General features: G+C 42.9%; 5 protein-coding genes across 6 annotated transcripts in view; 3 read left to right on the top strand and 2 right to left on the bottom strand.

The window, feature by feature from the left end:
- LOC110576546 (NADH-cytochrome b5 reductase 2) overlaps positions 1 to 5,298 on the bottom strand; it is an 8,334-nt gene extending 3,036 nt beyond the window's left edge. For both annotated transcript variants that reach the window (XM_021685731.1, XM_044919408.1), the window contains exons 1-6: positions 5,239 to 5,298; positions 3,813 to 3,953; positions 3,262 to 3,334; positions 1,254 to 1,360; positions 864 to 993; positions 162 to 245 (exon numbers count right to left, since the gene is read on the bottom strand). In XM_021685731.1, coding sequence (XP_021541406.1) covers positions 162 to 245; positions 864 to 993; positions 1,254 to 1,360; positions 3,262 to 3,334; positions 3,813 to 3,953; positions 5,239 to 5,259 — 556 coding nt within the window. In that variant the 5' untranslated portion in view covers positions 5,260 to 5,298. The remainder of the gene's footprint in view (positions 1 to 161; positions 246 to 863; positions 994 to 1,253; positions 1,361 to 3,261; positions 3,335 to 3,812; positions 3,954 to 5,238) is intronic.
- A 12,100-nt stretch (positions 5,299 to 17,398) lies between these two features.
- On the bottom strand, positions 17,399 to 35,153 carry OVCH2 (ovochymase 2). The gene is made up of 15 exons (XM_021685652.2): positions 35,066 to 35,153; positions 32,214 to 32,323; positions 30,497 to 30,588; positions 28,712 to 28,884; positions 28,253 to 28,348; positions 27,869 to 28,020; positions 27,013 to 27,202; positions 25,888 to 25,911; positions 23,948 to 24,038; positions 23,701 to 23,825; positions 22,856 to 22,996; positions 22,402 to 22,532; positions 20,252 to 20,345; positions 19,556 to 19,742; positions 17,399 to 17,567 (listed from the first exon to the last, which is right to left on the bottom strand). The coding sequence occupies exons 1-15, from the start codon at positions 35,151 to 35,153 to the stop codon at positions 17,399 to 17,401; spliced, it is 1,863 nt and encodes a 620-aa protein (XP_021541327.2).
- A 7,895-nt stretch (positions 35,154 to 43,048) lies between these two features.
- Positions 43,049 to 43,988, top strand: LOC110576547 (olfactory receptor 481-like). The gene is given in 2 exon segments (XM_021685733.1): positions 43,049 to 43,213; positions 43,215 to 43,988. Coding segments are annotated over 2 exon segments (939 nt in total).
- Positions 43,989 to 50,998: 7,010 nt separating this feature from the next.
- On the top strand, positions 50,999 to 51,943 carry LOC110576458 (olfactory receptor 481). The gene has a single exon (XM_021685653.1). The coding sequence runs from the start codon at positions 51,005 to 51,007 to the stop codon at positions 51,941 to 51,943; it is 939 nt and encodes a 312-aa protein (XP_021541328.1). The 5' UTR covers positions 50,999 to 51,004.
- Positions 51,944 to 67,344: 15,401 nt separating this feature from the next.
- LOC110576459 (olfactory receptor 10T2-like) overlaps positions 67,345 to 71,203 on the top strand; it is a 7,767-nt gene continuing 3,908 nt past the window's right edge. The window contains 3 exon segments of the mRNA XM_044919762.1: positions 67,345 to 67,598; positions 67,861 to 67,926; positions 69,323 to 69,464. Of these exon segments, the coding sequence (XP_044775697.1) occupies positions 67,345 to 67,598; positions 67,861 to 67,926; positions 69,323 to 69,464 (462 nt within the window).

The following is a 71,203-nucleotide window of genomic DNA, read 5'->3' as shown; positions in this document are numbered from 1 at the left end:
CAGGGGAGCAGGGCACATGGGGTCCGTTTCCAGGCCTGTCATCAACCTGCACTCCCCTCTAAAACAGCCATGGAAGAGTCTCCTCTAGGATCAAATGACTTCAAAGTACGAAAGGTCTTGGGGCCCCTCCCCCCATGGAGGAAGCCCCGGAAGTCTCTCACCTGTGCCCCCAGCGATCATTCCCAGGTGACTGACCAGCTTCTTTTCAGGCTCACTTGTTTTGTATGCCTTGATTGAAAAGTTCCCTAGAAACACAGAGGACCCCTCCGACTTCTGCAGCTCTTGCGTGAGAGCTTGTAAGAGGTCACGGGCTTCCCTTGGGACTCCCAGGAGGCAAGGCCACCAGAGGAAGGGGCCGCACCGTTCTCAACCAGAGAAGCGAGTCAGGGCGGCCCAGGGGCCATGGTGCACAAAGTGGAAACTGAGCCAAGGACTCGCTGGACCTTTTCTTCTGAGGGAGGAGGGAAGCACAGTGAAGTTAAATGGAGCCTCACAGAGCACTCTAAGCCACAGCATGAACGAGCGAGTCAGTGATGAGTATGTGGTAAGGAACGAGAGTGGATGCCTGCCATCCATCCATCCATCCATCTATCCCTCCACCCATGCTTCCACTGCTCAGCCTTACAGACACCTTTTCTGCATCGGGCATCGTTCTGGAGATCCAGTTTACATGAGGAAACACCCCAGCACTCCCCTACCTTAATGAAGCTTACAATCTCATCAAGTGTGTGTGTTGAGTGAACGTACGAAGGCTTTAAGGACAAGTCCACAGGACCCAACCCTGAGAATTTTTCTACAACAATGGAACAACCACAAGAATCTTCTTCCTTCCAGCGGGAGGCCCAATGTGAACCCCCCAGTACCTGGCTTATGATAGAACAGGCGACCGGTTGGCCCTCGAAAAAGGATGGTGTCCCCAATTTTCATATTCTCCAAGTACTGAGTCATCTTCCCCCCTTCTGGATAATCGGGGTGCACATTTTTGAAGTAGATCTGAAAAATAAGGCAGCCTGGTTTGTACACCCTCAGACCGGAGGCCACAGCTGCACACAACTCAAAATTCCCTTTGCTACTGGAAACCTTGAAGCAAAAGTTCTCTGCCCTCACAGTTGCTCTAAGCACCCCTGAAGACTTCACCACAGCTTCACTGTTCCATGACACTGCTGGAAAGCCCTTCCCAGGCCATGGTTTCCGTCCCCACCCTACCACCTTTCGTAGGCTTGGGAGGGTGAGGCAGCTGGTGCCCCACTTACCTTTATAATCAAGTCCACAAAGCCTCGGTCATCATCACTGGACACCGGTGTGTAAGCCCTGACCACCAGAACACCATCAATTTTGGCCAAGAGATGGACATAGTTACCTACAGAAAAGGCATCCAATGCTAAATGTGAACACAGCCAGCGAAAACAGGCCCGGGATTCCCATAAAGGACTGAGCTTCAGGGAGGCAAGTGCCTAGTGTGGCAGGATGCATGAGAGCACGGCCAGGCAGGCAAGGGGCCCAGAGCCAGGATGCCTGGGTCCTAGGCCTGCCCTTGTCACTCCGCACACTACCCTGGGCAAGTCACTTCACCTCTCTGGGTGAGTGGGGATGATGTGCCTGCCCTGCCTCCATCCCAGTGGAGTTGTGAGCTTCACGTGGGTGCATGCTTCCTGTGTCAGAGTCCTCTGTTGCACAGGAAGAGCTCATTCGGGTTGGAGGCGGAGTATTAAAAATAACAGAAAGGTGTGCTTCCCTTTTAAAGCAAAATACGTTGCCTTCACAAAGCCATTTCTTCCTGAACTGGGCAGATCGCTGGGGTCTGTGAAAGAACCACAGCCCCCTCTTCTGCTTCTTGCTGCCTGGCTCAGGGCCAGCCTGGGCTCACAGGCACACTGGGCCCCGGAATTTGGACACCACAGACCAGGACTTCTAGAAAGAGTATTGTGTCTTCCTGGCCTATGGCTCTGCTTGAGGAAGAATAAAGTTCTGAGCCGCGGAATTCTGCCCCTCCAGGGTAGAACCGAATGGACCAGGCATGGCCACAGACCTGTGGATCGGGACTACGTCCCAGTGTCACAGGATGGGCGGGGCTGCTCAGGTCGCCGCTGGATCTTAAAGTGGGACACTTCGGTGACTACGAGGAATAGTGGTGCAGGTAGGAGCTGCTAGGGGACAGAGGCAAGAGGAAGCTCTGTGGCCTCTGAGGAGGCCCTGAAGCCTGAGGTGCAAACACTCCGGGTTAAGAAAGGACAGGCTCTATACTGAAATTAAACTGCAGGGAAGGGAAAGAAGAAAGGACAGGCTCAGTGACTCTGGCTATGGCCTGGCTGCGCATCAGGAACACGCAGAAATAAATGCCTGAGGCAGCTTCCTCCTGAAAACAAATGTGAACCTGGAGACCTCAGAAAGGCTCTTTCAGATGCAGCCAACCTGGGCCTGGCCTGGCCATGTCCGTCCCGGAGAAAATGGGGCTGCCCTGGTGGGCCCCATTTCTCACCTGCTTCGATTCAGCAGAGCTGGGAGGCCCTCACAGCAGACTCTTCCAAAATCCCACTAACTCTGTACCCCCCACACCAGGGCAAAGGAGGGGGGAGGTCATGGCAGATTCTGAGAAATTCTGTGTCTCATCGTTTTTCATTCTTTTAGCCTTCTTGCCAATAGGCCTGACCCCACAGGCCAGGCAGAGGGCTAGAAGGCAGGCTGGTGCTGAGCTCTTGTGGATGGAGACAGGAAGAGGAAGCAGCAAGGACGTTTGGGGGCCAGGTGGGCTGCCTGGTGAGTAATTTCATGACCTGATAGAGGAGAGGTCAAGGTTTGGTCCTACACACAACAGGACAAGTAGGCATGGATTAGGGTCTCCAGCAGGCTGGTAAGCAAACTAGCAGTTTGTTCAAAGCTCTGAATCCCTAGGCTGGGGACCTAGCCGAGGTTTTCCCCCTCACTAAGACGGACTTGGGCGTCTAGTGGTGTTGCAGACTAGAAAAGGGGTCACTCGGAACTCTAGGCCTGCTAGGGCTGGTATTCATGCTGGGTCCCTTCTTGTGTGGGCCTGAGGTCCCTGCTGAAAAGACACACTGCGTGGGAAGACACACCTGACTCCCTCCTGCCTCTCCACACATTCTGGGCCTTTCTCCTGACTGTAGGGGACATCAGTTCCTTCCATCCCTCACATGTACATAGCACTTTGCACGTTCTCAATTTTCACACCCATCAGTCACTTTACCCTCCCAACAACCCAGGTGGCAGGCAGGCCTGGTGATGACCCCAAACCCCACTCACCTACAGGAAGCCCCAAGACATGGTCTGGTGAGGGCAGTCCAAAGCGGAACCTCCGGGTGTTGTGGGTGATTTGCTATAAAACAGAAAACAGGGCGCCTGGGTGGCTCAGTCAGTTAAGCAACTGCCTTCGGCTCAGGTCATGATCCTGGAGTCCCGGGATCGAGTCCCGCATCGGGCTCCCTGCTCAGCGGGGAGTCTGCTTCTCCCTCTGACCCTCCCCCCTCTCATGTGCTCTCTCTCATTCTCTCTCTCAAATAAATAAATAAAATCTTTAAAAAAAAGAAAAAACAGAAAACAGAGGCAGGCTCTGTCAGCTTTCGAGAAGCCTTTCTGGGCAATTCAAATGCCTGGTAAAGGAAAGGAGCTCTATTTGGTGCAATCCCAGCACACACACACACACACACACACACGCTCGGAGGCAGTGGGAGCAAACTGGAGGCCAGAAAATGCCTGTCCCACTGCCCTGCCTTCCCAGCCAGCACATTCTCCACCACTCTCATCCTCTTCTTTTTCACAGGCTGCCAGTGGAGGGGGTGGGCTGACTCCACTACCTCTTTCTCAATCAAGGGCAGCGGGTACTTGGTCTCAGAGTCCTGTAAGGTGGTATGTCTTCTCCGCGAGTTCATGTTCCTCAGGGCCAACAGGATCACTGTAACTCCAATGATGGTGATGGCAAGGAGCAGGGACGGGTCCTAGCCAGACACAATGTGAGCAGGGCGGCTCAGGTCCTGCCTGGGCAGGACAGTGCTCAGGCACGACAGCTCCCTCCCGACACCAAAGGCACAGGAGAAGCTGGGCCGTGCCCAGAAGAAACCAGACGGAGGGAAAGGTAATAAAACAGAATGCAAGGTGCCTGGGTGGCTCCATCCGTGGGGCGTCTGCCTTCGGCTCAGGTCATGATCCCAGGGTCCTGGAATCGAGCCCCGCATCAGGCTCCCTGCTCAGAGGGGAACTTGCTTCTCTGTCTCCCTCTGCTCCCCCCCACACACTTTGTACTCACTCTCTCTCAAATAAATAAATAAATAAAATCTTTAAAAAACCCCAAAAAACAGAATGCAGGCTGAGCCTATGGTGGATCTGGAGGATAGGGAGGAGTCAGCTGCAGATCAGACAGGGCCAGGCAGAATTAATGTCACCAGGCCCTTCCTACCCATCAGCCTCCAACCTGGTACATCCAGGGGTACAAGGGTGAAAGTCCTGGGAGACCCCTCCTTGAGGTGATGGCATTGCTGCTTCTGCTTCTTTTTTTTTTTCTTTTTTTTGAGAGAGTGAGGAGTGGGGGTGGGGGGGTGGAAAGGAGAGAGAGACTTCCAAGCAGGCTCCACGCCCAGCGTCTGAGTCTGATGAGGGGCTCGATCCCAGGACCTTGGGATCATGCCGGAAGCTTAACCAACTGAGCTACCCAGGCACCTTTGGTGGCACTGCTTCTAACCCATAATCTAAAATGAACGTCGCAGGCCCCAAGGACAGATCTGCAGAGGGGGGATAGGCACGGTGTCCTCCAGCAGGTAGTTGCGGCTGAGAGCTAGGCAGGGCATGGGGCTCGCCACCCCCACTACTCCCCCGACCAGGTTCAGACGGGTTGGGGTGCGGGTGAGTACCTCCGACTTAGGGGTGCTCCATTACCTTAGCGCCTCGGGACACACCAGCACCCTCCTAGGCAGGCGAAGGAGGCCTGGCCACTCACTGGCAGCCACTCGGGCGGACTCCCGCCCCCGCCCCAACCCCGCCCCGCGGCCCGCTCCGCCCGCCCGCCCCGGGTCCGACCCCAGCCTGCCGCGGCGGGACCGGGGATGGGCCGCGGCGCCCCGCTCGCCGCCACACCACGCCTGCCCCGGCGCCGCTCGGCGCCGCCCCGCTCCCCGCCCCTCGCGGCCCCGCCCGGCCCACGCCCTCGCCCTCGGCCTGACCCGCCCAGCCGGCCCGGGTCCCCGGCGGACTTCCGCGGCCTCGTCCCGCCGCGCCCCGGGCACCCACCCGGAACGAGACGCCGAACATGTCGTCGAAGGGGGGCTGGCTGCTAGGCCGCGGCGCGTCGGGCCGACTCGTGGGCGCGTCCGCAGCTCCGCCTGGCGGACTGGGAAGCCTGGCAGACGCGCGGGCCGACGCCGGGAGAGGCGCTAGGCGGGCAACGCGCGTCCGGCCCCTCCCGCGCACCCCGCTCCCCCCCCGCCCCCCGCCCGCGCAACCCCCGGCCCCGGTAACCCCTCCCCGCGCCCCGCACAGCTCACACGCCCTCGCGGCCCGCAGAGCTCCTCTCCCGCGCGACTCGCGCCCTGCCCGCGGGGTGCCACTGCTGGGGTCCCCATCTCTTGTTTATTCGTGGCCCCCTCTCCATCCTGCCCTCTCCCAGCACTCTCGGAGCAGCCCAGATGGAGAACTTCCTCTCTGCACCTGGTCCGAACTGTGCCAAGGTGGGAGAAAGGGAGGGGCGTCTGGGTGGGAGGAGGGGATGCTGGTAAAAGAAATGGGAATTTAGGCCAATTCAGAGAGCACATGAATATAATCGCTCAACGCGCATAAGGAGCTCCTACTGTGGGCCTGGTCTAGCGCTGGGTGTTTGCCCGGATGGGGGTGTCATGGAGTTAAGACATTCGTTCAAAGCGTTCATTCACTCCTTCATTCATTCTCTACTGGGAGAGAGAGACGACAGGTACCCAACACTAGACCAACAGGAGGCAGAATGGCAGGCATCGACCGACGGTTATGGGGGTTCTTCGCAGCACATTTCAGAACCTTGATAACCCCCCTCCCCCCATCAGTTCTCCCCTTGCCAGTGGTAAAGGTAAATCCCTGCCTCCTGGGCCTGAGGGAGACAGAGAGGCCAAGAAATAGCCAGCCATCCCCAGCCCCCAAATACACACCAGCACAGGCATATACTTAGTGGACACCTCCCCTAATACTTGCAGGTACCAGGATATTATTGTTATATATCTTAATTATTGACAGTCTAATAAATGTAAAATGATGGCTCGTGAACCTAATATCATTTACCTAAGAACTGAGGAGGTTGAACGTCCTTCATATGTTCATTCCGCATGGTGGTTTTGGTTTTTTTTTTTTTTTTTGGAAAAAAAAAAAAAAAAAGCCTGCTCATGACTTTTGCCCCTTTTTCTCTTGAGTTGAATTTTTCTCACTAATTTTTAGGAGTCTTGTGTATATTAGAGACCACTTCTTTGCCAGTTATATCAGTTACAGATATTTTCTCCTGGTATGCAACTTCTTCCCTCCCTTCCTTCCTTCCTTTTTCTCCCTTCCTTCCTTCCTCCCTCCCTCCCTCCTCCCCTTCTCTCTTTTCTCTCTCTCTCTCTCTCTGGCTTTTGATGAATAGCAGTTTGTAATTGCAATGTAGTCAAATGTATCAATCTCCAATCTTTTGCCTTTATGGTTAGTGCTTTCTGTGACTTGTCTGTTCCTATGCAAGATCATAAAGATATTCTCTCTTTTTTCTGACAAGACTTAAAGTTTTTCCTTTAACGTTTAAGTCTCTCAACCACCTGGAACTGATTTCTGTATAGGATGCAAAGCAGGGATCCAACTTAATTTTTTCCATGTGGGTAATGTGTTGTCTCCGTAATATTTGTTGACTTGCTCACCTGGTGGCTAACGTGCAGTGTCACCCCTGTCATATATCAGTCTGCATGTAAGCAGGAGTCTGGTTCTGGTCTCCCTGCTCTCTTTTGATCTCGTTGCCCAACCCCTCTGCCAATACCACACTGCTCTAATTACAGTCGTTTATTACGACTGTTTATACCTTTCCCTCGTACATTCTTTGGGTCTCAGTTCAAATACCACTTCTTCCTTAGAGATGCCTGATCGAATCCCCCAATTTAAGTAGATGTACCCATTATATTCTATTCATGGCTTTTACTTCAGTTTGTAATTATACATCCTGTATGTTTAATTGTTAAATGGCTGATTCTCACATTAGTCTAGATGTTCCATTATGGCAGAGATGTTGTTTCTCCAGGGCTGAACACAGTGACTGTCACACAGAGAACATTCAATAAATAGATAACAGATGAATGAATGAATTCCTCTCTGCCCTGCCACATTTAGCACACTGCCTGGCACACAATAGATGCTCCAGAAATGCTCAAGAGAAGAACAGTCGTTTCTGTCAGTGTCCCCTTTTTTGCTTAATTTGTCTTCATAAAACATGTCAGCAGATGACATACTATGTATATTATCTACTTGCTTACTCTTTCCCTCTACTATGATGTAAGCTCCATGAGGCCAGGACTTGCTGTGTTTTTGGTTTTGTTTTGTTTTTTTTAAGATTTTATTTATTTAGTTGACAAGAGAGCAAGAGAGCACAAGCAGGGGGAGCAGCAGAGGGAGAAGGAGAAGTAGGCTCCCAGCTGACCAAGGACCCTGATGAGGGGCTCGATCCCAGGATGCTGGGATCGTGCCCTGAGCCAAAGGCAGATGCTTAACTGACTGAGCCACCCAGGTGCCCCGGGACTTGCTCTGTTTTAACTCCTGTTGTTTCCCAGGCCTCAGAATAGTGCCTGGCAATTGGTAGATGCTCAATAAATATTGAATGAATGAATGAATGAATGGGTGAATGAAGAATGAACTTAATTTTCTCCCTCCGGTTCAATCAACTCTTTCTTTTTGGCTTTGGAATAATGGGCACCTCCGTTTTTCCTGTGGCTCTCTGAGCAGTTGCCTCTACCCCCCATTCTCCCTTCTCTTTTTCCCTCCGTGTGACCAGAGAGGTAGCGGCCCATCCCCCTTTGTTACCCTTCGAGCAGGATAAGAGGCAGGCATTTGTCTGGGCTCCCAGTAATTCTGAGAAGGCAATGTTTGCCCTCTCTCCTCAGCACCCCTGCACACTCTAGATGCGCCCCTTGCATGCCCACGTTCTGCCTGGTTTGGCTCATCTTTTACTCCTCTCCTGAAATAGACCGTGAGCCACATCTCACTCTCTACATCTGCGGCTTGGTAATAGGGCCTGGCAAAGAGGAGGCGCTCAGCAAGTGTTTGCTGAAAAAAGAAAGAATGAGTATCTGCTGTCACTGTTTTAGGATGTATGAGACTCTGCCCCACAAGACAGCTTCTCAAGAGAGGGGGCCAGCTGCCCTCACTGCTGAGACTCCCTGGGGGGACTGATGTTGTTGCCAAGTCAAAGCTCCCTGAGCCTTTGCTCTCTAAACATTGTCTGGGCTGCTGTGGGCTTTTCATTAGCTTTTTGACCTTGAAAATGATTTCTTTCCATTTCGCCCCTGAACAAATGACCACCTCTGAGGTTCTAGCTATTAAGCCTACATTGTGGTAGGTTGGATAATGACCTTCCCCAAATAGGCCCACATCCTAAATCCGAGAACCCATGAATGCTGCCTTATGTGGCAAAAGGGGCTTTGTTGCTGTGAGTGACCTAAAGATCTTGAGAGGGGGAGACTATCCTGGGTTGTCCGGTTGGGCCCACTGTAATCACAATATTCCGTACAAGAGGGACGCCGGAGGAGACCAGAAGGCAATACGATGCCCGACGCAGCACGTGGAGTGACCATCTTGAAGATGGAGGGAGGGGCCACAAACCAAGGAATGCAGGTAGCCACCGAAGCGGAAAACGGCAAGAGAAAGGATTTCTCCTGAGAGCCTTTGGAAGAGACCGGCCCTGCCGAAACCTTGACGTTAGCCCGCTGTGAAACTGATTTTACACTTCTGGCTTCCAGAACAGTAAGAGACTAATACATTTGTGCTGCTTAAAGACAGCAAAGTTGTGGTAATTCATGATAGCAGCAACGGGAAACTAATACACTAAATGAACTATTATTTTTGTCTCATCGGGCTTGTTTCTCTATACTTGGATTTATTCCAGAAACAGCTTTCCTGGGATTTGGATCAGAAAAGCCAGGAAGTGCTCCTCCCCTCTGGTGCCTGATGTTCTTGTTGCTCTGTGTGACTCCTTTCTCCTGCAAACCACCTCCTTCAGCAGCCTCCATGCTGCTGCTGGCCCTGTCCTCAGCTCGTTTTCCCTGCCAGGCCCCGTGAGCAGCCCATCCACTCATCCCTTCCTCCTCAGCCTGGTTCTGGCCTGTCCTTTGGGCATTGTGCACAAATTCATCCTGAACAAAGGGTCCCAGCAGCCCAGTCCAGGCTTGGGGATTGTCCTCAGCTTGACTGGGCTGAGCGTTATGAGAGAACACTGATGGAACACCTCACCCACTCCAAGCACCCAGTGCCATGACCAAGGTAAAACCTTGCTTGAATTGGAGTTTCCTTGGTTTTCCTCTTCAAGGATTTTAAGCTAGAGTGTATTGATACCACCTGATCAGAATTCCCCACTGTGCCCTACAGGTGGGCAGAGAGTGATAGTAACACTTTGCTTTCTGGACCAGCTTCAACCTCGATTTGTATGACAGAAATATGGCATGGAAGACCTTGCACGCACCTGGTAATCGGGGGCTGACATGGGCTGATGGAGTAAGACTGTATAAAGGTAAGAGTCTTTTTTTTTTTTAGTTCAGTTATCCAACATAAAGTACATCATTAGTTTTTGGTGTAGTGTTCAGCGATTCATTAGCTGCATGTAACACCCAGTGCTCATCACATCACGTGCCCTCCTTAATGTCCATCACCCAGTTACCCCATCCCCTACCCCCCTCCCTTCTGTAAGAGTCTTGAGACACCGGGAATGGGCAGAATTTGCAGAAACAGTGTCAATGTCTTCATCTGTAAAATTAGGGTCAATAATACTACCTATTTCTCAGATTTCCTGAGAGGATTATAGGAAATAATGCATATAAAGGGTTTGGCCTGGAGTAAATAATAAATGCTAACTCTTACTAGCTTTTACCTATACGATCAATAGAGTTAGGGACCTGGGAGTCGTTTTTTGTATGTGTGATTTTTTTTCTTTCCTCCATTTTAAACGTAATTGGTCATCCGAGCTTGTTGATGCTGTGAACACAGTGTTTGTTGAACCTGTTTTGTTCCCTCCTGTCACTCTTGTAGTCCCCATCGTAGTTGGGCTCTTGTGTCTATGCGTCTCCTCAACTGTTTCCTGCCTCCACTCTCTCCCTCTATCCACTGGCATCCCGTTGACTTTTGCCAGATTAATTTTTCTTTAATACGGGTCTGATTTTTTTCTCTTCTGCGCTCAAATGGCAATCATTCCCATCCTCCGACTACAAGACAGAGTCTAGCATTCTTTCTACCAAAATAAGGCCCTTCACAACTAGGACCTAAGCTGTAATTTTAAATAATCTCCCCTCAGTTCCCCTGTCAAAGCACCAGACACACACAACTGCACTTTCTACCCTGAATATCCCTCTGCTTAGTCTTTCTGATCCTTTGCTCATGCCAGTTTCCCTCAATGGAATGCCTTCCCTTCTCTTTTTACCTGAAAAACTTCTGATTCTTGTAAGACCCAGCAGAAATGTCTAATCCTTAGCTAAGCTTTCCCTGCTACTCCTAGAAGACACTCCCTACTCTGCTCCCTCTGTTACAGCATTTACCGCCTTGTACTAGGGCAGCTGAACATGGCTCTCAAATCCTATGGGAGAAATCAGGGATTGGGCGTTACTTGCTTTTGCATCCCCAGAGCCTAATTGCAAGTCTGGTGAGAAGATGGTGCTCAGTGACGACTTGTGCATGACCATATGAAAGAAGGAATGAAACAAGTGATGGGTCATACGGTAGGGAAGGGGGTCATAGCACCAGAATGGTGTAGAACTACCACCAGTTTTCCAAGATAGGCGATGTGGGGTCAGGGGAAATCTCCAGGCTTATTTGAACAAGGTGTGGGCTCCATCTCACTTAGCAGGTGTGTGACTCTGTCACTTCGATTTTGTAAGCCTCAGTTTCTTTTTCTGGGTACGGGGTAAGCGTCCTCCTCTTTTCACACCACACGGGCAGTGTGAGAAGCAACTGACAGAAGGTGCGTGAGGACGGAGTCTGGGAAGGACTGTAGAGCTGTAAGGTTCCAAGGACCTTGTGTGAGGGCTCATCACAGCCCTGGATGATGGCCCCCGACAGCCCCGGATGACGGCTCCCGTGGCTGTGCGCGCCCAGCGCACAGGAGGAGGCAGGCAGCCCTGGGCCTCTCTCAGACAGACAGGCGGATGAACAGACCTACTGAACTGAAGCTGACCGGCCAGCCACAATGGTGCCAAGCCATACTCCACAGTGGTGCTGTAGGAGGCGGGGGGGGTACAATGTGCTTGATGGACCTTCTCTGTTAGACGAAAGGAGCCTTAACTAGACCCAGTGAGGAAGGGAGGCACAAGGAACTTGGGTGCTTGAACTCCCCTCAGGGGAAACAACCTGAAGTTGGGGTAGCTGGTCACCACGTGGGATGGTGTCTGACTCACCCTTGTGTTGCAAGTGCCCAGCATGGCACCAGGTGGATGTGGGCCTCAGGGGGTATTTCCTAAGTGACTATTGTTCATTCTACAGTCTTGTTGGGGCTGGAAACAAGGAAAGGCTGGCCTACAGACAACTCTTCTGTAGGTTTCCAGGAAAAGAAGAGGGCCTCCATTGTGAAGCTAGACACAATGGACAAACTTGGCATTGGCTCTGGAATCCTCCCGTTTCTCTAACTTGCAAAGGGAAAGAAAATTCAGTCCAGATCCCGCACTCCATGCCCACAACATATATGGCCGACTGCTGGTTAGTGTTATGAACCTGAAGATCTAGCGGTCACAATGACATGCTGGCGGCCAGGCTGGCTGGACAGAAGGGAGGCTCCCGGGGCTCTTACTGAGGGGAGTCTTTGGCCCAATCGTGATTCTCGCATTCACCACCCAGGCAGCTGCATGCTGTTCCCTGGAAAATGAGAGGAAAAGGAATCTCCGCTATGGCCTCATTAAAATAGGTGGGGTTAGGAGGTGGCTCTCTAAGGGGCCCTGGGATCAGAGGGATAGCAAGGCGACCATTTGGGCTACCTCAATGAAAGCAACAGCCATCCCTTCTGGCAGGAGAGCAAGGCTCTGGAGAATATTTTCCCTTCTGTGTATGTAAAAGATTCTAGGGCTCAGAAGCGTGAAGCAATCTGCGTGAGGTCACTCGATGAGTTACGAGCTCTAATGGGAACGTAATCAAGTCTTGCAATTTCATCTGTAATGTCAGCTCAGATTACAGCTGTGCCTGTCAGTCGTCTGCAGGACCTGTCTCCGAGGCACAGTCCCCAGCCCCTGATCATCTGGCCTGCCCAGGTCAGCTGAAATGACTCAGTAGGGTGCAGAGGACATAGGTGCTGTAAAAGAATGTATCTGTCTTCTAGGGCGCCTGGGTGGCTCAGTTGGTTAAGCGACTGCCTTCGGCTCAGGTCATGATCCTGGAGTCCCGGGATCAAGTCCCGCATCGGGCTCCCTGCTCGGCGGGGGTTCTGCTTCTCCGTCTGACCCTCCTCCCTCTCATGCTCTCTGTCTCTCATTCTCTGTCTCAAATAAATAAATAAAATCTAAAAAAAAAAAAAAGAATGTATCTGTCTTCTAAAATAAAAACAAAAGCTCTGTAAAATGACCAAACGTTAGATAGTGTATTTAAAAAACAAAAAACAATTTAAGCAAGGGGCGCCTGGGTGGCTCTGTTGGTTAAGCGGCTGACTCTTGATTTCGGCTCAGGTCATGATCTCATGGTTCTGGGATCAAGCCCCGCGTCGGGCTCTGCTCAGCGTGGCATCTGCTTGTCCCTCTCCCTCCTCCTCTGCTTCTCTCCCCCTCCCCTCTGCCTTGGGCTCTCCCTCTCTCTCTCTTTCTCTCAAATAAATAAATAAAATCTTTTTTTTAAAAAAAGATTGAAGCAATATACAAAATTAGGAAACTAGAAAATCATGCAAACACAGAAGGTATTAATTATTAAGGAAATGTTCTGTACAACTCAAAGCAAGTAGTAGGAAAATCTGAATGTTATAGCTATTAGTAGGAGATTATAAATTATCAAAATTGACTGAAAGAGAAAATTTTAAACCTAAAAGCCAATAAGAATGAAGGAAATTGAGAAAGTTACCTTTAAGCCTTCAAGGAATAGATGCTTAGTATATGTAACTGCATGACATCATTATAATCATTCTTATGTTCTAAATCGTGTGCAAAGCATAGAGCAAGAAGGAAAGTTCCCCACTTCTTTTCATGAAGAACACTGATATCAAAGTCTGACAAAGGCAGACAATAAAAAGAAAGCTATAGGTCAGAGTTCTTAAACTTATTGGTCACAGGACACCTTTACACTTTGAAAAAAATCACTGAGAATCTTAAAGAACTTTTGTTTATGTGAGTTGTATTTATCAACAGTTAACTATTAGAAATTAAAGCAGAAACTTTAAAAATTATGTATTTGCTAATTTATTTAAGATAATCATAATAAAACATTAGGCATTAGCATAAATAACATGTTTATTCAAATAACTACATTTTCTTTTTTTTTTTTTTAAGATTTTATTTATTTATTTGAGAGAGAGAATGAGATAGAGCATGAGAGGGGGGAGGGTCAGAGGGAGAAGCAGACTCCCTGCTGAGCAGGGAGCCCGATGCAGGACTCGATCCTGGGACTCCAGGATCATAACCTGAGCCGAAGGCAGTCACTTAACCAACTGAGCCACCCAGGCGCCCAAATAACTACATTTTCCAAAACAGAAACTCTAAATAAGACTTGCACTGTTTCACATATTTTTTTTAAAGATTTTATTTATTTATATGAGAGAAATAGAGACAGTGAGAGAGGGAACACAAGCAGGGGGAGTGGGAGAGGGAGAAGCAGGCTTCCTGCAGAGCAGGGAGCCCGATGTGGAGCTCGATCCCAGGACCCTGGGATCATGACCTGAGCTGAAGGCAGACGCCCAACGACTGAGCCACCCAGGGGCCCGTGTTTCACATATTTTTAAAACTTTAATATCTGGCTAAACAGAAGACAGACGAGATGTCCTATCTGCCTTTTTTTTTTAAAGATTTTATTTATTTATTTATTTGAGAGAGAAGAGGGGGAGGGGGCGAGCGGCAGAGGGCAGAGGGAGAGGGAGAAGCAGACTCCCAGCTGAGCCGGGAGCCCCACATGGGGCTCCATCTCAGGACCCTGAGATCATGACCTGAGCTGAAATCAAGAGTTGGATACTTAACCAACTGAGTCACCCAGACGCCACCTATCTGCTTTTTATATTCAATCTGTTGAGCTGTCACATGGTGTGTGGCCCCTGGAAAACACCACACACACTGTGAGAGAATGAGATTAGACAGGAAGAATGATGTCTTAGTATTACTATGAAAATAGTTTGACCTCACAGACCCCCTAAAAGGATCTTGGAGATCCCCAGCCATCTAAAGGCCACATTTAGGGGCACCTGGGTGGCTCAGTCATTAGTCTTCGGCTCAGGTCATGATCCCAGGGTCCTGGGATCGAGCCCCGCATCCGGCTCCCTGCTCTGCGGGAGGCCTGCTTCTCCCTCTCCCACTCCTCCTGCTTGTGTTCCCTCTCTTTCTGCGTCTCTCTCTGTAGGATAAATAAATAAAATCTTAAAAAAATAAAATAAAGGCCACATTTTAAGAGCCTCCGCTATCAGTCAATTTCAATTATGGATGTTGATACAAAAATCTAAGTGGAATATTAAACAGAACCCAGCAGTACATTGAAGATGAATGTACCATGCCCAAGTGGGATTCATTTCAGAAATGTAGGAATATTAGGAAATCTATTAATTAAGGTTTTAAGATATTAATAAATCAAAGGAGAAACCATTTAATCATTTTTGAAAGATGCTAAAAAATATTTCACAAAATTTAATACTTTTTCTGATTAAAAAATCCTTGGGAGGGCCATGATAAAATGTCTCTAATTGCCAGCCTCACGTTTAATTAAAATAAACTAGAAGCACAGTATGAAGGGGCAGAACTTTCCTGAACACTCAGGAACTCAAGTTCTGCCTGGCAAGTGGATTCTCCATAATGGTGGTGAACAGGGACGTGGCAGCAGACCCTGATGGATATCAGAGGTAGTGGCTGAAGAATTAATGATCAACCAGCTTAAACCATCAGCACCTACCCTGTTCCACTGTCTTAGGTGTACTTACATCCTGGCGAAGCATCAGGTAGCAGTGACTACCCAGGTCTTCCCAAAGATAGTTCCTTTGCAGAGATGCCTGGTGGCGATCTGCAGGCTGAGCTGCCTCCTTGCCTCCTACAGTCTGGCTGGAAAGGAACCTGGGAGGGTCGGGGCAAGCAGCTCTGCAAAGGTTACCAGGGAAGGGGCCAAGAAAACCCATCCTTATTACCCATGGATTCTCCTCACCATCAAGCCCAGATTGTAAGCTCTGAGTATCTCTCTTGTGCCGGGCACTTTAATAGACACCTGGGAGTGATGAGAAACGCTTATTGTAGTCTAGAGAGAGGAAAAAAATACATATGTTACCAGAAGTGGGTATATCACCCAAGAGTAAAATATTGAGCTCATCTCGACTCCCCCCTGTTTTTTGCTCCAACTCTCTGGTCTCCAAACACTTTAGATTCCAAATCCGCAATATATCTCACATCCATCTTCTACCTTTGAGCTCAAGTCTTCAATATTGCTCACCAGGACTACTCCCCCAACAAGTAATCTTTCCCTATCCTCCTCACACTCCCAAATTAACCACCAAAAAGTGTTCTTTGATCATGTCACTCCCCAATTAAAACCATCGAAGGGTCCCCCACAGGGTGTAGAATAATGGTGACATTATTCTTATGGCCCAAATCAAACGCCAGTTTTCTAACTGTCTCATCCAGAAGTTATTTCAGTATTTTTTGTATTAAGTTTTTCTGTACACTTTTTTCTTTTGTTGTGAATTTTATTGACGTATAACGCATGCACAGAAAAATACTCAAGTAATAAAGTACTTTGAATTTTCAAAAAGTATCACCAGAACCCAGGTCAGGAAACAGATTAGCAGAATCCCACCAGGAGCCCTTCCAGACACTACTCCCCAAAGGGTAACTGCTATCCTGACATCTACTACCATATAGTAATCTTGAGCGATTTTAGTATTATGTAAATGGAAATCATTCAGTATCTGCTCTTTATTTGTCACCTAATTTGTACACATAATTTTCATTATTAGGATATAAATTACTTGAACAAAGGTGCTGTATCTTGTTCCTCTTTGCACCTCCTCCCCCGTGCCCTGGGCTCTGGTATGGAGATTTGTACAGAGAAGACATCAGATGAGAAACAAGCCAATGTGACAGGATGTCGACAATGAATGAATATAAGTGAGGGAAACAGGAGTTCATTGTATTATTCTTTCACCTATTCTGTTTATTTGTGACATTTCAAAAGAAAAAATTGAAGGACGAAATTGCTTACTGAATGATTTAAGTAATCCAGGTTAGGGGTGTATTTAAAACAGGGCACATGTAAACTCTTTTTCTTGTTCTTCCTAAGTTTTTATGTATAAAGGAAAAGGGCCCTAATGTGTGAGTTCAGTGACAGAAAATCAGGAAAGTCTCTCTTATTGAGGTCTTCAGGGGCCATTTGTGGATTATTTCATTTTATTCACCAAATATTTATTTGGCATCTGCCGTGTTCTGAGCACTGCAGTAGGTGCTGGGGATAGAATGCCGAATAAATCTTGCTGAGCATTGTAATGAGACTCCTTAGAAAAATCTGTACTTGGTTTAGGCTGGGCAAAATGGCTCTGCTGAGTGCACCCCCAGGGTGGTCAAGAGAAGGAGCCCCTGCAGCCGCCCTTCACAAAGATGTTCTACCTAAGGCGTCCGTGCATCACGAGGTCCAAGAATCCAGAACAAAAAGACTCAGATTGCTTTTATTCCTTCTCATTAAAAGGAATATTCTCTCTCCACACTCTATGTTCCATGTATCAGACACTTTATAAAACTAAAAAAAAAAAAAAAAAAAAAATTAAAAATAAGGCACTCAAATTTTCTCTTGGCAAACTATCAAAATGGCAAACCATACAAGTTTCTGGGCCCCCTCCTCTGCTCGCTCCGCTCACCATGTTTTCCACATGGACCAAGACGTTGCACGTGGATGTCAGTGGATGTCACGGAATGAACAAGGAAAAGAGAAGGCCCAGTGCTTCTCGATGCTCACTGGCATTAACACGGAGTGGGATACTCACTCACTTTTCTTAGGGGACAGATCTCGTGGGTCAGACCCCAATATGGCATACTAGTTAGCCATTTCCACTAAATGAATCAATTTAGATGGGAGTCTTGCTTCTCAGGACTGGAAATATTTCAGTGTTGCTTTGAGCAAAATGGACGATGAGCAAGTCTGCCCCACACAGCTCTGCGTGCTGGCTTTCTGGATGTGTCAACTTGGCTAAGCCACAGCCTCCGGTTATTCCATCAAAACCAATCAAGGTGTTGCTGTAAAGGGATTTAGCAGATGTAATAAAAGTCCCTAATCCATTAACTTCAGCTAAAGAAGATCATCCTGGATAATCTGGGTGGGCCTGACTTAATCAGTTGGAAAGGCCTTAAGAACAGAGCTGAAACTTCCCCCCAAAAGAGAAGAAATTCTGCCCGGGGCACAGTACCTTCAGCCCGTGCCTGGGGGGTTCCAGTGTCCTGTGATCTTCCCTTTCTGACTGCCTGCCTGATGGATTTAATTGCTTGGTCACCCCCCACAGCCACGTTAGCCAGTTCCTGGTGTATTTGCTTGCTAGGCCTGCTGTAACAAAAAAACACAAACCGGATGGCTTAAAAGACCAGAAATTTATTGTGTCATGGTTCTGGAGGCTATAGGTCTGAGATCAAGGTGTTAGTAGAGTTGGTTCCTTCTGAGGGTGGTGATGGTGCCTCTCCCCATCTTCTGCAGGTTTGCTGGTGATCACTGGGGTTCCTTGGCTTGTAGATGGTGCATCACCCAGTCTCCACCTTCATGTTCATTTGACGTTCTCTCTCCACATCCAAGTTTCCCCTTTTATAAGGACACCAGTCATATTGGGTTAAGGTCCACACTAAGGACTCCATTTTGACTTGATTACCTCAGTAAAGACTTTCGCTCCAAATAAGGTCACATTCTGGGGTACTGGAGGTTAGCACTCCAACATATCTTTTTGGGATTCTTTGGTTGAACCCTGGCTGATATGCTCTGTGGGTATCTCTCAGTCACATTCCCCATAAAAGCTTACCAGAAGCATTGTGGTCTTCAGGTAGTACATTCCATGTCTCCAAAAACATCGACTCGTCCTCTGATCTGGAGATGTTTAAATCTGAGTGCAAGCATACACAATTGCTCAGATCACACACACAGGGCCAGTGTTTGGGACTTACCAGAAAATTATTATTGTGAGAATTCTGGGGCATCTCAGTCAGCTGGACTATGGGTATTTTAACTGAGAAGTGGAGTATTTTAACTATAACCCAGGTTTGCCATAAGCAGCTGCTTGTCTAACCGGTATGAACAACTTGAGGAGCCAGCACCTGGCTTTGTAGGATTTGGGCAGAATGCTCAGGGACGTGAGGATGGAGGGGAGTTGTGTTGTCCATGTGCCTAGGTACTGGGGGTTGGTGAAGACATTTCACATTTCCAGGCCTCTGTTCTGTGTCACACACTTGCTCGTGGCCAAGCGCACCTGATCTGATGGATCCTCACTATATTCTTAAAAGGCATGTATTCTCCCATGGTAAAGTGAAGAAAAGGAGTCTCAGATGACTCTCAGATCACACATCTAATAAGGATAGGCCATGATTCAGACATAGTGTCAGTCCTCATTCTGCATGGATTCCATGTTTGCAAATTCACCTACTCCCTAACATTTATTTCTAACTCAGAACGAATGGTGTTTTCATGATCATTCAATGACAAATGCAGAGCAGTGAAAATTTTGAGTCACCCGATGCGCATGTTCCTAGGTGAGGTCGAACGAGGCAACACTCTGCCTTCTTGTTTTAGCTCTCATACTATTAACAAGCGTCCTTTCCATGGTCTGTTGAGTGCCATGGGGTTTTTTGCATCCCTGTGCTTTTTGTTGGTGATTTTGCAGTTTGAAATGGCCCTAAATGTAACATAGGACTGAGGTGCCATCTGGTGTTCGTAAGGGCAAGGAGGCTGTGATATGCCTTGGGGAGAAAATACGCGTGATAGATAAGCTTGTTCAGGCTCGAGCTATAGGGCTGCTGGCTGTGAGTTCAGTGTGAATGAATGAACAAGAGATATTGGAGAAGGTGACTTTAAACAGAAACACGCATAAAACCAGAGACTCCCAGGAACCTAACTCCATACTTCCCCTAGAAGCCTTGGGTCAGTAGTCACTGATTTGATGTTCGTGGTGACTTTATAGAACTGAGCTGCTGCAAATACTGAGAACCCACTGTATCCACGTTGGGCCACAGAGGCTGCCCTTTCCTACCACATTAGGAGGATTGGAGTTGGGACCCAAGAAGCTGATGCCTCTGTCTTCTTACCTGTTTCAGGGATGAAAGAGACTGTAGCCTGAAAGCCTCTGAAGGTCACATTGTCATCCGACTGGAAGCTGATGCGCATTACACCAGAAGAGCTCAGCACGGGGGCGGGGGTAACAAAGCCACACAACCGAGCTGGGTAAAGCCCAGCCCAGGCAAGACGCGGTCAAGGGCCCAGCAAATAGACGTGACATTGGAGAGAGAGAAAAAACGTTGTCCTTTAGGCAATTGTTGAGAAATAAACTTTTTTGTTGGGTGTCCCAATTCGTTTTCAAAATAGAAGGGCAGTTTGCTTCTTTTTAATAGGTATTGACCTCCAGCAATGCTTCAGTTCTGTTTATCTCCCACACACTCCCACTGGGAATGCCCCTGAAGGAACTGGTTCGAGCCACAGGGCTTATTTCAATGGCACTTGCCCCTTCTGACCCCTAGATGGCTCTCTGGTCCTCGCTCCCGCTCTTCCTGCCCCCGACCTGGGAGAAGGGGGGGTGGTCATGAGCACCTAGGGACAGAGGGAGGGGGCGCAGGGCAATGAAGGAAGCTGGAGCCGGATCCTTTTTATTCCCGAGAAGGATTCGCCCAAAGGGACTGGATCCAAATGCAAACCAGGGGAGCCGAGGCTCCGGGGGGCGGGGGGCACACACCTATTTCCTCCTGCCTTTCCACGTCTCTGTACACAGACACGTGGTCAGAAGTGCAGTCCCCACTTTCCTCTACTTCCAGACTCTGAAAGGAAAGCTGACAAGACTCCGTGTTATATACAGAGCAAATCATATGAACGAATGACCTGATTTTGAGTAAGCAGAGAAATTTGGATTGCTCAACTTGCTTTGGGATGTGAACGGGACATTCATGAGTGGGTTAAATTACTTAGGAAAAGAGACTCTACCACAGACTGCCCCACCCCAGACACATCTAGGCTACCAAATAAGGGCCCAGGCCGCACAAGGGTGGGGAGAAGTGCACATGTTTGAGCTCCCTGGCGCCCTCCCACGAAGAGCAAACAAACAGCAAAGAACAAGCCGAGCCATTTGCTAGCACCTGGGGCCTTCAATTGACTTTGAAGAGAGGAGCAGTGGGAGATAGGGCTGATGAGGTAGGAATTCAGATTTTAAACAGACAAATGATGGGGATTCAATGGAGACTGACCACTCGGAGAGAGACACAGAGGGCTGCGTGGAGGGGACAACATGGAGGTAAATGATCACTAGTGGTGAATGTAGGCACGGGGAGAAGGAGAGGGTCAGAAACAGGATTCATTCAAACATTTCTAAACCCTTACTGCGATGCTTTCTGGAAATAGACCCTTTTCTCTCCGAGGAACTATGCACATGGTTATGCCTTGTAATCCTAATTTCCCAATTCCTCTTGGAGGGGTCCTGCACTATGATGCTGTCACTGCAAGGGGGGACAGCATCATGCCACTCATGCATGGCACTCAGTACACACAGATCGAAAGGGTGGTCTTGAATCCCATCAGCTCTGGCACATTCAGATTTTCAGCTAAATTTTGTCTTCTTTCTCCTTCCAGAAATTCATTTATACTTCAACTTTTATCCTCCATCACTCATCACAAAGCTTCCCTTAATTCTGCTTCCTCCTGAAATTTTCTATTTTGACTGTTTGGGTTCCAGAAGCTTTGAGAAAGAGGAGATCTACACCTCTTTCCTCTGTGTCTTCTCCCACTCATTGGTAAAACCTGTGAGATCTTGTTCCTGCTCCGAACGTCAGACTGGCTCTTCCAGGTGCTTCGTCTCCCACCTGCTCTCCATTGCTCAACTGTCAATACAAGTATTTTACCCTTTTGCTGAGGGATGAGCTGAGGCCCGGGGAGCAAATACTCAGTCCTCCTCCTTAAACTCACTTTCTGTGGGAAATCCAAACTGTGGGCCACACCTCTTTGTGTGTTTGCTTGTTTTGTGTTTTAAAAGAAAGACTCCATTCTCTGGACCGTCTTAACTCCACACCTGCTCCTGAGTCTCAGGCTTCTGTTTGCCTCTTAAAGATACAAGAACCTGGAGGTCTTGTCCATCCTTACTCCTCCCCCTTTATTTCCTACCTTTTCTCTCCTTCATATACTCTCTCGCTTTCAATTACCATTTTAAGAGAAAGACTTCTGAATCGTTGCCTACGTCCGACCTCATTCTGACTGCAGTCTTACCTTCAACCACCTGGTGGCCTCTCTCTGCAGAAGGCCCGTTGGTGCTTAGTGAACAAACACGTGGCCGCAAACGCTACTAACCAAATGCTGAGTAAACTCTGCATCCTGACCTTGAAAACCCTCTGTACTTTGGTCTCTGCCTCCCCTTCTACGACCCCTCCCCATACACCTATGACCCTCAACCTGGTCTATACTGGCTTCTCTGGGCTTGTTCTGTTCCCTCTGCGTGGAAAGCTTGATGTTTGGGGCCTTCTTGGCATTGACTTTTGTTAGCCATTACTTACGTTTTGTTAGCAGTTTAATGAATAAGGAAGAAATGCTTGTTTCTAGAAGGGACTAGAAACTGATTAAACCTGTCACCGGGTACAGATGAGGGCAGCCCTCCAACAGACAGTAAAGCACACGATTGCCATCTAGTGGTGGATGTGTGTAGTTACAGGGAAAGTAGGCTGGTCTGTTTATTCAACGCCTGTTTATCAAGAGCCTTGTATGCCAGGGACCAGGGATGCAGCAGTGAATAAATCTGATTTAAACACACACACACACACACACACACACACACACAACGAACTTCTGCCCTCATGATTTCTGTGGAGATACGAGAGCAAAGTGAAGGGTAAGCAGAGTCAGTACCTTAATTAAGTAGTGTTTGGGGGCTTGAAAAACCCAGTTACAGTTGGCCATGTCATTATAGTCTTCAGGATAGTGAAGACTCTGTATGAGGCCTTCCTTAAAAAGGACAGTAAAGGAACTGCAACCTGAATCTGAAACACAAGGGGAAACGTCCCAACAATGGCATCACTCAAGCAAAGAGGAATCCTCTTCGCGCTCCCTCCTGTCTCCCATAAATGATGCAGCAGCTGACTCTTCAGGCAGAGCCAACACGAAGGAAGATGCCTGTGTGCTGACTTTCCAGGACTCATTCACCCTCCCAGCTAATGTGTGATAAACACGAGTTAGCAGGACTGTGGAAGGAGCCCCTACACGGGCCTCTCCCCAGCCTTGTGCTCCCCGCTCCTAATTCCTACGGGGCCTCCAACTTCTCAAGGTAGCCTGGATAGTGTGGGATAAAAGCAAGTGGTTTTACCAGGAAGGTAGTTTGGTTTTAGAGCTTTATAGGTGAGGTTAAACCCCGCTGCATAATCTGTGGCGTCAGAGATGAAATTCAGCCGTACAGAGTTGGAGCCAACAAGAACAGATGAAGCGAGGCTCTTCCCACAGAACTTCCCTGCAACAAAAGAAGCAAGAGTCTTGGTTCAGAGTCTAGAAAACAGCACCCATTGAGAGACTTAAGGAGAACTGGACTTGTCCTGATAGGACGGGATTGTCTAAGCCAGGGTTTCTCAACCTTGGTACCACTGACATCTTTGAACTGGAACACGCTTGGTGTTCAGACTGTCTTGTGCATTATGGTATGTTTTACAGCATCCCTGGCCTCTGCTCGCCAGATGCCAGTAATACTCCCTCTAATCATGACAACCAGAAATGCTCTGAGACGTTGCCACGTTATGTCCTGGGCAGCAAAAATCACCTCCTGTTAGGAACCACAGAAATGCTCCTTCATCTCAGTTTCTTGCATAAGGAACCTTTGCCTCTACTCATGGTTATCCATTGGTACTTTCCTTCTTAGCTGGATGATGCAATACAGGTCGTTTGCATGCCTAGGAAAGCAACATTCCCCCTGTGATGTGTCTGTATTTTACTCCTGAGGGGCTCCAGGCCTGGCACACGAATCCAGGAAGCCTGGTTCCATGGCAAGCAGATGCAGCAAACGAAATGGCTCAGATTCAGTTCCTTTCCACTGTCAATCCCGAGTCTCAGAGATGGGCAGCGTGGTGTTTAGAGATGCCTCAGTGCCAGACGTACGGCATCCCGGCCCCATGAAGCCCTCCCAGCACAAGTGTCCATTTGACAACGTGAAAATCCGCTCACCGATAAGTCTGTCTTCTACGGAATAGATCGAGAGGTAACTGTGGTGACAAGACTCTGCATCCAAGTGGGAAACACTGAGCAGTACATGCATTTTCTCTGGGACCAACAGGGTCCAGACACACCGTCTGCAGGCAGATCCATTAAGAGGGTGTCATTTCTAGACAGAAAGTGGCTGTCACGGTCCAGTTACTGGGCACAGTCAGACTGGAGGTGGCGGTTGGGGGAGGAGGGGCAGGGGGCTACTCACTGTTGGCTCTCGTAATACAGGTAGGGGCCTTCTGGGAAGTGCAACTCGCCCTCAGACTCGCGGAGCACACGATCCTGCTCGCTGCATGGGGCTGGGAGAGAGAGCCATGAGAAGCAGGGTGACAGTGGGGGCTAGCCTTCCGGAACCTGTGCAGACACCGGAACCCCCTGGTTCTTCATTATGCATGCTTCCTCTCTTGGGAAAGCTTTCCCTGCCGTGGCTTCTGCCATGCCTTATTCTTTCTGTTCTTTTTTAGATCCTGCTTAACCTCGAGATTCGATGATTTCTTCTCCTTCACTATTCTTTCTCTGGCATCATAACTCGATTCTATACCTACATGTATTTCTCAGGTTCTATCCTTAGCTTTCACCTCTCTCTACACAAGCCCTCTGACGGGTCTCATTCATACCCTGAGTTTCAACTATTATTCTACACTCCTGAGCTGCAGACCTGGTTTTGCAACCATTTCCTAGATATCCCCTTAACATGCTACAAATGGTCTGCAAAACTGCTTCCGCTTCTGATTAGGTTACCTTTTGTTAAGAAAGATTTATTTATTTATTTTAGGCAGGGTGTGTGAGCAGGGGGAGGGGCAAAGGGAGAGGGAGAGGGAGAGAGAAACTCAAGCAGACTCCATGCCTAGCATGGAGCCTGACATGAGACTCGATCCCGCAACTCTGAGATCACCACGTGAGCTGAAACCAAGAGTCAAACGCTCAACCAACTGCACCACCCAGGCGCCCCTGATTAGATTACTTTTATGTGCCCTTTGCTTCATCTCCCATGCTCGAAACTTTGGTACCATCCTTGCTTCCTCCCTGCCCCTCACCACCCTTCATCAAAGTGACTACCGGGTCCCAATTCCTCCTGTTTCTATTCCCATGCTTTCATTCTCCAGCCCTTGTCCTAGGTCTCTGGAACTAATGTGTAATCTCAGAAGTCCCCTCCAACCTATCCCCTACATGCTGTTCTCGTACCACCAGAATATTGCTCTAATCTATTTACCTAATTCATCAACTTCCTATTACTGTCAATACAAACTTTTTTGACAGGCATCCAAAGTTTCCACTACTTGGTTTCAATTTATTTTCTAATCTCCCACATCAAACCCCATTACACACACCCCCACTTCAGCTGCTCTGACTGACGCACTGGTCTCTTTTACCCCCTATATTTTCAGTTCTCCGTCCTTCAGTGTCGTCTTTGGACAAAGATGATTCCTTAAGCTGCAATATTTTTCTTTACCTGTATCCCGTTTCCACCTGACAACATTCTACTTGTTCTTTGTGTTTTTCTGTGATTCAGCTTAAAAGGTGTCTGGGCTCCAAAGCCTCATCTGGCTTTTTTCCCCAGCCACTCACTCCTCTAGTTCTCAGGGTACTTTTTTCCCCATAGTTCTTTGTAGATGGTTCCACAGACTCACAGAACCACTGAAGAATTTGAGCTAAAGCTGCCTTAGAGACCATCTAGCCCAGACTCTTTTCTTTGTGGATGAGGAAACTGAGGGCCAGAGGTAGGAAGGAGCTTTCCCAACATTACAGAGTGGCTTCACTGCAGACTTGCCATGTAACCCCGGAGGAGAGTCCCTTGTACACTCGAGGACACTTTCAGGGTAAGGTGTGTAGCTTATTGACCACATCTGCACTGCCTCACTCTCCTGCCCCCGAGTCTCTGATCCAAAGCTAGGATTTGGCAAATGTTTGCTGAGTTGAGCTGGAGTTCTCAAGAAGTGAAATCGGAGAGAATCCAGGGCTCCTTCTTGGCAATGGCCTGCCCTGACTGGCAAGGAATGGCTGTGGATGCCCCAAGTGTGGGTAGCTTTATACCCAGTGAGCAGAGAGAGCTCTTGCAAAGACTTTTGATTATAAAGGGAACCTATATTCAGAAATGCTAGATGTTACTTCCTGCTCCTCGTGGAGCAGGCTGTGAGCAATACCCACCTCTGGAGCTCTTTCTCAGCTTCCCTAGGAAAGAAAAAGAAAGATGCTGTTCAAGGTCTGTGTGTGTTATCTTGAACAACATTTCAAGAAGTTAGCATTTCCCTGGCTCCAAAGTGCAGGCATTTTTAAGTCAATATGCAACTAATGAAAATTTAATCTGCGGAAAGAACAGAAGGGGTAAATTGACAAAGCAGGAAAGTCGCCTTGGTGTTTTAATGAAATTTCACTCTCTTTATTAAGTGCGCGAATTAAGAAACAGGCCATGATGAGCTTGGAGGTTATACAGAGCAAGAGGTTATCTGGTCTACTTCTCTCATTTCTCACGAGAAGGGAGGCTGGAGATGGAAATAGGTGACCCACAACTACAAGAGAGTTGCTGGTGTGGCTACAGCTGGAGGGCTTGGATGCCTGCTACAGGACCGTACACTTGAAAACAAACCCAAGTTCTTACTGAATGAATTCGAATTAACCTCTTTGGGACAGAATAGAAGCCCTATTGAAGCTGGAAGCTACTAGTTAGAAAACAATGAAGTTGGCTTTGGAGGCAGGAATGAAGTTTCAATGAACTCCTGGCCAGTGAGAAGGGTGTATACAGACGCTGACCTTCTCAGACTCATGGTACCCAGATCTGTGCCAGGCCTTCTCAACCACAGCATTACTCACATTTTGGGCCGCATCGTTCTTTGGGTGCCGTCCTGTGCGTTGTAGGATGCTTAGCAACAGCCAGAGCTCCTACCCCCTAGATGACAGTGGCACCCCTCCCCTCATGGTGACAACCAAAAATGTCTCCAGACATTGTCCTCTGGGAGGCAAAATTTCCACTGGTTCAGAACCACTATAGTTCGCTAAATCTTGCTAGCACAGTTGAGAAGTAAGTGATGAAAATACATCACTAACTGATAGTTTCAACTAAAGGCAAATTTGACGAAGTCTAGGATGGATGGATTCATGATTCTTTGAATATTTGCTGCACTGCACACCATATTTTACTCATTTTAAATCTTGTAAATGTCACAATTCTTATGTGCTACACTAAAAACAGAAAGAGAGCCTGTCTGGACTTGCCTAGACTGCTGACACCCTCGCTGGGCCTAGCTTCTTGACCTCATGTGCTGGCATTATTACCAATTTGGATGTGTTTGTGGATCCAGGGAAGCACTTTTCTAAGATCTGTGAAGATCCCAGGGGATCCTTGGTCATCTTTCTGCATGTTGTTTCTCCAGCCTCGGCCACAGCCCGAACCCCAAGAAGTCACACCAGCCAGAGTCCAAGCCCCCTTCTTATTCCGGCACATGAGGGAACCTCCTGAATCTCCCTGTGGGAGGAAAAAGCCTCTCTTACCATCATTGCTAGGTCTGTGCTCACTCTTTTCCCCCACAAAGATGCTAGATGAGGATCAATGACATTTCTTCACTTCTAATAAGTTGGACTCAGGGGCCCAGGAGAATAGCCAAGCACAATTCACATTAAATCTTCAAATATCACTGGAGCCTTACCAATTCCACCTCTTTCTTCCCCATCCTAGGGGGATGTTTGTTTCATCAAACATCAGACTTTCTTCCTACTCCTGTCTCATCCTACAGCCTCAGAGAAGTCTTGCCCAATTGTAAAACTGATCTCAGGTCTTGCTCAGCAAGAGGAATGGAAGGAAAGGAAAGTTCCCATTACCCACAAATTGGAAACCTCTAAAAGGGAAAAAGCCAGCCGGTCTTCAGGGGTAGAGAACCCTAAGCTCACTGTTGGCATTATCCCCGTTATTTGGTCTTTTGGAAAAAGTAGGAGACCTCCTCTGAATCCACACTCCCTGGTAAAAACAGCTTGTATAAACTGTCCCTTTATTTTGACTTGACCTCCCTTGTCACTCCTGACCCTTCTTTCCAGAGTCCAGTCTTACCTACAGCCTTCTTTCAGCTCCTCCCCTGATGACAAAACTGAGGGAAGCCCTGCCTGAGACATTTCAACCCAGCCACTCCCCACCTACCTGACACGCATCTCCCCCTCCATCTGGGAAGCCTGTGCAGAGAAAGGTCTGCCCACTGACAGGTTTCTTTAGGGTTAACAGAGCTGCCATACATTCCTCCTGGGTCAAAATGGGCAGGTCCACTTCCTGCAAAACTTGTGAGAGAACGCCATCTAGAAAACACAGAGGGGAGAGTCCCAGCAACGCACCCTCGCCTTTCCCGAGTTGAAGATGCCCCATTCAGGTTTGTATCTTTTGGAAAGACCTGAATTTCTCAGTACAATGGATATTCTCTTTTAAAATGTTTACACAATTGTTTTTTAAAACATAGATTAAAAACTGTATTTTCTGATTACCCACCAGAAAGTTCTGACATCTGATTAAGAGAAGTGGCATAGTTCTTACGTTCAGCCGAGCGGCCCCAGCCTGCAGTTGTACAAATAAATCCAGCCTCAAATCGTTCCTTTGGCTCTGGAAGACACATGGGCCCCACAAACCGGCCTGAAGAAAAGAGCAGGGCAGGGCTTGTCTCACCCATGGAGGGGAGGACATCCTAAGCCACTTGCCAATTGGCACCTAGGTAGTTCCCCAAAGATCATGTGACATATCTGTGCGTCACACCTCCAGGGGTCACTTATCAGACAAAGAAAGGCTCTCTCCTGACTCCACATAATCCTGTATCTGAAGCCACAAACAAAAAGGGTTTCACAGAGGGGGCCCTCCACCCCAGATCCCCATCTTGAAGTGCATGACCCAGCACTGTTGGACATATGCTATATAACATACATTGTAGGGAATGTGTTATGGAGCAGAAGTTATAGGGAACATGGGCTAGACAATTCACAGTGAGCCTCAAATGTTTACCAAAATGGAAGGCACCAGCCATCTTCAAAAGAGCAATATCATAGTCCATTGGCTTCTTGATGGAGAAATAGGGATGTATGATGATGGTTTCAACGGTGAGGGTTTGCTCCCCTGGCTCTATATGGCTCAAGTCATGTTCTCCAGCAGTAACATTCAGAGTTGTTGCAATATTTCTATGAAGAGGAAGCAGTAAACTGAGTAAATTTCATTTAGCCTCTGAGGACACTTGTAATGATTGACAATCTGGCCTCTTTAAAATTACCTGGATGGATAATGTGGGTGTGAGGATGCCAAACAGAGAAAGTGAGAATGATTCCATCATTACTAGTAAAAATACAAAGGTTCCCAATTTAAGTGGGGGACTAGCCAAGAGTGGCCTCAAATGGAACCAATAATATGATAAATTGAATACTTTGCAGTGTTTTTCATAAAATGTCTAAAAATGCCTATATATTGTAACTGAGGGATCTGAAGCCATAGTGGATTTTATTCAGCTACCCTAGGTGGTTGGCCTGGCCTCAGTATCAGTGATTCTTTGAGAATGATTTGTGATCCCCCCTAAGTATGCTGCTTTAGTATCAGAGAGCTAATGCTTAATGTATATTATGAAAGACATAATAGCCTCATAACTCTGATACCTCAGAGAGCATGCACACTCAAGGCTTGGGACTGATTAAAACAATGGGAGGTGGGGATCTCCCCCTACTTCCTTTAAGTTTGTAATTTAGAGACATGGTGTGAGATAGGAAAGACCATTCTATTTCCCTTTATCCTGTAGCCAGGTTATCTTGAAAGGAGCTTGGTGGGATGCATTGGGGTAGATTAACAACTTTGGGCTTACCATCTTTGGGGACCCTTCATTCCCCAAAGTGATGACTTTATACAGAATTGGAAAGGGCATGATTTTCTCTTGGTATATTTCCCTGACTCTTGGCTATATTGAGTACCTAACCTAATACACAGCATCCCTTTACCCTAGTCACTTGCCACACTGCAGTGAAATTATCGGTTGACTCTTCTCTAGACTATTAACTCTCTGCGGGGGGCAGGAATTACATCTTACTTATCTTTGTATCTTTGGTACCCACCGAAGTGCCTAGCACCAAGTAAATATCCAGCGAATGTTTGCAGACTTGAAGGGAAAGAGGGCAAATATGGGAAATGATCTTGATCGCCCCCTAGTGACTAACTACCAAGAGCACTAATAACAAGAGAACGTTTAGAGTACCCAGGAAATTGGATAACGCACGGAAGTTGTTAGATTGAAGCTCGGAGAGGCTGGACCAGTAGGAAAGCAGACATGGGTGCCTTCTTTACTGGCCTCCCTTTGTTTTCTTTTATCAATTTTTTTCTTCAAATTTTTATTTAAATTCTAGTTAGCTAACATAGAGTGCAATATTGGCCTCTGGAGAAGAATTCAGTTCTTTCATCAATTTTTTAAAATGTATAATGAATCAGCTTATTGTTTTTTCACAGAAATTTAAGAGAGAATTTTCACAAGTATATCTTCGTGATGTCTGTTTTCACTTGGATATTATTCTTTAATGACTTCCAGTCATATTTAAGTAAACCAAGTATCCTACTCCTGCAAACAAAGTATGTTTTCTACCAAGTTGACTGTCCTTCGACGATGTCAGCGATCCCTCTTTGTGTTGTGCTTTTTTGTTATGTTCCTGTGCTAAAGTATACATCACACATTTCCATGTTTTAATAGAGTTATTGCCGCTGATCGCAAAGGAGAAGGAGGGTAATGTGGTGTTTATCCATGAGCTAGGCCTTCCTTACCTGTTTGCAACACAGTGGGCAGCCGTAATCACCCACTGTGCAGAGACGATGGTCCCGCCACAGATGTGCTTCTGCCTTCGTTTCAGGGATACCTGAATTACAAAGAGCCTAAATGGGAGCACGTTAATGCCCTGGGGCCACCCACCCCCCCCAAATCTGGAGACCAAACATATTCTGAAAAATAGACCCAGATAGCTTACAAATATTAGAAATTGTGGACTGTGAAGGAGTAAAACCCATCCCATGACAGCTCAGAAAGAAGAGCAGTGTTGGAACCAGAACATTCCCAACCTTGGTCTGTAGGCGAGGTAGTTCATTTGAGATGGTTGGCTATAAGGGTTTAGTAGAGTTGGTAGTAAAAATTGTTGGTATTTGTTTATTTATTTTCATAACACTGTTGGCCCAGACTGTTACTCTAGCAATATGAACAATTTCTGTGAATGAAGAGAAAGAAAGAGAAGTATAAGATACAGCAGAGTCCGGATAAACAGGCTTGGGAGAAAAACAGGTGAAGGCTAAGGAAATTTTCCACACATGCTTGCTCCAATTCCTCCAAGCCTCTTAGAAGAAATAGTCAGTACCTACAATTTTCTCATGCCCTTAACTATTTCACCTCTGTCACTGCTTCAAGCCTATTTTTTGTTCTGCCTCTACCAATGACTTTCTATCTATGGTTTATCCTGTTCATGATATTTAACTCTAAAATGCTTTCAGAGTACAGGTAAATGCTCTTAATTCCATTGTCGGAATGAGAAAAGACATTTATTAGAATTGTCACTTTTTGACCAAAAATTGTTCAATGAACAACTGAAAAAATTTTAATACAGGGAAGAAGAATAAGTAAAAATAAATAACATCACTGACTCTGACTTGAATGTGAACTTCTAAATTGATTAGTCAACCAGTTGATCAAATAAGCATCTGATCAATTAACTCTTCAACCAAGTAATTAATTCATCAGTTAATCAAATGGCAATGACTCAGCCATTCAGTCAACCTACTAAACATAAACTCAATCAACCAACCATTACTAAATATCCACTGACCAAAAATTAATGTGACTGACTTAAACAAAGTAAAAGTAAGGAGCTATTACTCACAAAGTTAAGAGGCAAGAAAACAACATGGTTCTCAGGGTAAAGAAAGTTGGGAGAATTTCAAAGACAATAAATGTGAACACCATAGGCTAGAGACAGATGCACAAGGGCATTTGATGGAGGTTAGATTGAGAGAAAATTCTTAGGAAAGTAGCTTCTAAGGAGGCAGTATTCTTGATTATTCCCTAGGAGATCCTGTGGTATAGTATAAACCTCCAAACAGAAAGTAGACCTATGGATATGACACCTTTGACTTTCCTGATCATCTTTAATTATAATGAGATAATTATATTTGTTGAATCAGAAAATTGTTTTAATTATAAATTCAAGAGTTTTTTAGCTTATTGAAGTGGGATTTTTGTCTTAGGGGCTGAAAGTTTGGGGTAGCATTTCCAATTTGGGGGGCAAGCCAATAGTGCATGTAATTATTCTGAGCACACATTTTCTGGAACTCAATGGATGGACATCATGAGGGACTTGGATCCTGGCACACACTCATGAGATCTCTGATGATGAGTTAGGCAGAAAGGAGTGTACTAATGAGTAACATGTGTTTCTGGGACATCCATTTCTGAGAAAGCTCATAGTCTACCCACCAGAGAATGTTTCCTGAGACTCACCTGCCAGGGGTAGGAACCCTTCTCCACTTGGCTTCCCCCAACAATGCGACTGAAAATGTTAAGGTAATTCCAAGTTTGTGCCTTCACCAAACTCCGCCCACAAGTGGGAGCTGGGAAAGAGAAGACAAAAATCTAGTGATTAGATAGCTCCTAGAACTGAGGAGTATAGGAAACTTTTCTGAGCAAGAAAAAACTGTAGGACATGGAGCATGTAGAAAGATTACAATATGGGGCGCCTGGGTGGCTCAGATGGTTAGGCGTCTGCCTTCGGCTCAGGTCACGATCCTGGAGTCCCGGGATCGAGTCCCGCATCGGGTTCCCTGCTCGGCGGGGAGTCTGCTTCTCCTCCCTCTGACCCTCCTCCCTCTCCTGCTCTCTGTCTGTCATTCTCTCTCTCAAATAAATAAATAAAATCTTTAAAAAAAAAAAAAAAAAAAGAAAGATTACAATATGACTTTATGTTAATTGTGGGATTTGCTGTGATTTGCAGTACATGGGATTGTTCAGCTTTTGTCACATAGAATAGGCATATCCTGAAGAGATCTACTTTTCTGATACGAAGATTAAGGACCTCAGAGGTAGATCTCCACTGGGTCAGCAGGAATGTAGCCCCCTTGATTCTGAGCAATTTGGCCCCTTAAAGGCTCCTCACAGCACTCTATGTCTATGATTTCCTCAATGGCATTAATCACATGCCATTATGGTTATTTCTTTGTCTTTAAACCCAACTAGACTGTGGGTGTCTCAAAGATAGGAACTTAATCTTAGAAATATCTCAATTCAAAATATCAAGAGCAGTTCATGATGCATAGAAGCTGTTCAGTTAATTGGTGAAGCAGGTGATGCCATACTCTGCATTAGATTGTAATTGTGTGTACATCTCCTCTGCTCCACCCAGGAGATTGAGTCTGAGACCATGGTCCATGATACCTGGCACACTGTCAGATATTGGACCTCATTCCCTATGGAATTAGAAAGTGGCAGTTTGTTCAAGAACAGTGGAGTAGAGGGCGCCTGGGTGGCTCAGTTGGTTGGGCGACTGCCTTCGTGTCAGGTCATGATCCCCGAAGTCCTGGGATCGAGACCCATGTCAGGCTCCCTGCTCAGCGGGGGGTCTGCTTCTCCCTCTGACACTCTTCCCTCTAGTGCTCTCTGTCTCTCATTCTCTCTCTCTCAAATAAATAAATAAAATCTTTAAAAAAAATTAAAAAGAACAGTGGAGTAGAGAGAAGACCGTGTCATGATTCACACAACAGAGTGGTTTTAGACTAGAAGGGTTGCCAGGTAATGGCAAAAAGAGCTCTTTCTTTTTTGTGGAAAGGACGCTATCCCTGAAAAAGGTTGCATTTACTTATTTAACTTCGATGATTTTTTTGCTCCTAAACTAGCAGATGAGCTAGATTAAAGATGTTTAGGACTAGGGTGCCTGGGTGGTTCAGTTGTTAAGCATCTGCCTTCAGCTCAGGTCATGATCCTAGGGTCCTAGGATCAAGCTCCGCGGGAAGCCTGCTTCTCCCTCTCCCACTCCCCCTGCTTGTGTTCCCTCTCTTGCTGTGTCTCTCTCTGTCAAATAAATAAGTAAATAAAATCTTAAAAAAAAAAAAAAAAGATGTTTAGGACTGCCTGGTAATTCAAGGATGGCACACATTCTGTCCCTTCGGCAGATCATTCTTTTCTACCTGTTTTCAAGGAGGGCCTAGAAAGCTCTGCCTCATGACCACCCACTTCTTTATCTAGCTGGACCCTCTCATCCTTATTCCTCAGCTCAGGCATCACCTCAACTGAGAAGTCTTCCTTGATTCCCTCAAACTGTGTTAAATGTCTCTCCTGTACTGTATAGTACTCTTTCCTCCCCACTTTTATTGATTGTGCCATGCAGTATTGTGATAATGAGTAGTTTATCTGCCTCTATTTGGACTATATACTACACAAGGAAAAAAAAAAAACCTATGTTTATTCATCTCTGTATTTCCAAGGTTTCACACAATTCCTAGCATACAGTAGACACTTAGAAAAGTTGGATGGATAAACAAATGCTTTTTTCTGGACAGCATATCCTTGAGAGCATAACTATTTGGATTAATATGTTAAAATACACAAAGCTCTTACAAATAACTTCTCATTTAATCTTCATTCTATGCCTATGAATCAAGCACTATTGCCCCTGCATTACAGATGAGAAAATGAAGAATCAAAGAAACGCACAGCTAATTAACAGCAAAGGATGGATGTAACACTGAGCCTTTTGATTCTGAACCCAATGCAGGCATGACATTGAATCAAAAGCTTATTTTCTAACAGTTTCAGTTGAATGAATCATAAATAAATTAGTCACAAAACTTACTATTTCCTGAACTCATTGAAGCAAAGACAGAAAACAGGATGATTCTTGGGGCTGGCACAACTCTGACTATGGAGAAGCCTGCCAAGAACTGTTCTCACCTTATGTTACTTGAGGGGAAAAAGACCATTCCTAATACACCACAGTTAACATATTTCATATTTCCCAGTAAGATAATTTTCCAATAGATTACAAATGCTTTCAAATATATGTTGATTTCCAGAATTTGCTCCATGAAAAAGGATGGGATTTTGTAATGTATCCAAATAAGTGAATAATCCGTTTTCTCCAGATCAATGCCATTTGTCCAAGTTGTATTCCATGAACATTTTATGCAGTTTCATATGCTGATTACAGGAGACAAGCCCAAAATAATTACATGAAAAACAGATCTCCAAAATATATCTGCTTCTGTTTTCCCAAAGGAACATTGAATGGAGTAATGATGCCCATTGCCAGCAAAGTTTATTCCTTCAGATGAAGGTAGTTATAGAGTTCATTTGAAACTTACCTTTGGGGAGAGAGAGAGTTGCAGATTTATCTCGTTCCAAACAGAGAATTCCAAGTAGTAAAAACAGCTTATTCTTGTTCAGAGGCATTTTGAGACTCAGAGTTTTTCCTGGAAATTTTAGAGAGACTAAAGAAAACCGAATAGAAAGCCTGTGAGACCAGTAAGAAGCCAATTTAGAAGGAAGTTATTTATTAACAAAGACTTGAGTCATTCAACCATGTCCATATGATGTTTCTGAATGTGGTTTCTTGCAAAGATCTTTACAAAATGTGGGGAGTCAACCACAGAAGCATAGTCTTGATCGAGCAATATTACATGTCCCATTACACACCCACATCAGTATGTTGCTTCCCTCAGAGTATATTGGCTAGCCAAGTGGTTGGTATCTAAGGTTTCACCTGCAAATATTACTTGCTTCTTAGTATATAGGTTACCACTGTCTACAAGAGGATTGAATATCAAGTCGTCCTTGTTTACAAGGTTATACTACATGTTTGCAAACAACCCATCAGAATATGCGAAAACATTTTTGTTTCACTTATTTTCCAGTTGTAAATGGGTGGTTATAGCTATGTGTTAGAGAAGGAGAGGAGAGGGGAGGAGAGGAAAGATAATTTGATAGCACACTCAGGAAATCAAGCTACCAGACTGTCATTTAGATACTGTCTATAAGGGCATTTGCAAATCTACATTTTCTGACTATTTTTTATATTTATAGAAGGCAAACACTAAATCTCCTTCATTCTACACTTGGTAGACAACGTGGCACAGGGAGGTGGCTTCTGATTATGCACAAGTCTTTCCCTTCTTTGGCTGAGTTCGTGGCCATGGTCTGGGTGTGAGAAACGCTTGTGGATTGACCAATGCTATCTATGCCCACATAGGAATATGAGATTTTTCTGTCAACTTTTACAAATTACCTGCCCCAAAAAGCAAATGTCAAACCAGAAGCCTTTAACTTCCTTGTGACAACTTTTGCCCTTGTACAAAATAAATCTATACAAATACATCACATGCAGGGGCACCTGGGTGGCGCAGTGGGTTAAGCATCCAACTCTTGGTTTCGGCTCAGGTCGTGATCTCAGGGTTGTGAGGTTGAGCCCCATGGGCTCTATGCTCAGCAGGGAGTCTGCCTGGGACTCTCTCTTCCTCTGCCCCTCCCCCTGCTCGTGCTCTCTTTCTCCCTCTCAAATGAATAAATAAATCTTTAAAAAATACATCACATGCAAATAGTATAAATGCAAAACAAAGAAGGAAGGACACTCAAACCTCCAACTGAGGCATTTCCACAAATACTTTAATCCTGAAGCTGGACTAATTTGGCTGTTGGTTTGGGGATTGGTATCAATCATAAGAGGTAATCAATTAAAGTCTAAACTATAATCAAAATCTCAATCTTTTTTTGACAACAAGTGATCTTGCAGTTCCTGTTATATTTTATCAATCACTTTCCAGAGCAATTTGACTAGGAATATGGCGTTCTTGACTTTAAGTCACTATATTTTGTCTATTTATTGTGCACTACGAATGTAAAACTTGCAGGAAGACCTAGATGTGCCAAGGTTGACAAGCCTCAAGTAGGTGTGGAGGCTCCTTTAAACCACAGAGCCTTTTGAGCTTTCAACCTGGTGTCAGTTTCTAGTATCACAGAATAAAGAAATTTGACTCTAAAATGAAAAACGATGAGATTTCCCTTGCCATGTGAGAGTGGGGCATTTTTGTTGACTGCCACACAGACATGTCATAGGATCTTGCTTTTTCCTTCAGTTTAGGAGAAGACATTTCCTTTAAGTTCTCGTATCAATGTATTCAACACATATCACAATTATCAGTGTTAGCAACACACTCTTTCCCAACACGAAGCTGGTCATTAAAAGTTTTTAATCTAATCTCTTGAAAGTGTAAACTATGACCCTTTGATGCTAAAATCTTTATTGGGAGATTGTATAAGGTTCTGGAATACTAAATTTCTATAAGGCCAGGTCCCAAGCCTCTCAGAGTTCCAGGGATTATAATAACTGTACATTGTAGTTACTTGCAGAAAGGGATATATTCAAGTGTTGCTTGGCATGGTAGTATAAAATCAATTTTTCAACCATGAGACTGTAAAATCTTTGGAAGGAAAAAATGTCTCTCTTGGGAATTTTAGACCAAATTCTGTACCAAATATGCATGTGGGGTTCAAATTTTACTGTCTTCCTCTTCTGTAGAACTTCAAGTTGACAAAATAGCATCACAATTTATCCTGAGCCAGTGATATAGAAGGAAGCTAGCAGAAATAGAGAACAAAACTTATTTGGGAGAAATACTTTCAACCCAGGCTAAACAAGAGTAACACAGACAAAAACCCACTAAAAAAAGATGTGCTCAAAATTTGAAATTACAAAAGAGCAAATGCAAAAACAAACAGAAATAGACAAGAGTATGTCAGCAGACATATCAAAGACCAGATTTAGACCACCAAGAACTTTAGGTTCTAATAGACATTATAAAATATTGGTTAATATTTTGAAGAAATAGAAGAATAAGAAAACTCGGAAGGGTTTTTGTTTTAGAAAAGAGCACAGAAATTTGAAAAAATAAAAAACAGTCTAGAAATAAAAAAATATACTCAGAAAAAAATAGATTAAATAGTAGATTATACATAACTGAAGAGAATTAATGAGCTGGAATATAGCTCTTAGAAATTACCCAGAATATCACACACACACATTTATATATACACACACAGATGCAAAGAATGAAGAAGTGCAACTTGGCAGTATCTATCAGAATTTAAATTGGGCAAAGCTTTTGCCCCAGTAATTCCACTTCTTAGAGTATATCCAAGAGAACCACTGGCATATAAGCGCAATGAAGCATTGGCAGGGTATAGCTAAATAAATACTAATTAATGCTTGGAATACCATGGATCTTTACAGAGAATGAAGGAGATTAATACATACTCACAAGGAATTACTTAAAAATGTTTTTTGAAGGGGTGCCTGGGTGGCTCAGTCTTTAAGCGTCTGCCTTCGGCTCAGGTCATGATCCCAGGGTCCTGGAATCGAGCCCCACATCGGGCTCCCTGCTCAGCGGGAAGTCTGCTTCTCCCTTTCCCACTCTCCCTGCTTGTGTTCCCTCTCTCGCTGTGTCTCTCTCTGTCAAATAAATAAATAAAATCTTTTTTAAAAAATGTTTTTTTGAGTAAAAGAAAGCAATTTCAGAACAACACAAATGGTAACATCATTTATGAAAAACCATATGGAAATCAGGAACAAGGAAGAGATTCTTGGTTATCCAAAGGGAGGATTGGGATAGAGATAAATACGAGGTAGGGAAAGGAAGAAGTATATTCGCTAATCACATCTCTGTCTATTTCAGGAGTCCGGGATTTGGTGGGGAGATCTATGTGATAAGTAGGAAATGCCAATGCTGAATTAGATCATGGGTCAGTTTCACACAGAGAAAAGCACCCTGGCTCTTCTTGCAACTCCTTGAGGTGTGACGAACCATGAACTACAGGACAGTGTTTAAGAAAGTAATTCTAGGCACCTTGTCATGGCTACTTCTTAGCAATATCACAGATGACCAAAGGATAGCCCACATTAATTGTGTTGGTCCAAATCAAATTTCAAACCTAATTAGATGTTTGCCATTGTAATACCTATACACAAATAATGAGAAGAATAAATGAAGCCCCTGAGACCTTAGTGAATATCTCAGCCAGCATAATGGTGCAGGCGGACCTAAACTCACCTAATTTTCTCAATCTCCTTGGATTTTCTCCCACTGGATTTTCAATGAGATGTTAACAAACCTGTGCATATCTGATGCAGAGGTCAATGTTTTGTATTCTAGACAGACCTAAATCCTGCATAAATAAGCCCTGCCCCACAGAGATGATGCCTAGAATTTGTCCCTATCATAATATTTGACCAACAGGTAACATTCATTCTTTGTTATTGATTTATAAATGTCCTTTGCATTTCTAGTAGAAGCTAATAGTTGCTCATTTGAAGTAGATTCTCATTTATGGATTATCTGTTTACTACCATCCATTGCTAGGTGTATTAAAATGCACCATCTCACTTAACACAGCAACCATCTGAGTTAAATATTATTATCTTAATTTTTAAAATAAGGATATTGAGTCTCAAAAGGGTTATGTAACTTTTTCAAGATCATCTGGCTCATAAGTGGCAGACCTTAAATTTATCCCTGGAGCTTTTGGTTCCGAAATCTTATTTTATTTTGATTGCAGCAACTGTACATCATGTTTTCCATATCATACTGGCACCCACATCCTATTTTGAACTCATTTGAGTCTTTCATGTATATATTTTCTTTAAAAAAATATAAGATTTGGGGCGCCTGGGTGGCTCAGTTGTTAAGCGTCTGCCTTCGGCTCAGATCATGAAACCCAGGGTCCTGCTCTGCAGGAAGCCTGCTTCTCCCTCTCCCGCTCCCCCTGCTTGTGTTCCCTCTCTCGCTGTGTCTCTCTCTGTCAAATAAATAAATAAAATCTTTAAAAAAAAAAGAATAAAAATTAAAAAAATATAAGATTTGTTTTAGATTTGTGTCTTTTGAACTTCTGACACAATCCTAGGACTAGTTAATGAAGCTAGAGATTTAGCATTCTTACAATACTGTATCAAATTAATTCACATGAAAAATTGATCAAATCACATTGGTTTAATCATCACTGCAAAGGGTACAATTTTTCACAGTAAGATTGACTAAGAATAGGGTACTGATAGTTATTTACTTGTATATTTTGTAAAAAAAATTTTTAATGTTGAGGGTTTTTTTAAGTAGCAAATCCTCCATTTGGAAATTCAGGGACTATACAGGGTCAGCTGTGTTCCTTTAAAAAACAATTACATTTCTTCTCTCTCAAGTAGCAGATTTCTGATATTCGATAATACTTCCAAAATATTATTTAATATTTGGTAATATTTTCTATTTGATAGTACTTGCTGATTCTTTTCATTGTTTGGTACTTGCTTTTTCAGTGGTCTGGCTTATTTCTTGTGGGGATGCAGGGATGCTGGGTTCCTGGGATGCTGGGATACTGGCATGACCTCAAAACTAGAGGTAGCTGCAGGTTAGTTCATTTTCCCTTTAAAAAAAAAAAAAACCCTATGGTGGTATCATCGTCCCATTTCCTTTGACTCAGCTACAAATTCCCCTCTAACCCACCAAATATTTCCCTATTCTGTCCACTCTGCTCAATCCTTTACCACCGCCACCCAAGCCAGCACCACATTGTACCTGGGCTACTACAATATACGGAAAGGTCTTTCTGTTCATTCTCTTCACTCCTCTACAAGTTAGTCCCCTTAAAGTAGCCAGAGTTATCTTATCATTATGTAAATTAGATCATGACATTCTCTTTAAAAATTTGCACTGTCTTCCCATTGCACTTAGAATAATGGTTAAACTCATTATGACTTACAAAGCCATAGGTGATCTGGCTTCCGCCTAGTTCTTGAGTTAATCTTGTATCACTCTCCCCACCCGATGGGCTTGGCTGTTCTTCAACTGGGGCGCCTGGGTGGCTCAGTTGGTTAGGCGACTGCCTTCGGCTCAGGTCATGATCCTGGAGTCCCTGGATCGAGTCCCTGGATCGAATCCCGCATCGGTCTCCCTGCTCGGCAGGGAGCCTGCTTCTCCCTCTGACCCTCCCCCCTCTCATGTGCTCTCTCATTCTCTCTCTGTCAAATAAATAAATAAAATCTTAAAAAAAAAAAAGTGCAAAGCTATCACTTCAGGACCCTTGCAGTTAAGTTCCCACTGCGATGCTCTTCCGCTCTATCTTAGCATGGTTGGTTTGCTTGTATCATTTATGCATCATTTAAAATATCTCTTCCATAGAGAGGTTCCTCCTGACCAATTTAAAGATTTCATTTATGTATTTATTTGAGAGACAGAAAGAGAGAGAGCGTGAGTGGGTGGAGGGGCAGAGGGGGAGGGAGAAAGGCAGGATCTCAAGCAGACTCCGCACTGAGCGTGGAGCCCAATACGGGCTCCATCCCACGACCCCAACATCATGACCTATGCTGAAACCGAGAGTCAGACACTTAACTGACTGAGCCACCCAGGTGCCCTCTGACGAATTGTAAATGAGCCAACAAAACACTATCAGATCACCTTATTTTAACTTAATCCTGGGGTGCCTGGGTGGCTTAGTCGGTTAAGCATCTGCCTTCTGCTCAGGTCATGATCCCAGGGTCCTGGGATCAAGCCCCACATCGGGCTCCCTGCTCAGCGGGAACCCTGCTTCTCCCTCTCCCCCTCCCCCTGCTTGTGTTCCCTCTCTCGCTGTGTCTCTCTCGGTCAAATAAATAAATAAAATCTTAAAAAAAAAAAAAAACACAAGGTCCTTAGTTGTGGAGATTGGTGAAGGTCTAGACAGTAGCAGTTCCTTTTTTATTTTTTTAAGATTTTATTTATTTATTTATTTGTCAGAAAGAGAGAGAGCAAGAGCAAGCACAAACGGGGGCTGGGGGAGCGGCAGGCAGAGGGAAAAGCAGGCTCCCCACTGAGCAAGGAGACTGATACAATATGAGACTCGATCCCAGGACCTTGGGATCATGACCTGAGCTGAAGGCAGATGCTTAACTGACTGAGCCACCCAGGTGTCCCTAGACAGTTGCAGTTCTGCTTTTTAGCTTATTGTGCTGATTATCAACTGTCACACCGTTTTTGGTTGGTTGAGATTTCCTTTTACATGAAAGCTTACTTCTGCCTTCTGAATATGTTTTTCAATATTTAAGTTAGCAGTTTATCCAAGTATTTTGTTGAGAATGTTTTCGGATATTTCATGTTCACAGTATTGCTTAAAATGAAAGTCTGCTTTAATTTTAATTTTTGCATTCTTATGATGAAACCTACTCGTTAATTTTGTTAGGTGAAATGATCTTTGATATTCCTTACATTTATGTATTACTGTCTTGTGCTCATGTAGCTAGCATAATATAAGCATGGAAGCATTGTGTCCACATATTCGATATATGTGATTCATATATGATTAGGAAATGTATCTTTTTGTTAGGTCTGTGTAGTACCTGAAGTACAATAATAATCCAAAGTGTATTTATTTCTCATGCTGTTCTCAGGATTAAACCCTACACACAGCTTCCATTTATAGCCAATCTGTAATTATATTAACCAGGTAAAGTGATGTTATGCTCTTCTAACAAATCAACCCTGGAAACTCAGTGTAGCCTAATACAGCATAGATTTATTTTTTCACTTCTAGTATATTTCCAGTTATTCTCTGTTTTCCACATTCCTTCAAATCCCAGGCTGGTGGGAGGTACCACTCTCTTCTAGTTGTATCATGTAGAATATATTACTGTGTAAGAAGAAGAGAAAGCTGTCCAGTGGTAATTTAATTTGATCTAGAAGAGACATATGGCATTTCCTCATTTAGCCTGTTGGCATGTACTGTTCACAGTCTCACTTAACCACAAAGGGGCTGGGAAGTGTGGTCTCCCAGGTGAACAAGATAAGAGCAAATTGGATATTGCTAAACACTAGCTTAAGGTCAATCACTTTGACTTTTCTGGTTCTCATCAGATTTAAGTGTTCATTCAACAACTGAACTAATCAAATGATGCAAATGTGTTAACTGTGCTCTGATCTGCGTCATTGGTCTCTTTGTATCTTTGGCCTTAAAGTAATAGACATTAATATTCTCAAATCATGCATAATGTAAATATGTTTGGAAACATTTTGTAGAGTGTAAGCATTAGACAAAAGGGATCTATGTTTTGATTTTTTTTAAGTTTATTTATTTAATTTCTACATCCAACATGTGGCTCAAATGCACGCCCCGAAATCAAGAGCCTCATGCTCTTCTGACTGAGCCAGCCAGGCGCCCCTGTTTTGATTTTTTTAATAGGGTGAATAGTAAAGTAAATGTGTTACCTGTGAGATCACTTAATTTATTCTTAATACACACTGGTTTTTATTTCAATAGGCATCATTACAAATAAGATGGAGAGTGAAAACCACACAATGGTGACAGAGTTCATTATTTTGGGATTAACAGAGGATCCTACACTTTGTTCCATCTTCTTTGTGGTTTTTCTAGGAATCTATGTTGCTACCATATTGGGCAATATCAGCATAATCATGTTAATCCACAGAAGCCCTCAACTTTCACACCCCGATGTACCTTTTCCTCAGCCATTTAGCCTTTGTGGATATGGGGTATTCGACCTCGGTCACACCCATCATGATTGTAAGTTTCCTAAGAGAGAGAACTACTATCCCTGTTGCAGGCTGCATAGCTCAGCTTGGCTCTGATGTTGTCTTTGGATCGGCTGAATGCTTCCTGCTGGCTGCCATGGCCTACGATCGCTATGTGGCCATCTGCTCTCCACTTCTCTACTCTACACTCATGTCTTCCAGAGTCTGCATCATCCTATTGGCTGCTTCCTATCTGGGGGGATGTGTGAATGCTTCATCATTTACTGGCTGTTTATTGAGCTTGACTTTCTGTGGACCAAATAAAATCAACCATTTCTTCTGTGACCTCCCACCGTTAGTGAAGCTTTCTTGTACCCATATTTATGTTGCTGAAATATCTCCTGCCATCTTAGCTGGGTCAATCATTGTAATCACACTGTTTACCATAGCTGTTTCATATCTATACATCCTGCACTCGGTCCTAAATATGCACTCCCCTGACGGAAAACACAAGGCCTTCTCTAATTGCACTTCTCACCTCAGTGCGGTCACTTTGTTTTATGGGACAGTCACATTTGTCTATGTCATACCGAAGTCAGGTCACTCATCTGACCATATTAAAGTGGTGTCTGTGTTCTACACAGTGGTGATCCCCATGTTGAACCCCTTGATCTACAGTCTGAGAAACAAAGAGGTGAAAGAGGCCATGAGAAAACTGATGGCTAGAAGACATCGGTTATTTTGAAAGAAATTCAATGTGATTCCAGAAACTGGAAAATGATAGTTTCCAGAATATATGTAATAGATGTTTATGTTTTCCATTAGCCTTATCACTTTATGTGAAGAACTATCTTAAATACCCAATGCCAGTATGTTAACTAATGCCAACTTTAATTTATAATTTTCTAAAGTCACAAAATATTTCATGAAACTCTGCTGGGTTCAAATTAAATGTGTACATTTCAGGGTTAGGAGACTTTTTTTCTCTCCTTTGTTCATTGTTTACAGTCCATGATTAGAGAGTGTTTTCTTTTTCTTCTGTTAGTTTCTATATTTTTAAAATATCGTCGTATAAGTTAACATCTTAGAAAGCATCATGTACTCAATGGAAATGCAATTGATGGTAGTGTTGCCAGTCTATTTTGATTTATTTATTTGACAGAAGGAGAAAGATAGTGAGAGTGAGAGCACAAGCAGGGGGAGGGGCAGAGGAAGAGAGAGAAGCAGGCTCCCTGCTGAGCAAGGAGCCCGACCTGGTTCTCCACCCCGGGACCTGGTATCATGACCTGAGCCCAAGGCAGGCGCTTAACCAACTGAGCCACCCAGGCACCCCAACTTGGTCTGTCTTATACAGGGTTGTCATAATCTTTTGAAGTGGTTATGCTGGAGTCTTGAAAAATTTTATTCCCACCTAAAATAAGACAGGCCAGGGCGCCTGGGTGGCTCAGATGGCTGAGCGTCTGCCTTCGGCTCAGGTCATGATCCCAGGGTCCTGGGATCGAGCCCCACATCGGGCTCCTGGCTCAGTGGGGAGCCTGCTTCTCCCTCTCCCTCTGCTTCTCTCCCTGCTCGTGCTCTCTCTCTCTATCTCTGTGTCTCAAATGAATAAATAAAATCTTAAAAAAAAATAATCAATATGTTTTAAAAAAATAATAAATAAAATAAAATAAAATAAGACAGACCAAAAGAATTTATTCCATAGTTTTGTCACCAAGATGACTCAATCCAGGTAACACAGAAGGAACTCTGAAGGCTGAGTCTTTGAGAGCTCCTTTGAGAATTCCCAGTAGTTATTCATATTTCTCAAAGGTTTGTCTGCAAACACTTGTCTTTGAACCTTTGCTGACAAGCCTTTGAATAGTAGGAAAAACTACCGGGGAGTGGTGCTGTGGAGGGGGCTACGGCACAGTGGAGCTTTCTTTCAGCAAGCCAGTTGGTATTTCCAGGGTATAAAATTATGAATTAAGACATCCAGGCTGCTGAAGGCAAGCAATATACCTGCCATCCTTCTTTGTAATATCTCCCAAGGTGTTCATTGCCACCACTCGGTCATAGCTTTATTTTAGGTGTTTATGGTTGAGCCTGGATAGTTTTCAGCCTCCTTAATTACCTCCCTGCCTCCAGAACCATCCCCATGACTTCTGATTAATCATGTTTGAAGAGTAAAATATGGTTTTCCAATTATTACAAAAGTGGTGTGTGTCAAACGAGTCCTAGAGCAAGAGTAGATTCCAATTCTCCCCAATTCAATGTTCCTGGCATATACATTGGTGAAAGTATAACTCTTTGCAAATAGTCAGGGATATAAAGACAGCCTACAGAAGGAGTTAGCTTAAAGAAGTCCTGGTAACTCAGCTCTCTCGTGGATGAAGTTATTTATCCACAGTTTTTTAAAAAAGATAACACCAGAGAATCCCAGGCTAGTCACCAGGTTTTACAATGAAGTGATTGGGCAGTGTTCCCTCTCATCTCCCTGGATTGCTTACGTTCTGCATTTAAAAAATATGTATCAGCCACTTGTATGTCTTCTTTTGTGTAATGTCTCTTCAAGTCCTTTGCCAATTTTATTCTCATATTGTACTTTTCTTATTGATTTGTTCTTACTATAATCTGTCTATAAGTCCTTTGTCAGATTTGTACATTTTAAAGTTACACTCCTATTCTGGTTTGCCTTGTCACTCTCTTAATTGTATCTTTTGATGAACAGATGTTTTTAATTTTAATGAAGTCTAATTTAATAATATTTTCTTTATTGTTTAGTGCTTTAGCAACAAGTTCAAGAAATCTTTACCCAATCCAAGATTATAATGATATTCTCTCAAATATTCATCTCGAGGCTTTATACTTTAGAAACTCAGTGTTGGGCTATAATTTTAAATATTTTGTTTTGCCTATGAATTCAAAAAGGCAAGGCCCACACCTCTATTTACTGTGAGAATGTGTGGGACTATGTGATTTTGCTTATATTACCAGTTCCTCCTCCAAGGCTGTTTTCTAGGTAAAATCCTTGGAGTGTAAGAGAAGGGAATTTTTGGGTGAAATGATTTCTTTTTTGCACTTGGGTTTCTTCTAGATTTCTGTCTGTCCAGGCAGTTCACACTGACATCCAAGGATTAACAAATTCCTTCTACCCCTTCAAGGTCTCTCAGTATAATCAGGCCAGACTCTGCACCTGCCATCAGGTATGCAACCTGCCGTAGTTCTCTGCTCACAGGGAAACACAGGGAAATAATCCCATTTACAATAACACCAAAAAGAATAAAATAACCTAGGAATAAATTCAACGAAGGAGGTGAAAGACTTGTATACTGAAAATTACAAAATATTGATAAAAGAAATTAAACAAGACTCAAGCAAATGTAAAAACATCCTGGGTTCTTGGGTTGGTAGGCTTGTTAAAATATCCATACTACCCAAAGCAGATTCAGTGCATCCCTACCAAAATCTCAATGGAATTTTGGTATAGAAATAGGAAAAACAATTCTAAAATTCATATGGAGTCACAAAGGGCCCCCAAACAGCCAAAATAATCTTAAGAAGGAAGAACAAAGCTGTAGGCATCACACTTCCTGATTCAAATAATACTGCAAAGCTACAGTAATTAAAACAGTATGGTACTGACATAAAGACAGACATATAGAGCAATGAATAGAATAGAGAGCCAAAAATAAATACATGCATGTACAAATAATTTTCGACAAGAGCACCAAGAATACACAGTGAGGAAAGGATAGATAGTCCCATCAATAAATGGTGTTGGGAAAACTGGATATCCACATGCAAAAGAATGAAATTGAACTCTTACCTTACACTACACACAAGAATCAACTCAAAATGTATTAAAGACTTAAATGTAAGAACTAAAACTGCAAGAAGAAAACCCCTGGAAGAAAACACAGGAGAAAGGCTTCATGTCATTGGTCTTGGCAATAAATTTTTTTTGTATGACATCAAAATCAAAGGCAACAAAAACAAAAATAGATAAGTGGGACTACATCAAACTAAAAAACTTCCGTCCCGCAATGAAAACAATCACCAAAGTGAAAAGGCAACTACAGAATAAGAGAAAATATTTGTAAACCATGTATCTAATAAGAGGTTAGTTTCCAAAATATATAAGGAACAACTCAATAAAAACAACTCAATAGCAAAAACACTAATAACTCGATTTAAAAAAATGGCCTAAAGACCTGAACAGACATTTCTTCAAAGAAGACATAAAAATGTAAAAATGGCCAAGAGGTACAAGGAAAGACGCTCCACATCACTAATCATCATGTAGATGTAAATCAAAACCACGATGAAATATCACCTCATATGTGCCAAGATGGCTATTATAAAAAAAAATACAAAACAAAACAAAAGACAAGTGTAGGTGAGGATATGAAGAAGGAGCAAACTTTTGTACATTGTTTTGGGAATGCAAAATGGTGTATGGAGGTTACTCAATCAAGAATAGAACTACCATATCATCCAGTAATCCCACCTGTAGATATTGATCTAAAAAAAAAAAAGACAGTGAGCAATTATTTACACTAGTACCTACATAAGTAAAAGTGCAGAATACATTTCGGGGCTCTCTGAAACTATTCACTGTGAGACTATGACTTAGTCCAGGGTGTCAGAGGATGCTTCAATGGTGAAATAAATTTAAACCCGAGACCTAAGGTGACTAGGAATTAGTCTTCCATTGGAAGGAGGTAGAGTGATGACTACAATCATAAGATGGTTTGTAGTTAGGTAAAGATAGAGATGTAGGAGTATCTATTTATCTTTAGGTCACAGTGTAATATCTGATACAGAGAAAGATTTTCTAAAAATTGTTTAACACTAATTCAACAAACATCTGTTTAGTGCCTCCTACATTCTCAGCACTACACCATTAAAAAGGGTTACAAAAATAATTAGTCATAGACACGGCACTTTCACACCGGGGAAAGAACAAGATCTTCCAACTATAATGGGGACTAATCAAGTGGTGTAAACAAAATGTTGGGAGAAGTACAGGAATGAAGGGAATTTAATTCTCCCAGATATGATCTGGAATGTTTTTGTGGAATTGATGGCTACCTATTTGTGTCATTCATCAGCCACAGCTGGGCTTCCTTAAAACCTAAAGGAATAATATCTTTCTAGGACAGAGAGTCTCACAGCATGTCCATTTCCTAATTTGCTGGATTTGAGGTGTTTGAGCTGTTAGATCTTTCTAATGTGGATTATCAGGTTTAGCTTTGTTCTGAAGACGATTGATGGGCTGTCCCAGAATCAAAGGAACCTGACTTTCAACCTTAGAGAATGTTGTGCTATGTGGCCATGGTTCAAGAATACAGCCAGAGTTGATTGTGGCCATGTATCTTTGACAACCTGCCAGTCTATGTGGCAGTTGTGGATGGCAGAGTCCTAAGAAAAATGTTAGTGTGAGCTTCATTGTTTTATTAGAAAGCTTACATGTTGGTGGATCAAAATTGACAAAGGGAAGAGGGAAGAGCATGTGTGTGAGAAATGTCTGCCACCAATAAGCATGGTGTGTATGTCAAGTGTCCTAGGACAGATCCATATTACATGTGAAAAATATATGATTTTTTTAAACGTACATCACTTATATTGCAATTCCAGTGGATTCATGTTTGTAAATTAAACTGTACTAGCAAACCCAAATTATTGCTAAACATAGGTGACATGAAAACCTCAACCACTGAATATAGCCACATTTCAGAAATGCCACAAATTGTCACAGCCATATTACTCATGTTGATCTAATAATCAACTTCAATGAGAGTAAAATGTTATAATTATTTTCAATTTAAATTGAAATGTTTAATTTTTTCATTTAATTAAAAAAGTAAATGGAACCTCAGAGTATGTATTTCATTCATACATTTTTATGTAATCATGTTTACATGTTATCTCTCTGTCCCAATAGATGTGCACATGTAACTTCTCTATCCCAATGGATTCTCAATGTAGTTTTCCAAAACAAATAACTAATTAATTTGTAATTACAAGTGAAGTAAGTGATTTGGGCCTTATCTCAAATGACACAAGCCTCACTTAAATATGGCTCTGCCGTTCAGTGACAATTCCTTGGAGCCTATCCCTAGTGTTGCAGTGGATGTGTCGCTAATTTATCCTTGTTCTTTTTTAGGGACACAGAAATATTTGATTCTCTTATATGTACAAGAAGTTACAAGTTGATTATTTCGAGTAAATTATTAGTAACTGAGCATTTATTTGTTGCGTACACAGTGCTTGGTCTTTTCATCCACATCATATCATTTTTAACACAAGAATCACATGAGGTATGTATCATTATTTCCTTTTTACAGGTAAGGAAACAGAAGATCAACAACTTCTTGTAACATGCCTCTGATTCCATAGACTGTGAGAGGTAGAGCTAGAAACCAATCCCAAGTTTGTGTGCTGCAAAGTCCGAGGTATTTCTGCACATCCCTTTGCCTTCCCTGCTGGCTCTCATATCCAACTTTGAAAACGTTTATGTCTTTCATCCATTTATTTTTTTCTCAAAAAATTTATTTCAGTTTGAGGCTTTGTCTCATTAAAAATGCCAAAATGTGAGGATTCAGACACGTAACCCTAGTACTGTTCATACTGTAGGACGTCATTGCCATGATTAACATGTAACATTGAGTAAAATGTGCATGGTTGCTGACAGTTACGTATTATTTTTTTCTTAATTCTTCTTCAGATAGAAGCTCTTCAGGAAGAAGCAGATTATTCAGCATATTTTGGTCTTTAAACTAGAAGAGCCATGGAAATGACTGAATGTAACTTAATATATTCTCCCCTGTCCTTGATCATGTGCTCTAATTTGAACTAAGGGAGTATTATTCTGAAATGCTAATCTTTCTTTCAATCCAATTTCCTAGCCTTACTAGCTGGCTACTTGCATCCATACCTCTCTACCCTCTCCCCCCCATCACCATCATATGCTCTCACTTCCTATTTCCCTATAGTTGCTAAATAGAACTGATGAGACCAAAACTTACTAATGCAATTCCCCAAATGCTTCATTTCAGTTCACTTTCCAATTAATCCCAGTCCATAAAAATACCTGGACTCTTCTTACTGCTTCATGCAATCTCAGAAGGATGAAAAAGTATGGTGTAAGAGATAAGTCCTGGAAGATTTTGCAAAATATCCAGGATTTAGCTTGTAACAATAGTAAAAATTCTATTTGGCCCTTTCATCTTGGACATAGACACTTTCCAGCCCCTGGTATCATTATGACTAAGGATGTAATTTTTTCATTCCAGGAAAAGGATCAAGTAAGAAAGAGATGTCAAAGTCAGCTCCATATTGTTTGTCCAATAATTGGATAAATGGTGATAGTATTTACTAAAAAAGAGAATACTGGGGCAGAGGCACATTTGGGATGGGGGTGGAAAATCAAGAGCTGGCCTTTCCATGATCATTTCGGTGATTTACAGTTTATGTTACTACAATCAGAATTGGGGTAATACCCTTTTATGTATTTCTGGTACACATGGGGAAGACTTGCTCTATGGTATACAAATAGGAGTAAAATAGCTGAATTCTAAGATCACTGAGTCTTCAATTTTAATATTTTCATGGAATTTGAAAAAATTCATGTGCACAAAGTACTCTATGAGTGAGGCAGAGTTACCATTTAAAAATTGTAATTGTACGGTTCTGTTTAGATATCTACATTAAATGTGGGGTAATTTCAACCAGTGTAACCGCCTCTGGTTCTGATTTCAATAGGCACCATTAAATGGATAGATGGAGACTGAAAACCATACAACAGTGACAGAGTTCATTATTCTGGGATTAACAGATAACCCCACACTATGTGCCATCTTCTTTGTGATTTTCCTGGGAGTTTATATAGTTACCATAGTGGGAAATATCAGTATAATCATCTTAATCCGAAGCAGCCCACAGCTTCACACCCCAATGTACCTTTTCCTCAGCCATTTGGCCTTTGTGGACATCGGGTATTCCACGTCAGTCACGCCAGTCATGCTCATGAGTTTCTTAAGAGAGAGAACGACCATCCCTGTCACTGGCTGTATAGCCCAGCTTGGCTCTGATGTCACCTTTGGGACTACAGAGTGCTTCCTGCTGGCTACCATGGCCTATGATCGCTATGTGGCCATCTGCTCTCCCTTGCTCTACTCTACCCAGATGTCCCCAGTGGTCTGCTTCCTCCTATTGGGGGCTTCCTACCTGGGTGGATGCATGAATGCCTCATCATTTACGGGCTGTTTGATGAATCTATCCTTCTGTGGACCAAATAAAATCAACCATTTTTTCTGTGACCTCTTTCCACTCTTGAAGCTTTCTTGTGGCCATATTTATATTGCTGAAATATCTCCTGCCATCTCTTCTGCATCTGTCCTCATAAGCACACTGTTTACCATAATTGTGTCCTACAGTTACATCCTCCACTCAATCCTGAATATGCGCTCTACTGAGGGGAGGAAGAAGGCCTTCTCTACCTGCACTTCCCACCTCACTGCAGTCACTTTGTTTTATGGGACAGTTTTGTTTGTTTATGTGATGCCCAAGTCGAGTTATTCAGCCGATCAGGTCAAAGTGGCATCAGTGATCTATACAGTGGTGGTCCCCATGTTGAACCCCCTCATCTACAGCCTGAGGAACAAGGAGGTGAAAGAGGCCATGAGAAAACTAATGGCTAAAGCACATTGGTTCTCCTGAATTACATCAGATATGAATCCATAAATAACAAACCAATGATTTGAGGAAACATTTGTGCTGTATACTTTGATGATATTTATCATTAAGTTGATCACTTTGATAGTGAAGAACGCCTATATATGTAAAAAGCCAATGTTTACTTCCATATAGAAAGTGAAATATATCATTAACATGGAAATCTGCTTCATTCAAATTAAATATTAACTTTTCAAGGTAAGAATACCTTTGCAAAATAGTTCCATTCATCAGCTGTGAGTCCTATTTAAATAAAGAAAGCTATTTCCATCAAAGATCAAACTTAATTGAATTCCATCTTGTTAAATAACATTTTGGGAAAAAAACTTGTCCCCAGAAGATGTGTAATAAATGGTAATATTGACAAGTCAGGCTGTTCAGGTCAGTTCCTTTAAAGGTACTGCCCTGCCTTTGTCAATGGATATTTAACCTTTTGGAAGCATTGATGTTAGTGTCTCCAAAAAGCTTCTATTTTCACTTTATTTAAGCCAGAGCAAAGATCATGATTCCTCTGTGTGGCCTTTAAGAGAGCCAAACCAGATAACACCCACGATCCCCTTGGGTGATCTTATCTTCTCCCCTGAGTTCAGCTGCCACTTGTGTGGTGACAGAATCCCTACACACCCTTCCTTGGAGCACAGATGAACTTCTCCACTGGCCTTTCCCCCAAGACTCTCAAACTCAGGGCATCCTGACTTGAATTTATCATACTTCTCACAAAACTATTCCTTCTCCTCTGGTCCTTTCTCAATAAGTGGCATCTCTTTGTAAGGCCTTGTACTTGCAAGAGATTTGGGGTGACTATCACTGCATACCCATCAAAATAGTCTGCCTCCCTCCACCCCGTTCCTTCTGTCAGATGGAAGACATGTTGCATACTGACGCTTCCTTATCTAAGTCTCTCCTTTCTAGGCACTTAAAGACTCTCCGGTTGATTATGGTAAGTCCATGCAGAGACTTTTCCTTTGTATTTCCACTCTAAGGGATTCAGTAATCCAATCACCCAGATGTAAGTGGTGTGGTGTGGCACTGTTACCTCTTTTATTGGAGAGAATACACTTTGGCACCTATTTTTTCCCTCCCAAAGTCTAAATCAACTGAGGAAATGGCAAAAAGAGAAGGCAGAAGGTGTTCTGAATCCCAGAACGTGACACTCTCCTTCTCTGTCCCTGGCAGTACTGGAAACACTCAGGTCTCCCCAGTGAGACTGGGTCTTTCCCCATCTGTTTACAGCATGGCCAAGAGTAGCCCAGAGCACTGAGGGCAAGCTCGCTCCCAAGAGAAACGGGGAAGGGGAAAGGTTGCGATTGCTCTTCTGGGTTGAATTGTGTCCCTCAAAAATTCGTATGTTGTAGTCCTAACCACCAGTATCTCAGAATGTGACCTTATCTGGGAATAGATACAGATGTTACAGATGTAATTAGTTAGGATAAAGTCATATTGGAGTAGGATGGGCTTCTAATCCACTATGACTAGTATCCTTATTTAAAAGGAAAAAAAAGGAGAATTTGCATACAGATAACACACAGGGAGAACCTCATGTGAAAATACAGAGAAATGGGTCATGCTTCTACAAGCCAAGAAACTCCAAAGATTGCCCACAAATCATCAAAAACTAAGTGAGAGAGCTAGAACAGATCTCACAGCCCTCGGAAGGAACCGAGCCTGCTGACACCTTGATCTTGGACTCCTGGCCTCCAGAACTGTGAGAGAATCAATTTTTGTTGTTTAAGCCACTCAGTTTGTGGTACTTTGTTATAGCCGCTCTCACAAGCTAATACAACTACATATCTAGTTTTCCCCTCCAAACTTACCATCAGCTAATTTACTACTTCTAGGGGAGGAAGGAGTGAAGGCTAAGAAAGGTGTGTTATGCTAATAGATATCTCTTCCAAAGGGGGATAGAGAATAATAGGAATGGGAAAAAGCATTTTCCCCAAAGAGCACATCAAAAAATAAGGATCAAGAATATGCCTGTGGGAACAATCAAAAACTCCTTTTGTAAGAATTTTTTTTTTAGAAGTTTCCTGATAACTGTAGATTGTAGATTGCTCCCTAGAAGGCAGAAATATGAACCGGGAGAAAATTGTAAAGATCCTGAGCTACTGTGTTGTTAAAAGTTTTTAGTCCATATAAATTTCAGGAAAATGTTCTTCTTTTGGAGTGTTTTGGGACTTAGGAAGTCACTGACATTCCTCATATTCTGTGAACCCTAGCTGCAGCAGAATATTGGAGAAGACTGAAGGCAAAGCGGTGACAGGTAATTTCTTGGGGGTGAGGAAATCATTGAATACTGTGATTGGGATGGTGGTTGTGCAAGCGTTTACATTTGTCAAAAGTCATCTACCTATATATTTAAATCGTGTGTATGTAAATTATACTTCAGTAAAGTTGCTATTTTAGAAGATTCTACAAGAGAGTACTCCTTTCTTTCTCATTTTAATCTGAGGCTATGGGCAGTGGGCAGTGGCGACAGGATTACCATCTACCTACCAATGCAGGTCAATGCCTTTCATTCCTTTCTTCAGCACTATGTCTATACCAGCATTGACTTTCTTTCTGCTTAAAAAAATTCTATTATTTCTTCTTTTACTACACATTTGCTGGTGATGAATCTTAAGTCTGGGGTGGGTTCGTTTGGTTTTGGTCATAGAGAGTCTTTGCAGCACCTTCATTTTTTTTTTTTCACTTGTTAAATGTTTTTATTTCGAAATAATTATAGATTTAAGGAGCTGCAAAATAGTACAAAAGGTCCTGTGTACCCTTTATGCAGTTTCACCCAGGAGTTACTAAAGCACCATATCAAAACCAAGAATTGGACACTGAGAAAATGGATTAGTGTAGTTCTGTGCACCTTCATTCTTGAAGATAACTCTTTTGGGTAGAATTCTAGGTTACCAGTTACAAATCTTGGAGCACTTTTAAGATGCCATTGTTTTCTTGTTTCTATCATTTCTCTCAAAAACTCAGCTAGCAGTCTTCCACCCTCTTCCCTCCTCTTTTTCAAAAGGAATGTCTTGTATTTCCCCCTTGTTGGGGAAATCATCAAAAAGACGTGACCGCCCATTGACCCAAGAGCTGGACCCAGGCATTCAGTGGCTCCTGGCCGTCTCCCCTGTCCTTGGAATGTTCCTTTTGTCTTCCCTGCTCCCTGAGACTGCGCCAAGGACAAAGGCTTGAGACAGTAACTGGTATTGAAAACACCTGCATGGTCTGCCTGGCTGCACCCAGTTAAAGCCTCTTTACAAGCTTTGAAGGTTTGGCTGGTGGGTGTGGGGATCCATTTGCCGTCTTGCTGTCGCCCAAGACAAGCCTTGAATGTAAGTTCCCTTTGCTAAACTGCCACCTTCCAACCTGGAGTGGCCGCCTCATTTTTTTCTTTCTCCCTGCCCTGTATGTAAGGGGGCTGGTTTCAAATCATACCTGGGAAACTCCCAGAGGAAGGTTGAAAACCAACACCCCAGAAGCTCTTAACATTTGCTTTTGGCTTCCTGTGGTCTTGTTATGATTTCTCAAAGTGTGGTTGTTCTTATACTTACCATGTTTGGAAGGTGCAGGGCTTCTTGAATTTGTAGCTCATGTTCTTTCATGTTTGGAATATTATCACTGAATATTTCTTCAGAAGTTTCTACTTCTTTTTGCTTGGACTTCAGTTGCACATGTGTTAAATCTTTTCACAATTTCCTGTATAGCTCACACTTTTTGTATTTTTTTTCTCCATCCAGTAACATGTTTGTTCTCTACTGACCTATCGTTCAGTTTACTATTTCTCTTTTCTGCTGTGTCCAATCTGTGTCCAATTCATCTGCTGAATTCCTAATTTATTTTCTGTTTCTAAGATTTAAACTTGGTTCTTTGTTTTTTTAAAAAAATGTTTTTGTATTTAGTTCTCTGGTGTGATTCTTCATTTTATTTCTCTGTTTTTTCTTAGACATATTTTTAATATTTATTTTGAAGTACCTGGTTTTTATGCATTTGGTCCTGGCATATTATTGGCATACTTCATCCTTTTGTTTTTTTTTGAATGATGGGCAATATAGATAAAAAGTTATAGAGGCTCTAGACGAGATTATCTTCCTCCAAAATGTATTCAGTTGTCTTCTAGAAGGCAGATAGAGCACTGGATTAATCTCTTTGAAGAAATGGAATTTTAGTCCCCAGAGGGGTCATTCATATAACAAAACAACTCCATGTCTCCTTGTACAGTATAACTCCTAAACTTGCCTTCTGGTAAAATAGTGGTGTTATTTCCAGGGTAGGTTAGGTGCTGTGCTTTGTTGGGGATGATCTATTTCTGGTTTGGCCTTATTTCTTGGATGTAGTAATTACCCCTAAGATCTAGTCTTTCAGGACTCCCAAGTAGAAGGAAAAGGTGTTAGAGGTCTCCTCTACCTTAGCCTATCAAATGCGAAATGCCAGAATCTGCTGAGATCTTCAGCCTCCCCCAGGCAGATGGCCACCTGGTGTTCTGATATCTTGCCAGCCCACGTGCAACTTGAAAGTCGTCAAATCCCTTAAAAGAGAAATTACACATGGGATTTCAGGCTCACATCTCTACAGTGTTTCCTCTCTAGGATCTTGACTGCACAAATCTCAGCTGCCTTGGCATCTCTGACCTCAAACTTCTCGTACTCACCCTGCCCCATTGCCAAAACCCCCAGGCTTTGGCTTTTTGCTCAGTCTGTGTTCCTGTTGATATCGTTTGGCAAATGCACTTATTTGTGAGGCTCAAGGTAGGACTTACTGAGGAAATGACATTAAACTGAAGCATAAAGGAAAATAGGAGTAAGGCGATTATTGCTAGCTGGAAATGCAGTTGCAGAAACAGGTAGGTGAAAGGAGAAATGTGGGATGTTGAACTAATTATCCTTAGCTCAAAGTACAGGGTCTGCTACACAGCAAGTTTTCGACAAATATCTGTTGGTTAAACATTAATTCTAATTCAATGAATATTTGGTCTCTTTATTCCTCGCAGTAGATTATGAACTGAGGAAACAAAGTTGAATATATCATGTGTTTTTCTTTCAAGAAGTTCACAACGAAATGTTTCTTAAAAATACAATGGTTTCTATTCAAATGGTAAGAATAAAGTGCTAGTTGCCATTCTTTAAACTTTAAAAATTTTTAAGGTTTTTAAATTTATTGTATATATTTTAGGTGTACAACATGATTTTTGACATACATATACATGGTGAAATGATTAATGCAGTCAAGCTAATTAACATCCATCTCCTCACATAGTTACCTTTTTGAGTGTGGTGAAAACAACTGAAATTTACTTTCTTAGCAAATTTCCAGTATAAAATACACTATTAACTACACATATTGTGCTGTACTTTAGATCTCTAGAACATATTCATTCTACATAATTGCGACTTTGTACTCTGACCAATGTCTCCCCATTTCTGCCACCTTCCTAACCCTGGTAACTATTGTTTTACTCTCTGCTTCTAGATTCTACTTTTTTAGATTCCACATATAAATGAGATCAGGCAGTATTTTTCTTTGTCTCATTTTACTTAGCATTATGTCTACAGTATCTTATTGCAAATGGCAAGAATTCCTTCTTTTTTTATGGCTACATAATATTCCACGATGTATAACTACCACATCTGTTGACATGATTGTATGGTTTTTATCTTTCATTCTGTGAATGTGGTCTATCACATTGACTGGTTTGCATACGTTAAAACAAACTTGCATCCCAGGGGTATATCCTACTTAGTCAAAACTGAGACTTAAACAATGAGATGAAAAAGTTTAAGATGGGGCGCCTGGGTGGCTCAGTTGGTTAAGCGAACGCCTTCGCCTCAGGTCATGATCCTGGAGTCCCTGGATCGAGTCCCGCATCGGGCTCCCTGCTCGGCAGGGAGTCTGCTTCTCCCTCTGACCCTCCTCCCTCTCATGCTCTCTGTCTCTCATTCTCTCTCTCTCAAAAAAAAAAAAAAGTTTAAGATGATTATATGAGGAAATAGAGACTTTCACATGTGAAAATGGAATAGTGAAGTTTGTGAAATGGCTGGTCAGAGAACTGTAGCCAAATTTTAATTGTGTTAAAGAATGGGATCCAGAGACCCAGTAGGCTCTGATACCACCTATAATCAATGAAGCTGTGATTTGAATCCCAGTTACACGCACTTCGGTAGCTCTCCTCACCTGCACTCACTCTAGCACAACCTCACGCTTCCTCTCTTGAGATTCTTCTTTGCAGGGTTTTCTCCCAAGATGCTTTGCTGACATTCTGGACTCTTCACGCCACCCGTCAACTTTACACAGAGTTCGTTCTCTACCTCTTCATTTTAACTGAACCTTGTTGTCTGAGAAGGGCACAATTGCTTCTCGGCTCTGTTGAAAGGAAGTTGCTCACTTGCCTATGCTACGGGCACTGGACACAATGTTGATGTTCTCCTAGCTTCTTACTATATTTCTAAGTCATCTGTTTGCATATTTATGATAAAACATTTTCCTCATTGACACCAATCTTATGCAGCTATGAAACAATATACAGCTGACCCTTGAACGATGCAGGGGTTAGGGGCACTGACCTCTGCATAGTCAAAAACCACATATAACTTTTGACTCCCCCAAAAACTTAGTTGGGGTGCCTGGGTGGCTCAGTCAGTAAAGTGTCTGACTTCCACTCAGGTCATGATCTCAGGGACTGGGATCCAGCCCCACTCGGAGCCCCATAAGGGACTCCACACTCCTCACTCAGCGGGGAGTCTGCTTCTCTCTTTCCTTCTCCCTCTGACCCTCACCCCCCACTCCCATGTGTGTGCACATGCACTCTCTCTCTCTCAAATAAATAAATAAAATATTTTTTTAAAAAGTCAGTTAACACATATTTTGTATGTTATATGTATTATATGCTGTATTCTTACAACAAAGTAAGGTAGAGAATAAAAAATGTTAAAATCATAAGCGAAGAAAATATATTTACAGTACTGTACTATATTTATTGAAAAAATCCCCGGGGTGCCTGGGTGGCTCAGTTGGTTAAGCGACTGCCTTCGGCTCAGGTCATGATCCTGGAGTCCCGGGATCGAGTCCCACATCGGGCTCCCTGCTCGGCAGGGAGCCTGCTTCTCCCTCTGACCCTCCCCCCTCTCATGTGCTCTCTCTCTCTCATTCTCTCTCTATCAAATAAATAAATAAAATCTTAAAAAAAAAAAAAAGATGTTTTAAAAAAAGAAAAAATCCCCATGTAAGTGGACCCACGCAATTCAAACCCATGTTGTTCAAGGGTGAACTGTACTATTGTCCTCAGGGTCTTTTACTGACAACCCAGTTTCTTCTCATTTTTTTTAGCAAATTGCCACCAGCCTCTTGATCTTTTTCCCACCTCAGTCCCTCAGTCCCTGGCATTGGCAACTTCACACCATGTGGCTGTGCCTAGACAGTGTGACCTCAAAATGCCTAGACTCCTTGCAGCGTCTAACATCTTCCACAATCCACCTGAGAATCTTACTACAATGGCCTCAATTAGATTCTTCAGTTTTATATATAGCACCTTCCACTTCTGTGATTTTCATAAACTAGCTTTGATTTTTAAGCTCTAAGTCAAATAGCTTTTGAATTATTTGCTTTTTGAGGACTCAAGAAAGTTAATTGTGAAACCATCTAGCCTATTCCTTTGCTGGGGAATAGAAAGAATAGCTCTTTGACAGACTTTTCTATATTATTCATAAAATCTGGTATGTTAAAAATGTCTCTTTTGCAGTAATTTTCATCAGTTTATTTTTCCAGAAATTCATCCATTCCCATCTAGTTTCCTTATTTCTTTGAATAGAGCTGAACAAGGTCATTCTTAAAATTCCTTGAAGTTTCTCTGTATTGTGGCCTTTCATTCATTTCAACTCTAAGACTTTGTAGTTTCTCCTTTTTTCGTTAAGTAAATTAGTGATTTTCCCTCTCTCTTGTTGGCTCACTCTCCCTCTCTCTTTCATTTTTTCTCCTTTTCCATCTTAGTGTAATTTTTTCCTTCTTCCAAAGGCAACAAAGGTTCTGAAAATAGTTTTCCAAACTGTTTTTCAGTATGTTTACTACACACATACGCGCCTGTGCGTATATGCATGTATGTGTTATATGTACGTAAATGTGTAATGACATTTTAAAATATTTTTCTCATTTTAAAATATTTTAAAACTACGCCTGGTTTTGTAGTAGGAAAGGAGTGCAACCAGGATATATCAGGCAATTAGAATGCACTTTAATTGCTTTATACACGAAGTGATGATTTCATTGGAAATACTCTATTTTTACCACTTTATCAGCCAATAGGTTTATGAAAAAGTGCTCAACATCACTAATGAACAGAGGCATGTGAATCAAAGCCACAATGAGCTATCACCTCACTCCTGTTAGAATGAGTATTCTCAAAAAGACAAGAAATAACAAGTGTTAGGATGTGGAGGAAAGGGAATCCTTGTACACAGTTGGCAGGAATACAAATTTGTATAGCCAGTATAGAAAACAGTATAGAGTTCCTCAAAAAATTAAAATAGAACTACTATATGAACCAGAAATTTCACTTCTGGGTATATAGCTGAAGGAAAAGAAATTAATATCTCAAAGAAGTATCTGCACATCCATGTTCATTGCCACATTATTCACAATAGCTAAGATGTGAAAACAACCTAAGTGTCCATTGATAGATGAACAAGTAAAGAAACTCACATATATACGTAATGGAATATTATTCAGCCTTCAAAAAAGGAAATTTTACCATTTGCAATACTGTGTGAACTTGGAGGACATAATGCTTAGTGAGATAAGCCAGAGACAGAAAGACAAATATTACATGCTATCTATGTGGAATCTAGACAAGTTGAACTTAGTGAAACAAAAAGTAGAATAGTGGTTGCCAGGGGTTAAGGAGTAGTAGAAATGGGATGATATTGGTCATAGAGTACAAACTTATAGTTAATGTACAACATGGTGACTATAGTTAATAATAACATATTGTATACTTGAAAATTGCTAAGAGTAAATCTTAAAAGCTTTCATTACAAGAGGGAAAAAAAGTGTAACTGTGTGATGCTGGATGTTAACTAGACTTATTGTGATGATCATCTCACCATATATACATATATCAAATCATTATGTTGTCTACCTGAAACTAATGTAACATTATATGTTAATTATCTCCATAAAAAATAACTAAGAAAATTGAAAAACCTAACATTACACCTTGAGGAACTAGAAAAAGAAGAACAAACTAAGCCCAAAGTTAGGAGGTAGGAAGGAAATAACCATGATAAGAGCAGAAATTAAATAAAATAGAGACCAAAAAACAATAGAAAAGATCAACAAAACTAAGATCTGATTCTTTTTTTTTTTTTTAAGATTTTTATTTATTTGTCAGAGAGAGAGAGAGAACAAGCAGGGGGAGCAGCAGAGGGAGAGGGAGAAGCAGGCTCCTCACTGAGCAAGGAGCCCAATGTGGGACTCGATCCCAGGACCCTGGGATCATGACCTGAGCTGAAGGCAGACGCTTAACGACTGAGCCACCCAGGCGTCCCTAAGATCTGATTCTTTGAAAAGAAAAACAAAATTGACAAATCTTTGAGGAACTAATACAAAAAGAAAGAAGTCTCAAAATTAGAAATGAAAAAGGACACAGTACAGCTGACACTATGGAAATACAGGATCATAAGAGACTGCTATGAACAACTACACACCAACAAATTGGAGAACCTAGAAGAAATGGTAAAATTCCTAAAAACATACAACCTAACAAGACTGAACAGGAACAAATAGAAAATCTGAACACCAATAATGAATAAGGAGAATGAAGCAATAATCCAAAACCTTCCAACAAAGAAAAACTGAGGACCATATGGTTTTACTGGTGAATTCTACCAACATTCAAAGAAGAGTTAACACCAATCCTTCTCAAACTCTTCCCCCAAAATGAAGAGAACACTCCCAAACTCATTTTATGAGGCCCACATTACTCTGACACCAAAGCCAGATAAGGACACTACAGAAAAGAAACCCAATTCAACAGCATGTTAAAATGACTACATTCCAGGATAGAGTGGGATTTATCCCTGGCATATAAGAATGGCTCAACATATATAGATCATAAATGCGATATACCACATTAACAAATGAAAAATAAAAATCATGATCATCTCAATAGATGCAGAAAAAGCATCTATAAAATTCAACACAGTTTCGGGCGCCTGGGTGGCTCAGTTGGTTAAGTGACTGCCTTCGGCTCAGGTCATGATCCTGGAGTCCCAGGATCGAGTCCCGCATCGGGCTCCCTGCTCAGCAGGGAGTCTGCTTCTCCCTCTGACCCTCCTCCCTCTCATGCTCTCTGTCTCTCATTCTCTCTCTCTCAAATAAATAAATAAAATCTTTAAAAAAAAAAATTAAAAAAAAATTCAACACAGTTTCATAATAAAAACTTTCTACAAATTGGGAATAGAAGGAATGTATCTCAACATAATAAAGGCCATAAATGACAAGACCATAGCTAAAATCCTGCTCAATGATGAAAGATTGAAAGCTTTCCTCCAGGAATAGGAATAAGACAAGGATGCCCACTCTTAGTACTCCTTGTTCAGCATGGTACTGGAAGTCCTAGCCAGAGCAATTAGGCAAGATAAAGAAGTAAAAGGCACCCAGGGGTACCTAAGTGGCTCAGTCAGTTAGGCGTCCAGCTCTTGATCTCTGCTCAGGTCATGATCTCAGGGTCATGGAATTGAGCGCTACATGGGGCTCCATGCTCAGCATGGAATCTGCTTGGGATTCTCTCTCTTTCTCTCCCTCTGCTCCTCACCCGCTTGGGTGTGTACTCTCTCTCTCTTTCTAAAATAAATAAATCTTAAAAAAATAATAAAATAAAAGGCATCCAAATTAGAATGGAAGAAGTAAAACGGTCACTGTTTTTAGATAACATGATCTTACATATAGAAAATCCTAAAGACCACCAAAGAACTGTTGGAACTGATAAACTCAGTAAGTTGCAGGGTACAAGATTAACATACAAAAGTCAGTTGTATCTCTATATACTAACAACTAACTATCATGAAAAATTCTGTGTTCTGTCTGTATATAAAGTAAGAGTCCTGGGTTTTGTAGAGAGAACTTTGAAAGGTAGTACTTTTTTTTTTTTAAAGATTTATTTATCCATTTCAGAGACAGAGCACGTGCGAGGGAGCAGGGGTTGGGGCAGAGGGAGAGAGAAAAATCCTGAAGCAGACTCCCTGCTGAGCACAGAGCCTAAGGCGAGGCTTGATCCCAGGACTCCAAGACCATGACCCAGCCAAAATCAAGAGTCAGCTGCTTAACTGACTGAGCCACCCAGGTGCCCCGAGAGGTGGTTCTTAGAAAATTACTGTTCATTGTTATCAATTTTTCTATCAGTTGGCTCTAACAATACAAGAAAGGAGAGATGGAGGAAAGAAGGAAGGAGAGAGGAAAAACGGAGGGCTGAGAGAAGGAACCAAGGAAGGAGAAATGAAACATAAGAAGAAGAAGGAAAGAATCATGAAAAACAATTATGAAGACTTACCTCTGTGTGACTTACTATGGGAAGTGATGGATATGTTAATTAACTTGATTACAGGGATTATTTCACAATATATATGTATGAAAGCATAAAGTAGTAAACTTTAAATATACACAATTCCTATGTGTTAATTATACCTCAATGCTGAAAACAAATCATAGAGAACACTTGAGAATATGGATGATTTAAATCTCATTCAGAGATTATTTATTTTTGCTTTAGGTAGGCATTTAGGATGAGGCAGAACACCTTAATCCAAAATAGTATTGAGGTTACTGGAAACTGGGTTTCAGTCTTTGTGATGATTTGGTTTGCTCTTGCTCTGAGTGTTCCCGTTGAAAGCATAGGGTTTTTGCTAGGACCTTCCCTCCTTGCTTGACCCTGACCTACAATTTCCCCAGCCTCTTACAGCTTCAAAAAACTGTTTGGTTTATCAGCAAGTAATCTGGGTTATATGTTTTTGAGCCCCTCAGACATTACTTTTCATTTAGCAAATTCCTCAAGATGAAAAGTGATACAGAATGGTGAGCTCCCAGTAAGGGTTTTTCTTTTTCTTCTTTCCAGGATCATGGACACTCAAGCTATTTTTGCTTTTGTAGCTCTTGAATGCCTTTATGCTGAACTTTATCTATAGATACCTTGTGACTAAAATCTGGGTCTACTTCAAGGACCTCACTGGCTGAGTGCTGCAGTAGATATAAGCAGGAATGACTTCTCAGAATGCCCTGGTGCCCAGGTCTTCCTATGCATGCCCCCCTTTTTGAATTACAATTTTTGAGATAATTGCCAGTTCACATATAGTTGTAGTATGTAATACAAGAGTTCTTCTGTACTCTCAACCCATTGTCTCCTAATGGGGACATCTTGAGAAACTGTAGTACAATATTGCTGTTGACATTGCTATAATCTTCTTTATCTTTTTTGTAAACAAAGTACTATTATGGTCTGTGTCTATTAATCTCCATATCTTAAATCTTAGTGGTTCTGTTTCTGTTGTTCATTGTTTGCACTGGCTCCCATGCCTGGTGCTACTTTGTTTCCTTTCTTGCTAGTCATTATCTTTCACTGTGTGCTAGTTACTGCATTTGAATAATTGTTGATAGGAATCATGGTGGCTTGAGTTGTTTGCTTATTCAGTTCACCTTGAGGCACCACCTGTCCTTGACCATCTTATATCCAAGTTCAAGGCTTTAGACTCTCCATCTTCAGGGCAGCGAATCTGTGGGAGACTTGGTCATTTCAGGCTTCCCCTTCTCCTGAGGATATATGTGAGGTGTATCATTCAGAACCGTCACCTGGACATATCCTTGGTTTTGACTTATCCTCTCATCCCAAAAGAACACTAAATCCTCCACCTGAGTTGGTAACAACACTTCCTTCTGATCGGTCAAATACTCTCATGGCAAAAGCATTTTTTAATAAGGATTTTAAAAAATATTTTTAAGTAATCTCTGTACCCAACATGGGGCTCAAACCCTGAGATCAAGAGTCACATGCTCCACTGACTGAGCCAGCCAGGTGCCCCAAAAAGCATTTTTGAGTGTTAGGTCTACTTCTCTGGGTTCTCAGTTTGTGGTGAGGCAATTCCTTATTGTCCTCTAATGCGGAATTTAAGATCTATTTAACATTTTATCATCTGTTCCAGTTGTGCTCACCTTTGGACTGGTAAAAATGATCAAGCCTGCCATTGCCCCAAAGGTAAATTATATGCATATGAGTGGGAGATTAAATTTGCCCCTGTGTATACAGGTAACCATATTACCTAACCAAGAAATGTCCTCACCTCCTACATCTTTGCTCAGATGTTACCTTCCCAGTGAGACCTACATTGACTCCTCCTAGCCCCTGACATGTTATGGTCTCCCTTACTCTGCTCTAGCAGTTTTTTTCTTTCTCTAAGCATGGCTCTCCTAATAATCTGAATCACCAACTTGTTTGTGTCATTGTATCTCCCATGCTATAAGATAAATTCCATGAGAGCAGGTTTCTCTGCAGTCTTGTCACTTATATTCCCCATAGCCTGGATGCTTTTCGCTTATATTCCCCATAGCCTAGGACAATCCCTGGAATATAAGATCATTCAATATAATTTTTGAATTCATGAAAGAACAAATAATGAAATGATAAAGCCCTATAAGTTTGTCAGCAAAAAGAAAGATTTTTGTGTCTGAAACACTAAAGAGGGGGCAGGAAAAGTAAATGTGTTTGTAGTCAACCTGTAAAGGTGGTTAAGTCCTACAGGGTGCAGTCAAAAATTCAGAAGAGAGTCCAGTTCCCTCCAATTTCCTGAGCAGGATGGGCTTGACCATGAATTCTTCCAAGACTTTGTTCACTCCTTGTCCTTAAGGAGGCCAGGAACCCTGCTCATTTCCACAGAGAAGCCACCTGTTTTAACCTGACAAAATTCACAGGTCAGTCAGGGCCATCTCATCCTCTTATCCTCTGGGTAGCCCCATATTGTGATTGGGCCAGAGATCAAGTGCACAGGCCAGAATTTCATGGGTCCACAAAGCCCATCCTCAGCCGATGACCTTCTTGCGGGAAAAACAATCCCACCAATTTTCTGTCTGGTTCCACTTTGTCATTTCCTCTCAGAGGTACTCAGTTATACGTAGAGTTATCACACTCATTACAGGATAAAATGTTATTGAAAATGGACACAGTCTTAAAGGTTTGGAGGTACAATAACCCTAACTTATGGCAGAGAATATTTGAAGAAAATATGTGAATTAAATTTTAAAAGGATTTCAACTGATAAGGTATGCCTTCACGTGTATCAATATGTGTTTCTAATTATGAATTTCATTAAAGTAACTCACTATGGGCCTCTGATTTATAATTTGATATAAAAAAAAATCCACCCTCTTCATTTACTAGAAAGCTCCACACTGGCTAATGGCCTATGGTCCTATGTATTTAGACCATAGATACTATTTCCTTTTATTATTATGGTATATTATCATATCAAAATCATAAAATAACAGATTTAATTAAGAAAATATTTTTCTGCCAAGCTCTGTCGTCAGATTCCCCCTTCATCTCACTGTTCCTGAGGCTGTAGATGAGGGGGTTCAACATGGGGATCACTACCATGTAGAACACAGACACCACCTTGTTCTGGTCAGTTGAGTAGCAGGACTTGGGCATCACATAAATGAATGTGATGGTCCCATAGAACAGAGTGACCGGGGGCACGTGGGTGGCTCAGTTGTTAAGCATCTGCCTTCAGCTCAGATCATGATCCCAGGGTCCTGGGATCGAGTGCTGCAACGGGCTCTCTGCTCAGCGGGGAGCCTCCTTCTCCCTCTCCCTCTGCCTCTCTCCCCTGTTTGTGCTCTCTTGTGTGCTGTCACTCGCTCTCTCTATCAAATAAATAAATAAAATCTTAAAAAAAAAAAACAAACCAGAGTGACCGTGGTGAGGTGGGATGTTCAGTTGCAGAAGGCCTTGTGGCATCCCTTGGTGGAGCTCATCTTCAGGATGGTAATGAGAATACAGATGTAGGACCCTATGACACACACTGTGACTATGATGATGGAGTCAGCCATAAATAAGGGGACAACTGTGGGGATACTGCCATCAGAACAGGAGCATTTAACTAAAGGAGCAAAATCACAGAAAATATGATAGACTTGATTTAGTCCAATGTCTACTCATCAGAACCAGTTAGCAGGAAATGGAAACCCCAGCAGTGCGAGGAGCAAGTGCAAAAAGACCCATAGACAGACCTTCCATCTACATGACTGAAGGTGATGGGTAAGGGTTATAACTAGTCCCTCAGGAAGGAGGAATCTGCGGCAGCACTCAGAACCTGATGTTTATATTTGATTTATCTTTAATTTTGAGCATGCACAGTAAAGTACATATGGCTCTCATTCCTGAATATGCATTGAGACTGTCTTATGACAAGTTCTCCAAAGGCAGAGCCTTAGACAGCAATTCCTATGCAAGTGGTTTAGTGAGGAGTGATGTCCAGGGAAAACTTACAAGGATAAGAGAGAAGCAGGAGAAGCCAGATAAAGCTGTGGGCTCTGCTGAAGGGTGGCTTCATTCTGATCCAACAGGCAGCACTGAAGCCTGGAATGATACTTCAGAGGTGTCCTACCCCACAGCAACAGGGTGTGTTTGTCACTGTTGTCCCTAAATCACTGTTTCCTTCTGTTGTTGGTAATGGGCCACCCTGGGAGTGAGGACATGCTCTCCCCAATAATTCCAGTCAGTTATGTTTCTTTCAGTAGAGAGCAATTTTCAAAAGAGCATGGCTGTGAATGTTAGCTGCTAGCTCTCAGAGAATCTGTTCACTGGCTTGGCAAGAGAGCTCTAGGAAAGGCACAGAAATGTCTGTCTAGCTTTAAAAGTCCCGTTTTACTGTTATTTACAGCTCGGTAGACTGTTGCATCACATCTGCTAGCATTGTGGTTCTGGAATTCAGTGGAGGACATCCAAAGTAAGTGGCTCGCCTAATAGAATTTCTTCTTGAGGATCTTAATTTTTCTCTTGGGTTTTAACCTTAGACAAACAAAGGGCTTTTTGGGTAGGTGGAATTTGTTCTGAACCTTGAAGCATGGGCAAGAGTTTGAATAGGAAAACTCAGGAAAAGGGATTTTCAGAAAGAATAGACTTCAGAATGAGGAAAGTACAGAATTTCATCAGGAGACAGTGTATTGACTGGCTTGCCACAACTATTGAGGGTTATGACAGTAGATATTGGAGAAAAGACTTGATAGCACATTAGGTAGAATATAGCACAGATGGTGGAGGCCAAGCTAATGAGAGAGACAATTAAGAACCATTGTGAATCTCATGAATGGCAGAGCAGTGACTAGGGATTTTCTTTTTCAGCAAGGTCCTCCTTAGCAGAGTGGCCTCAGGAGAAAGAAATCACAGTGCTCATGCTGCATGTTCATTTTCTTCCTATTTGCCTTCTTCTGAACATTTCCCCGGGCAGTAGCTTCTCAAGACCCACCAGCCCCTTGCCCTGTGTTTAGGGCAGAGGAGATCTAAGGGACTTGGCACATTTTCAGAATTATAAAATAATGACATTTTACTTCCTGTAAAGTTACTTCCCCTGAGGGAATATCTACATCCCAAGATATATACATATATATATATATATTTTTAAAGATTTTATTTATTTGACAGAGAGAGAGAGACACAGTGAGAGAGGGAACACAAGCAGGGGGGAGCAGGAGAGGGAGAAACAGGCTTCCCGCTGAGCAGGGAGCCTGATGCAGGGCTCGATCCCAGGACCCTGGGATCATGACCTGAGCTGAAGGCAGATGCTTAACAACTGAGCCACCCAGGTGCCCCCCAAGATATATTTTTAACAAGTTGAGTTTCCATCATTTTGATTGTCAAAGAAGAAGTGCAAACATCATTGGAAAGTCTCTATGGTAGGTCAAGATTTAAAAACCTTTTTGAGGACATCACACTGGGTATTAGATCACAGAGCACAAGACTTCTGGTGTCTAAAGCAGTGGTCTCTAGATAATGGTCTCCAGTGGAAGAACTCTCATTAAAATCTTCATGGTGCTTAGTTCCATCCTTAAGGAATGGAGAAGACACAGCCTTTTGTGTGATAGGAGACTCTAATGTCAAAGGGGACAATCGCCTGAAAACTTATCCCTGAATGAGGGGATACGTGAACTCATAGGAAGAACTGCAGAAAACCATACTTGAGTTGCAAGAGCGTAAGTTCTTCCTCCAGCTTAATATCTTACGATTTTAAAGGACTGGGAGGTGATCCTCCTTCCATGGAAGGTAGGAATTTTAGAGTTGCTTTACTCCCTACAATGAACATTTTTCTATATCCTCTAATAATTAAGTACCCACAGTGTTAATAGCCTGTTAGAAGGTATTAAAGAAACTGTGGCCTCAGAGAAGCTGGAAATTAAGAATGTTGTCAATTCCCTACTCGTGGTAGAGATGGAATCCAAAACTCTCCACAGGGGAAGATTTGAAGAACTGAAAACAAAGAATAGGAGGGTAAACTGAAGGTAAAATCCAGGTTAATAAAGAAGGTAAGGCTTGGGAAAAACAAACAGAAGAGATGGAGAAATGGATAGGCATCTTGCTCTCCAGTGCCTACCAGTATATCATCAGGAAGAATGGAAATGATGTCATATTGACATAATCTTCTATCACCACTGTACTAGAATAGAATGAAAAAAAAAAAAAAAAACCCAGAATTTACCAACAACATATATGAAAAGAAAGTATCATGAAAGTCAAATGTTTTCAATCAAAAATAATGAGAAATGTGCAGAGTACATACACCCTCACATCCTGGACATTTCTCAAAGGCTTGCAAAAAACTTGTAGTGGATATGAGCAGAGATGTGTTGTTTTCAAAAGGCTTCTCCAGCGATACTGGCGTGCCCCTTAGCAGATGATCACTTAAGTTGGTCAAATGTGATTCAATACCTCACTATAAACATGGTCATAATAATAGCACTTATTTATTTCTTAGCTATTTCATAGCTATGAGGATGTAGGAGATTGTATAACTGACTCATGCAATAAAGATTAGAAGTTATTAGAATTATCTGGTGTGTAAGCAAAGGGGATCTAAAAGAAGTCTACATTGAAGAGATGTAGCATGATTATAGATAGAACATAGAAAAGCTGGTGGTAGGGGGTGCCTGGGTTGCCTCAGTCAGTTGAATGTCTGACTCTTGGTTTTGGCTCAGGTCATGATCTCAGGGTCCTGAGATCAAGTCCCATGTTGGGCTCCAAGCTCAATGGGAAGTCTGCTTAAGATTCTCTCTCTTCCTCTACCCCTCCCCCTCATGTGCTCACTCTCTCTCTCTCTCTCTCAAATAAATAGGGGTGCTTGGGTGGCTCAGTCAATTAAGCATCTGCCTTCAGCTCAGGTCACGATCTTGGGGTCCTGGGATTGAACCCTGTGTGGGGCTCCCTGCTCATCGGGGAGCCTGCTTCTCCCTCTCCCTCTGCCCCCCCCACTCATGCTCTCTCTTTCTCAAATAAATAAAATCTTTAAAAATAATAAATCTTTAGAAAAGAAAAGCTGGTGGTATGTGAAGGATAGAACTAGAAGAGGAAAAGGTGAGGCTGTTACAGAAATTCAAATGAGAGGTAGCATAGAATGCAGGAGACATTTTTTAGTTAAGATCCTAGAATCTAGAAAATGTAGGCAACAAGAGAGAATGAGGAATCAAATTAATCTAAGCAAGGGCCTGAAAGATGAGTAAAAGTCTGATAGGAAATAAAATGGTGCAGGGGAAACAGAGGCAGAGGGAACACCATGTAAAAAGGCACAGCAGCATGAGGATCATGCTCTGCGCGGGAACAGGAGGGTGCAGCTGCCTGTTTAGTTGGGTAGAAGGAGCCAGGAGCAGTATTTAGGCACCAGTTGTGATGAGGATTGGACATCATGCTGGGGTATTTGGATTTTCTCCTATACACAGTGTGTAGCTATTCACTATTTTTGACACTATCAGTGACTTAACATATCCTGTGTTTAGGAATCTAACATCTGATCACAGGGTAGTGAATGAAATGAAAATGCAACAGATTTGTGACTAATGGACAACTATGCAGGTACCATATTTACCCTGTGGGAAAGGTCCAGGACAATAGCAGGGGAAATAAAAACAAAAACAAAAAACAAACAAAAAACACAAAAATGGGGGCAAACAGACATCTGGAATTTTGGAAGTGACTTATTGGTAAAAAGATGAGGAAGGAGTCAAAACGGGTCTGAT

Source organism: Neomonachus schauinslandi, chromosome 11 (genome assembly GCF_002201575.2).
Source record: "Neomonachus schauinslandi chromosome 11, ASM220157v2, whole genome shotgun sequence".
Classification (NCBI taxonomy): Eukaryota; Metazoa; Chordata; class Mammalia; order Carnivora; family Phocidae; genus Neomonachus; species Neomonachus schauinslandi.
The sequence above is the reverse complement of the archived record's forward strand: the minus strand, read 5'-3'. Positions and strand labels throughout refer to the sequence as shown.

Excerpts from the sequence above, each read along its gene's own strand:
- OVCH2 (XM_021685652.2), bottom strand. The coding sequence starts at position 35,153 with ATGCCTCTGAACAAGAATAAGCTGTTTTTACTACTTGGAATTCTCTGT. Across the intron at positions 28,349-28,711 it reads GGCTGGTGCCTTCCATTTTG|GCCGGTTTGTGGGGCCCATG; the intron begins GTAAACATTTGA and ends TCTTTTCTTCAG. Across the intron at positions 19,743-20,251 it reads GGAAAGGCAGGAGGAAATAG|CTCGGTTGTGTGGCTTTGTT; the intron begins GTGTGTGCCCCC and ends GGCTTTACCCAG.
- LOC110576458 (XM_021685653.1), top strand. The coding sequence starts at position 51,005 with ATGGAGACTGAAAACCATACAACAGTGACAGAGTTCATTATTCTGGGA.